We start from the raw sequence: 52,366 nt of genomic DNA on the forward strand, positions 1-52,366 counted from the left end.
TTAGAAGTCAAATGCTGCAAAAACACTTAGTTAACACTGAGAACACACTCTTTAGGGAGTGAAGTGGCATAGGGAAAATTGTGCCCCCAGGAATTGGGTGGAAATGTTTGCAACTTGTCCTGGCTATTTTTTTTTTGCAGTAAACACCCTTTTAAAAATATTTTTAACATTTAAAAAAATAACCACGAATAGAAGCAAAAAAAAAAAAAAGACAGCCCCTATTCTGAAAGAACTTTCTAATGGAAGAAATCACTGCATAAAAAGGAGATGAAAAACTAAGGTGGGCGGAAATGGTAGCAAACTCCAGGCTCTGGTGGGCCTTGCTGGGACCAAGGGTACCATATCCATAGAAGATGAGAAATCAAAAGCTTGACTAGTCCTGATTTCAGGGGTCATTTTCCTCATAACAATAGTCCTGATCTGGTCCTTCTGTGCTGGACTGGCCATATGATCATCAGGGACTTCTACAACCCCTGGCAGCTGATGCTCCAAAATGGGAGTTGGGACATATCTTATAGGTGGCTATGCAGGCTTTTTTCTACTAAGTGAGGGGCTATTGTGCTGTAATTGCGCCTCTGGTAGTTCAAGGGGCACAAGCCATTATGTGGTCCAATTCTCTTCTTCTGTTCCTCCTCCATGAGGCTCCTGAGGTCTTTCAGAATACCTAATCAAGAATTACGTGTGAATCTGGAAGGAAAGGGGAAGGGGCACATCAAATGAGTCCCTCACATAAAGGATGAAGCTACAGATGACCCATTAGTCTTAAGATTTTTGTTTTCTTTTTTTTTTAAACCCTTGGATGACTGAGCCAAGAGGATGACTCCACATCCCTTTCTGGTCTTTACTGCTGCTATTGATGACTTTAAGGTCTTTCAGACATCTTTGGTTAAGGAGCTACAAAGATGCTGCCCAAGAGCTCCTGCGTCTTTCCCCCAAACTCCCAGAAGGCAGAATATGATCTCCCTGCTGGCTCTTAGATCCTAACATACTTTTCCTATTCCAGAATCAAGCAAACACTTCTCTTACCATGCTGCTGCCTTCCCTCTCCATCTCTTCCATGGTTGGAGTTTTTTTAGAGAATAAAGTGTTTCTTGCTTAAAAACAATGGAAATTGGAAAGAACTCACTAATTAGAGAGTGTAGCTGCATTAATAAAGGAAGTCTGCAAACACTTCATTTACTTGTCAAATGGAAAAATATGACAACCAAAGGATCACATCATTTTAGAATATAAACTCATTAGTAAAATCTTATGAAGAAAGATGGTAGATGACTGAAAAATAAAACAGAGAAACAGTAAAAAAGGTAAATTTAAGGAAAACATGACCACAGATGCAAGTGAACAAAGCCATCACAATAACATCACAGTCCCAGGTGTGCTTACAGAAGAGAGATAATTGGAGATTCAAAAGAAAACAAAGATATGGGAAATAAGTGTAGAGAGAAGAGAACTCTTCTGGTGGTGAAACAATGGATCACAGATGTTGAAGGATTAATTCGCCAGGTATCTGAAGATACCCAGGATGAGGAAAATATCTCAAACCTTAACAATGTCATAAAAGGGCAACTAAGAGAACATCAACTACTGACCCTACATTTCTTTCTGAGAATTATCTGTACATACAAAAATTAAAGGTACTTCTGATGAAGGAACAGGTAGGTTTTTGTCAACCATATTTTGCAGTAGATCACAACTGCACTACCACAAAATTGATTAAAAGATGTAGAGATTAATGAGCTTTTATGACTCTGTTTTTTGATCATAAAAAATGTTTTTAATGCAGTAGAGCAAAACACCATCTTAAAGGTCCTCTTACAACAGTGTTGCCCAACCATACATAAAACTTAAGATTCCCTGAAAAAAAAAAAAGGAACAGAAATAATTTTGCTCTATGATACTCTGATTATTAATGAAACTAGGCATAAAACAGGGAAATATATGCTCACAAACATTATTTGTTCCTTTCATGGAGGACTCAGAACAGAGTCCAAAGTCAAGAAGGATTCCCTTTAGAGGGTGAAATTCTCCACATATTCTTTCTTATGTGTAACATTGTGCTTGTTGCATCAAACCCTTAAATGTCACACCAGCTCTTGGATAAAATATATAACCCTCGACCTAATCTTATACATAGGGAAATCCAATAGATAAAGAATGTTTATTGCTCAGAGAATGTCATACAATCAAATGGACAACTGACTAAATGTGCACATCAGTACCTTGGATAGATACTAAAACTAGCCTAGGAGTTAGATCTAAAATTAAGTTATAGGAGATGGGCTGGCTTGCCTCTGGTGAAGTTCTCTCTGATATAAAGCTTCCTCTTTTTAATTGATCTACCCATAAAAACCAATGATGTTTATGGCTACAAATCATGGAACACTACAGCCTTCAAAAATTTAAAGTTATTACCCAGAGGGCAATAACAAGATGGATGTGAGTGTGAGCAGGGTTTAACCTACAACAATTAATGAAGAAGAAGAAGAAGAAGAAAGGATGTCATCAAAGAAAGGTGTAGCCAAAAAGGTGGCCATTTGGCAATATAATAAAATGTAATAAATTTTGTAATGTAATGTAATAAATGTACAGCCTCTGTAGATGTAATAAAAGGACAGCCTCTGAGTTCCACTGATATCTTTGCACTATTAAGAAAAGTAAGGAAAGCTTCCATTAGATTGGATGAGTGGCCATGGACAAAAATTATGCATGATGGGATGGCAGAGATGGCCAGAAATGTACATCATTGAAGAAAGCATCTACATTGATGAGGTTACAATTCCATTTGGGGTATTTGAGTAAACTTAAAAGTAAACTGAAAGGTAATATGTCATAGTTAATAGCAGTCAAGTCTTGGTATTCTCATGTTCTGCATTCAGATCCTGACTTTAATACATAGTAACTCTGGGAATATGAGAAAATCACTTAATCTCTCAGTATCCCAGACAACTCTTTATGACTACAACTTACAGAGGGAATATCAAACCATGCTGGTGGAAAGAGTTTTTCCACACTGATAGTTTTCATAGAAGAAAAAATAATTATTATAAAATAATAGATAAAACCACAGGGTTTAGTCTGTGAATAGAGCATTACATGTTATATTTATGGAAACACATAATACAAAAAAGAAAATGGCTGTGGATAACTATTGGAAGCATTAAAATAATTCGTGTTACCTGAAAATTCTACTCATTTATGTGAAGCTATTAAACAGGCTCATTTGGATGAGGAAGGATATAAAGTTTACAGTTCATGTTAAATAGCCCAGGTTAGAGCAAACCCATTCACTGTGTGGGAAAGTATCTTTGGCATCTCCTGCTGGGGTTTCCTCCACTAACTCAGGGAGTGTTCCCTGAATTTCTGGACATCTTGTAGGTGAAGAATGCATTATTATTATTACACCTACCAGAGAAAATATGTCCCATTAGGGCTGGAACAGCAATTTAAAAATGCAATGCATATCCAATAGCCTGTAGCCTCGAATCTAGAAGGGAACACAATGTCCAATCAAAGTAACTGGAGAAACTGGGGAGGCTGTAATTTAATTAATAGAGTTGGCATTTGTCCAGGGCCTCACTTGCCTTAAGGAAAGTAAGTATCCTGGGATCTTTAATGACCACAAACGGTCAGGACAGTTTTTCATCTCATCCAATTAAGGCCAAACAGATCTTCTATAATGTTAAGTGACAGGATTGGGGAATCTACTCTGCAAATTAAGGCCTAGGGACTTAATGTTTGTCTCCCAATGGGCTTCTGTGGGCACATAAACATACGTTTGGTGAATGATGTTTCCAGAAAACAAGTCAGCATCAATAGTGAATGATGGCGCCCTGAAACCATTAAAGAGGGTTAACCTATTTCTCATGATGCTGGGCCACTATACAGTTCTCATGCCCCCACTTCTCTCATTGTGCGGGAAAAATTACAAATAGCTTAAGTTATGCTGTGCAGTACAATCCAGAAGCAGCATGGTGCAGTGAAAAGAACATGACTGGTCTTAAAATGTATATATGTATAAATCATATGTATATATGTGTGTGTGTGTGTGTGTGTGTGTATCTCAGGGAAACTACTTAACCTATCTTAGCTTCATGTTTCTCATTTTAAAATGAATCCTATTATAAGTCCATACATTTTCAGATTGAAGGAACTGTAGAGGTCATTTAGTCTAACCTCTTCATTTTTGCAGATAAGAAAACTGAATTGGATAAAAGTGATTTGTACAGGGTCACATCACTAGTAAGTATCTAAGGCAGGTTTTGAACACAGGTTTTCTTGGCTCCAAGTCCAGGAATCTAGCCACTAAATCTTGATTCCTCTCATTATCATTATCTATTCCAGAAGTTTGTTGTGAAAAAAAAAGTACTATAAAAATATGAAATTCATACTCTCATGTCCAGTTGCCCTCCATACAAGTAGACAGTCCTCTGTAAGTGCAAAAATGTTTGTGGCAGCCCTCTTTGTAGTGCTGAGTGAAATGAGCAGGACCAGGAGATTATTATATACTTCAACAATGATACTGTATGAGGATGTATTCTGATGGACGTGGCCCTCTCCAACAATGAGATGAACCAAATCAGTTCCAATAGAGCAATAATGAACTGAACCAGCTACACCCAGCGAAAGAACTCTGGGAGATGACTATGAACCACTACATAGAATTCCCAATCCCTCTATTTTTGTCTGCCTGCATTTTTTATTTCCTTCACAGGCTAATTGTACACTATTTCAAAGTCTGACTCTTTTTGTACAGTAAAATAATTGTTTGGACATGTATACATATTGTATTTAACTTATACTTTACCATACTTAACATGTATTGGTCAACCTTCCATCTGGGGAGAGAGGGTGGGGTTTTGCGATTGTCAATGCTGAAAAATTACCTATGCATATATCTTGTAAATAAAAAGCTATCATTTAAAAAAAAAAAAAAAAAAAAGCAAATGACAATATTTTTCGAATGTAGGAGGAAAATCCTTTTTGACCAAAACTGTTTCCTAGGAGATTTTGATCTGTTGCAAAAATATTTACTTCTAATAAACTATTTCCTTCAGTTAGAGTGAAAAAAAAAAAAGCCCAAGTAGATAGGCCTAAAGTGTTTCTGACCATTGTTATACAAAAAAAATAAGTAAATAAAATTAAAAAATAAAAAAACTTTAGCATAAAACTTTAAAATTCTCTTCTTTTCAGAATTATACAACAATATAAATCCATAATTCCAGAGCTGAATGGACCTCAGTGGCACAAACTTGAAAAATCACAACAAATGACCCAGCCTTTAATTAAAGGTTTTTTGGAAGTAGGAAGCTATGGCCTCCCATTCTGAATAACTCTCACTGTTAGAAAGCTCTTTCTAAATCAAGCCTAATTTTTTTCATTGAAAATATAAAGTCTCATCTCTTTTCCATATGATAGTTGTGGGGTTTTTTTAATATTTGAAGATTATTATAGTTCTCTGTCTAAATCTTCTCTCCTCCAAGTAAAGCAACATTGCACTTTTAACCAATCATCTTTTCAGCATGAAAAACCTGAAGCTTGGGACAGTGTTCCTTTTACTCAAGGAGTAAAGCCCATTTTTAGCATAAAGTTTGAAGTCAAGAAATAGGATGGGAATACAAGCAAACAACAAAAAATAATCTGGCCATAGAAAGATATTATATCAATGAGGAAGATCAAAACACAAACTTAAAAGAAGACAACAGTCCAAACTGCTCCATCCAAAATCTCAATGAGAAGTGCAAATTGGTCTCAGGACCAAATTGCTGGAAAAGCACATAAAGGATTTTCAAAATCAAACAAGAAAGGGGAAAAAAACAGAGAAATAAATAATAGTAATCAAGAAAATTATGAAAAGTAAACGGCTAGGTACAGGAGACACAACAAACTACTGAATAAAATAACACCTTGAACACATAGTAGAACAATGGTAAGAAGAAGCATGCAAATCCATTGAAGAGGACAATGCCTTTAAAAAGCAGAATTGGCCAAATACAAAAATATTTGTAAAAGTTCACTGAAGAGAAGAACTCAATAAAAAATAAAATTGACCACATGAAAAGTATGCAAAAATTCACTAAAGAAAACTCTTTAAAAAGTAAAAATGACCAAATATAAAGGAAGTACAACTGTTCACCAGAGAATATAATTCTTTTAAAATAATAAAAAAATTATAAAGTATTTTATAATACTTTAGCAAGTGGAGGCTAATGATTCCATGAGACATCAAGAAACAATAAAATCAAATCAAAAGAATGAAAAAAAAGAAGAAAATGTGAATTGTCTCATTGGAAAAAATAACTAACCTGGAAAATCGATCCAAGAAAGATAATTAAAGAATTATTGAACCATCTGAAATCTATGATTAAAAAAAGAGCCTAGACATCTTCTTTCATGAAATTATCAAGAAAAATTATCCTGATATCTTAGAACCAGAAGGTAAAATAGAAATTGAAAGAATCTACCACTCATATCCTGAAACAGATCCCAAGATGAAAACTCTCAGGAATATGGTAGCCAAATTCCAGACTTCCCAAGTCAAAGAGAAAATGTTGCAAGCAGTCAGAAAGAAATAATTTAAATGTCATGGAAACAGTCAGTGTAACATAAGATTTAGTAGCTTCTACATTTAAGTATTGAAGGGCTTGGAATTTTATATTTTAGAGGCAAAAGAACTAGGATTACAACATATCCAGCAAAACTGAGGGGAGTAAATGGATGTTTAATGAAATAGAGGACTTTCAAACATTCCTAATAAAAAGACCAGAGCTGAATAGAAAATTTGACTTTTAAATGCAAGACTCAGGAGAAGTATAAAAAGACAAACAGGAAAAAGAAATCCTAAGGGATTCAATAAGATGAAATTGTTCACATTCCTACATGAGAAGATGATACTTGTAACTCTTTAGAACTTTATTATTAGGGCAGTTAGAAGCAGAATATACAGACAGAGGACCCAGGTATAAATTAACTATGTTGGACTATTAAATATAAAATTAATTAAATTAAGAGGTGAGAAAGAGAGATCCACTGGGAAGAAGGAGGAAGAAAGAGGTAGAATGAGGTAAATTATCTCATATAAAAGAGGCTTAAAAGAACTATAGTGGAAGGAAAGATGGGGGAAGGGTGGCAGACAATGCTTGAACTTCACTGTCATTGGAGTTGGCTCAAAGTAGTAATAACATAATACCCATATACACTCAGCTGGGTATAGAAATTTATCTTACCCTACAGGGAAGTAGGAGGAAAAGGGAATAAGAGAAGGATGAGGGGATGATAGAAGGGAAGGCAGATTAGGGAAGTCGGTGGTCAGAAGCAAAGCATTTTGGAGAAGTTACACCAAAAAATGGGAAAGGGGGAGAAAGAGAGAGAGAGAGAGAGAGAGAGAGAGAGAGAGAGAGAGAGAGAGAGAGAGAGAGAGAGAGAGAGAGAGAGAGAGAGAGAGAGAGGGAGAGAGGGAGAGAGGGAGAGAGGGAGACAGAGAGAGACAGAGAGACAGAGAGACAGAGACAGAGACAGACAGAGACACAGAGACACAGAGACACAGAGAGACACAGAGAGAGACACAAGAGGCAGACAGAGACAGATACCCACACACAGACACACACAAAGAGAGAGTACAGACACAGAAAGAAACACATACAGTGGGAGATAGCGAGACAGAGAGAAGGAAGAAGAGAGAGAGAGAGAGATAAAGAGAGAGAGACAGAGAGAGAGAGACAGAGAGAGAGAGACAGAGAGAGAGAGAGACAGAGAGACAGAGACAGAGACAGAGAGACAGCGAGACAGAGAGACAGAGACAGAGACAGAGAGAGAGACAGAGAGACAGAGAGAGACAGAGACAGAGACAGAGAGAGAGAGAGTGAGGAAGGGAGGGAAGAAGGAAGGGAGAGAAGAAGGGAGGAAGGAATGGGGAAAACAGCTAAGGAAACAAAGACTTAAACACTGAACAGTTTTTGACCAGGGGAAAGAAGGGTCATTGGTTTCCCTTGCTCTTTTAGGCATAAGGAAACTAATGAATAAAACATCAGATAATTAAACTAAGAATCAAGGACTTTGAGCTAAATTTTGTTTCAAAGCTTTTTAGTTTCAGTTACTTGGTATGTCTCACCCAACTTCCTTTCTGCTTCTTAGTCTCTGCCTAATTTCTTTGGTTCCCAGTCTACACTGGTCTACTTCAGCCAAATATAAAGTCCCAGAGGGATATACCACTCTGACCCCCTCATGCAAGGATGGATAGACAAAATGGATTCCAATATTCCGTCCAATTTTTAGCATTCTCTTCCCACAAAATTTTCCCATCATATGTGGAATAATTAAACTAATTATGCTACATGAAGGTAATAGAATATTATCATTGGGATAATGGCTTGCATGCCAGGCCTGGAGCTGGGAAGATCTAAATTTAGATCTGACCTCAAATACTTGCTAGATGAGTGACCCTGGACAAGAGGCTTAACCTCTGTTTGCCTCAATTTCTTCTTCTGTAAAATGGAAATAATAATAGTATCTATCTCCTAGGGTTATTATGAGAATCAAATGAGATAACAATTGCACAGTACCTTACACATAGTAAGCCCTATAGAAATATTATCTATAATTATTATTGTTATTATCATATCTTAAGAAACAACAAAGTCCATAAAAATGAACATTGTCATTTTATTAATCAAGCCTGACCCTGGAAAAGAGTTGGAAAATACACACTATCCTTCACCCCTTTTATTCTAGAAGTGGATAACAATGAGTGTGGAATATTATTCAACATCATTAGCACTAAGGAACTTTGAGTAGAAACTGTTTGTCTGTGAACAGACTTTTGAATCTCATTTTCCCATATAATATTGAGTGGTGAGTAAGGGATAGTAGGAGTGGGGAGAGAGGAGGTTTGAAATTTGTATCTTATATTTTTATATTACTGTCATTTCTATATACATCACTCTCCTGCCCAGTGAGCCCTTCTTTGCCAAAAAGGTTATTTTTTTTTAAATGAAGAGCGATAAAAATAACCACCTTATGGTACCAAAGCCCTTTGCAATTGTAAAAGAAAAAGTGTCTCAAAATCCATAGACAGAATTTGTCTAGTACTCTGACCCTATTTTCTTCTTTTCATAATTATTGTGACTCAACAACATTTCTGTCATCTCAGATCTATCATCCAGGTTATCAAGCTTAATATCTTTCTTCCTGGGAATCATTGTATGAAATTATTTAAATGACTTCTAATTACTCTGACCATATTATTTTCACACTCAAATAGTATGAGTAATCCATGAAAGACAGTGACCTTTATTTAGACTCTGGGAAAATAAAAATGTCTGTGACACAAATAAAGGCATTAGGGGAAAAAATATTTACTAAATGGAAGAGACTTTTTCTCGATCTATTGTAGTCTTAACCCTGGCAACTTTTTTTTTAATTTGAAGGGAAAGAAAAATTTTTGGTAATGCAAATTCCTATTTGATGACAAATCAAGGTAGAAATATGACAGGCAGAGTTGAAAAAGGTAGCTGTTTCCTCATCTAAAGTCCTTCTGAAATTTGAAATTCTGTGAGGATTAGAAGTCCTTTGTGCAGAGAGTTAGCATAAAGTCTGACAGTTTGAATGATCAATAGATCACCAACCCAGCTCAGACCTTGAACCAGATAATCATGGTCTTCAGATGAACAATTATAATCAAAAGAAAATGTTGACAGTGTAACAAGTGACAAATTGGACTCTTCCTTCTCAAGGTCTCAAATTTCTCTTCTGTAAAGTGAATGGATTACATCTCTGAGTCTATGCCCCAAGGAAATTAAACACAGAAATAAGGCCCCACATATCTATCTATCTATCTATCTATCTACACACACACATGTATATATATATATATATATGTGTGTGTGTGTGTGTATACATATAATATTATCTGTATATTCCAACATATTCCTAACAGCCCTTATATTTTTTTTCTTTTGATTATAATTGTTCATCTGAAGGTCATGATCCAAGAAGCCATTCTGCTTCTCATTCCCAGTGTTTCATATAACCCCAGCACTCCTGGAAATAGAGTCCAAAAGTCTTTAGGAACATTGGAACAAATCCTTCCAAAAGGTATTTCCTAATAGAAGTTAAATTTGTTGACAGCAAACAAGGACTGCTTAGAGGAATATAAGGTACTTATAGGATCATAGATCTCAGAACCATCTAGTCCAACCGCTTTGTTTTACAAGGTTTGCAAGGAGATAAGATGACTTGTCCAAGATCATACAAGCTGTAAATGGCAGAACAGGATTCAATCTACAAGACAATCTCATTCCAATCTAACTTTCAATTCAATATACATTTATTAAGAGCACATGAGCTGCTGGTCATTGTGCCAAGCACTGAAGATATGATGAATAAGAAGAAAGATAATCCCTGCCTTCTATGAGTTTGCATTCTAAAGGAATTCTGAGGAAGGAGTCAAATTAAGAAGCATTTATTAAGTGCTTACTATATGATAGCTAAGGATGGCTAGGTGGTGCAATGGATAGAGCACTGCCCCTGGAGTGAAGAAAACTCATCTTCCTGAGTTCAGACACTTAATTAGCTGTGTGATTCTGAGCAGGTCACTTAACCCTGTTTGCCTCAGTTTTCTCATCTGTAAAATAAACTGGAGAAGAAAATGACAACCTGCTCCAGTATCTCTGCCAAGAAAACCCCAAATGGGATGAGGAAGAATCAGACAAGACTGAAAATGACTGAACAACCACATATGTCCCAGCCACTTTTCTAAGCATGAGGATACACAGAAAGACAAAAGAGTCTCTGACAGCCTCAGTTTTGATTGGAAAAAACAATGTAAAAACAACTATATACAGGGGCAGCTAGGTGGCGCAGTGGATAGAGCACCAGCCCTGAATTCAGGAGGACCCGAGTTCAAATTTGATCTCAGACACTTAACACATCCTAGCTGTGTGACCCTGGGCAAGTCACTTAACCCCAGCCTCAGGGGGGAAAAAAATAAATAATTAAATTAAATTTAAAAATATATACTTAAAAAAACCAACTATATACAAACAAAACTTAGGCAAGATAAATTGAAATTACTCTATAGAGAGAAGGCACTAGCATTAAAGGAGATCAGGAAAGGTTTCTTGCAGAAAATGGGATTTTAGTTGAAACTTGAAGAAAATCAGGGAGCTGAGTAAAGGATATAAAGAGAAAGAATTCTTTTTCATGCTGACAAGAATGAACCTGTTCAACACTGTAACTAATGAGCAGCTCCAGGAACAAAATTTTGAACCCTAAATTGGGTCATTGTAAGATCTAGGACTGGGACTATCTATATGACCTTAAGCAATTCACTTCTGTGGGCTTCAGTTTCCACATCTGTAAAGTTGATGAAGTGAACTGGATAATATTCCAAGATCTTCCATATCTAAATCTATGATTTGGGATCAAAGCAGGACTGAAGGAATAGGGTCTCCTTCAAGACTATCTTCAAAATCTGAAAAATCCATAAAAGACTCTAGGGCTCTATCAGCCTTGAAAAATCATGTAGTTTTGATCAGGGTAGCCTATTTTAGGGAGATGAAGAGGAAAGTGATATAAAATTCTTATATTTCACATGAAGTATAATATAAAACATTCTAAGATATATCAGTGTCTGGAAAAGACAGCTTTTGAAAATGAGTGTGATTATCTTTTCCATGGCACCATTGTCTCCTATTGTTATTTGATGAAGCAAGGGAGATAGGATTTCCTCTGTTCATCTGAAGTATAATATGTAATATTAGTTGGAAATTTAGCCCATAGTGAGGAAGAGATAAAGGATGAGAAAATCCCAGAACTAAAATATTGTCGTGAGGGCCATAATTTTAGGAAAACTGAGAAAAGCATTCATAAATCACAATGGTCAGAAAGAAAATCTTCATTCTGTTCAAATTTGTGCACGTCTCATATGCTAAGATCTTAGACCAGCCCAGGGCCATTTGGTTTTTTATTTCCCTTCTGATGCTTCTGTGATCCCACATTCTGTGCATTGAGCTTTCCCAAAACAAAACGCTTCACTGGCTATTTATTGGGTACTATGTATCATTAGATATAGAATACAGTCGCTTGGCACATCAGGAAAGGAGGAACTGAAGGCTGCTGAGGTGCGAAAACTCTCTGGGAAGAGATTAGAATTTTTAAACACAGTCAGACCCTGCCTCTCCCATATTCCTCAAGAGTGATGGTCCATTAAGAAGTACACTGATTGTAGAAGGAATGGGTGTGGAATTTCAGAGGTATAGGAACCTCTCTCTACTAATACAACTTAGCATCTTTCCTCAACTTAGAATCTCAGAGAGTTGTCTGAAGTACTGATAGAGGATAAATAAATAGAGGAAAGAGAAACAAAAGAAAGAAAAGAAAGAAAAGAAAAGAAAAGAAAGAAAGAAAGAAAGAAAGAAAGAAAGAAAGAAAGAAAGAAAGAAAGAAAGAAAGAAAGAAAGAAAGAAAGAAAGAAAGAAAGAAAGAAAGAAAGAAAGAAAGAAAGAAAGAAAGAAAGAAAGAAAGAAAGAAAGAAAGAAAGAAAGAAAGAAAGAAAGAAAGAAAGAAAGAAAGAAAGAAAGAATTAGATGGATGGATAGATGGATGGATGGGTGGATGGATGGATGAATGAAGCAGTAGAGTTAAACTGAAACCAGAGTCGCATAGCCAATATGTGTCAGGTAGGACTTGATCCCAGGTCATCCTGTCTTTTAAGATAGTTTTCTATCCTTTCATACTTACTGAACATGGCTTGCAACATTAACTTTTATGACCTCATTCATCAACAATCCATGTCAAAATAAACAGGAATAACTCAGCTAGCCAAAAAATGAAAAGTAAAATAGCTCAATTGAGCAGTTTTTATCCACCTAATTTGTGAAGAGACTAGAAGTTTATAATAGCACAGAGACTGGCATATATAGGAAACTAGAACTCTGTTTTCCTGTCTCAATCTCCCCCTGCAGAGGACAGCATTCAAAAGTTTGTGATAAGTGAAGAAGGATCAGAGAAACTTCCTAAGACCTGAAAGACAAATCACCCTAGATACCTAGTTTCCTATTAACTCTAGGCAAGTGCTCAAACTCTTAAGCATTTTATGAGAATCATGGTAAAGAAAACTCAATTTTTTCTTATGTTCTAGATTTGTTTCCTGAATTTGGTCAAAGAAAAACAAAAAGTATTGTCTCTTTCTCCATACATAGCTCCATTTCTCACTTTCATCAATTTTATTCTCATTCTTTCCTTGTTTTACATTGCACCTGACCACACCAGTGATGTCACAGCTGTTCACAACAATGATGCTGCAGCCTCTCCACACCAATAATCTAATAGTATCTCCATTGGCCTGTGTGTGCTCCTCATTTTTAATCCTTCAGTGCCTATAGCATCCCATAATTCTAAGTCATACAACAATGCTGGTAGAACATGAGTTTTTTTTCTGAGTTATTAAGGGAACTTTGCAATTTCTTGAAGGCAATCTAATCTCTCTCCTCCTGCTTAATTATGGATCCAACATTTTGTCCATTTGTACTATCTATCCAAGATACAGATAAGTAAATAAAGAAATAGACACAAATAAAGAAAGAGAGAGACAAAATAGACAGATAGATATGTTATATAAGTGGCCCACAGAAGAACATACCATAAGCATTCATCATCTACTGGTTTTTTTCTGGATTGGCTAAATCCTTTTGAATGGTTCTAGATCTTTTCCAAAAGACTGTGTGGTAAGTGTGATGTTATCCACAAAAAGGAGCATCTAGAGAACTTAATCATCCAAGGGGATATATAATATTTATATATTTGCATGAATATATGTATGCATACATATATAATAAACATGTGTGTGTTTGTATGTCTGTATATGCATTGCTTAAGTGGAGAAATTTTCACGCCAAACACTATGTATGCATTGTGTGTATATGTATATGCACATCCATCATACTTAATACATTTATACATGCATATCCAATTCCCGGATGAACAGGGACTGAACAGTATAACAAATACAAAGTTGTCAAGCAGGGTCAAGCAGCCCTGGGGCCAAGGAACTGTGATTTATACCGACTATGTTCTTGGGCAAGTAACAGCCTCTCCGGTCCTAGACAACTCTCTAAGACTGTTTTCAGAGAAAATGCAGACCTGCATTGGTAGAAGGAATCACTTCCATTGAAATCAGAGGCCAGTTTAGCCATTAGATATTGATATTTATATAGATATAAACACATAGCTTAATGTGAGCCTCACAGAGCCCTGTGAAGGAGGTATTATGGATATAATTATCTGCAAATGAGGAAAATGATGGGCTGAGTGACTCTAAGGCAGATTGTTAATCAGTCGCTCAAAGGTTGCCGGCTCATAACCGTAAATGGGCCACAGTAAAATGTGTTAGTGGTATCAACAAAATCATACATGGTCACAGAATTAGTAAGTATTGGGGGCAGGATTCAGAGCCAAGTCTTTCAGATTCCAAATCTCATTCTATAATCTATCCACCAGGCTACTTCCCTACCCAGACATAAGGAGACATGTCCACTAGGACCCCTTGTGAGCTTCTCATTATCTTCCTCTTGCCAACTTCCACCATAGACCACCTGCCATTGAATGCAAAATAGTGTTGTCCTATTTCTCATAGACAAAGTGCTGAAGTTTCTGGCAAAGTGATTCTACTGACCTTCTTGGAAGTGAGGAAACAGGGGTTAATCTCTGCTCCAGATTTGTTTTATCCACCCTTGTTCCCAAACCAGAAGAACACTCTATTTGCTAATTTTTTCATATTCCCTCCAACCAGGGTTTGATGATGAATATTTTAATAACCAGTTTATGGCAGGGTGGATGGAGGAAGAAAATGTACATACAGAATGATTTTCACTTTTGTGACTTGGTTTTGGAACACTTGAAAAGTCAGAAACTCCAAATAATACCACATGACTTCCAAATAGTTTTTCTTTTTTTCCCTAACTTAAAACAAAAAATAGTCAATCCTATAATCATGCATAAATGTCACATAGCTGGAAAACTAACAAATAGCTATCAAGATAGAAAGAAAAACTTTTTCCATCAAGTCATAAAGGGAAAGTATTTCTACTCTTTGATTAGAGATACTTTTCATCACCAGCAACAATTATGCATTATTGAATGCCATCAATACTGCCCTGAGAATTCTGGGAATTCCCATTGAAAAGGAGATCCTTATCCAATACTTAACGTGCAACAAGAAAATTGGATTTACACACATATATCATATCTAGGTTATACTGTAACACATGTAAAATGTATAAGATTGCCTGTCATCTAAGGGAGGGAGTAGAGGGAGGGAGGGAAAAATCTGGAAAAAATGAATAAAGGGATAATGTTATAAAAAAAAATTACTCATGCATATATACTGTCAAAATGTATAATTATAAAATTAGTAAAAAAAGAAAAAGAAAAGGAGATCCTTGTCACTAAGCAAGTGGTCACTAAAACCAGAATATCTGGTTTTAAATGTTTATGAATCTTAAAGGAATACATAGACCCCTCTTTAACCTAACCATCTATGATTGAATTCACCCAAGTCATTTTTTTCAAAAAGAAATGACAGAAAAGAAGTTAAAACAAGATTTTCTGACTTACAGTAGGTCAAGCATCTGTACTCAATGTGACAGCCTGATATTATAAGAAAGATGTGGATATCTGTAAAGAGAGAACAAAAAATTAACAATCACCTAAGGAATTTTCAAGTGTGCAAAAATTTCCATTTGAGTAAAGGATTATTCTTTACAAATTTTGCCACATTGCATTTTCCCCCCACAAGTCCTCTGCTCTTCCTGATTTTCTTATTACTTTTGAGGGCATCTTCATCCTCTGTCAGTCACCCAGTGAGCAACCCTCATTCTCTCTACCTCTACCCCCATCCTATCTATTGCCAAGATTAGTTTATTCGCCCTTCCTAATATCTCTTTCCCTTTTTTCTTTCCTCATCTCTAATCCTGTCTGCATTCTCTTATCAACTTATACCTGGACTATTGTAACATCTGCTGGTGGTTCTCCTTGCCTCAAGTCTCTCCCCACTCTAGCTGACCCTCCACTTAGCTAGCAAAGTGATCTTCCCAAAGCAACTGCTCAAAAGTTTCTTGCTGGAGAGTGGAAGGGAAAATTGCATCTTTACTGAGTAGTTTATGATATAATAATAAGACTTCTTAACCAAGTCTTTCTACAAGGATTTCTGCAGCTTTTGTGCCCTGCTGCTAGCACTTGTAATGGGCAACTGTGGTTTTTATGCCAATGTTTGCTTCAAGAGAAAAAACTACTCTATGAGAATGAAATCTATCTAAGCTCTCTGTAAGGACTCAGGTCTTTGCAAACAATTCTCATTCTGTTTTTTCAGCTCCTTAAGTGCTTTGAAAATATTATTACAGGCAAAGAGGTAATTAGTAATATCTTCTTTGGGTTATACAGGGTCTTCTGAAAACCTTAAAAGAAATGTTAAGTTCTAATAGCTTAGGCTCAAATAGAATCAAATGAAATAATATTATTAAAGTACTTAGCATGGTGCCCGTGTTTCCTAAATACCTGTTTCCTCTTTCCGCTTCTCCCATGCCCACTTAATTCTGCACTAGGACCTTGCATTATGTCTCTGGATGAAACCCATCTTCTATTCCTGTAATTCTACTCCATTCAACAAATATTAAGAGACTACTCTGCACAAGGCACTGTGCTAAGTTCTGGGCTGGAGACAGGATAACCAATGTCCTCAAAGAACTTACGAACTTTCTGTTGGGAGAATAGAACATATCCATGACCAAGCCTAGTTCAGCTAAGAGTGGTCTGGTGAATAGAGCACAGGCTTTGGAATCAGATGATCTAAAATTCTGCCCAAAGAGAATACTACCTGCATGACTAGTTAAGTGACAAGACAGTTAAATTCTGTCTGCCTCAGTTTCCTCATGAGTCAAATGACTCAAATTACCTACCTTCCAGGGCATTTGTAAAACTCAAATGTGTTAGTTTTGGTGAAGAGTTTTGAAAACCTTAAAGTTCCAAACAAAAGTGAGCTACTAGTATTATTTATTGGGAGAAAATTGGGATAAAGGGAAGAACGAACAAATGGCAAGGAAGAGGTAAAAGAAGGAAAAGCTTTGTACAAGAGATGTTCCTTGAGTTGAGCCATAAAGGAAGGAAGACAAAGATTCTGAGGAAAAATACAGGGAAGCGAGAGAGAAAATATCAACTCTGGGGAGCAGCTAGTGGCATAGTTTGGCTGAAAGTACACTTCCATGAAAGAGAATAATATGAAAGAAGGCTAGAAGCATAGGCTAGATTTAGATTGTGGGGGCTCAAAGTTCTGAGCCTGGAAGTTTGCATTTTATTCTATTAGCAATGGCAGCTACTGAAGTTTGTGAGGAGGGGAGTAGCATTGTTCAACCTGTTACTTTAGGAAGATCATTTTTGGCAGCTGAGTGGAAAATGGATTGCAGAGATGAAATAGGGGCCTGGTCTAGGGTGATGGCTGCATGAGCAGAGAAAAAGGAATAGATGCCAGAGATCAAGTGGATATGGACACAACTTAGCACCACATTTGATGGGAAGAATGAGGCAGAAAGAAAAATCAAAGATTCTTGGGAATGTAATGAACTTGATACATTGGAAAAGTATGTATGCCCTCAATCAAAATAGGGAAAATTGGAAGAGGCCAGGTTTATTTTTTAACTTTTATTTTTAGTTCCACATTCTCTCTCTTCTTCCACCCTTTCCTTCTACTCATTGAGAAAGCCGAAAATATATAAATAGTCATACAAAGCATATTTCCATATTAGCCATGATCAGGGGAAGGAAAGTAAAAAAAAAAGAAGAAGAAAATCTGTTTTAATGTGCTCTTTGAGTACATGAATTCTCTATTCAAGTTGGATAGTATTTCATGTCATTAATTTTCTGGAGTTGTGGTGGATCATATATTATACTAAATCTTTCACCACTGATTTTCCTTACAATATTGTTGTTACTGTATAGACTGTTCTGCTTCTGCTCTCTTCACTCTGAATCAGTTCTGAAATCATCCCCTTCATCATTTTTATAGCACAGTAGTATTCCATCACATTCATGTACAATAATACGTTACTTTCAATTTCTGCTACGCCTCAATTTCCTTACCACCAAAAAAAGCCAAGAGGCCAGGTTTCAAGAAGAAAATTATGTTTTAGCAATTTTTATCTTTATGTCTGTTTCTCTAATAACAACTTAATTAAAGAGAAATAGAAACAGAGAAAGAAAATAAAGAGAGAGAGGAAATATGAAAGGAAAGCAGGAAGGCAGGAAGGAAGGAAGGAAGGAAGGAAGGAAGGAAGGAAGGAAGGAAGGAAGGAAGGAAGGAAGGAAGGAAGGAAGGAAGGAAGGAAGGAAGGAAGGAAGGAAGGAAGGAAGGGAAGGAGGGAGGGAGGAAGGAAGGAAAATTATAGTGGCTAGTGGGTAGGACAATACTGGACCTAGAGTCAGCAAGACCTGAATTCAAATGTAGCCTCAAAATTTAGCAGCTGGGTGAACCTAGGCAAGTCACTTAAATTCTATTTGCCCCAGTAGTAAAATGGAGATAATAATAATCCCAATTCTCAGGGTTATTGTGAAGCTAAAATGAAATATTTTTAAAGCGCTTAACAAGCCTTAATGTATAGTATAAATGCTAAACATTATTAGTTAGTGCACTCCTTTCTGGTATCTACCAATCATCAATTGCTAATCTTGTCCATTTTGGCATCTTCTCTTTCCAAAGGCCAAATGAGCCATTCCAGCAAACTGGATCCTAACAGTCTTCTCCCTTATGGAATCTGTTTTTCTCATGACCTCATCCTGTCACCAAATCCCCTTGTGCTGCTGTAGTTACCAGCATCCTCTATAACAATGAAGTGGGAAGAATGTTGTATTCCCAGGGTCCCTGTGTCATTTTCTGTGCTTCGGAAGAGAAAATGCTATGCATTCCCATGGTGCATCAGAGGAGGAGAATCTGAAGAACGAATGGTGCAGATGGAGCCTTGCTCGGCTGGATGGCTTGCTTGTCTTGGATCTTGCCAACATACTACTCCCAGTGGGCCAGCAGGACTTGTGCACATCTGTTTTTTTTCCAGTCTCACTGACATGTATGACATTCTTTGCTTCTGATACATCACCCCTGTTTGACCTCTCTTCCCCATCATGTATCTGGCTCCACTCAGTTACTGAATTACCTTCATACCTCTCCTTTCAAACAATTCATTCTCTGTACACTTATAAATCTATAGGAATTTTCTAGTTTCAATTTGTATGGGCAATGAGTCCTGAGGTAGCATGAAAAAAGGAAGGAAGGAAGGAAGGAAGGAAGGAAGGAAGGAAGGAAGGAAGGAAGGAAGGAAGGAAGGAAGGAAGGAAGGAAGGAAGGAAGGAAGGAAGGAAGGAAGGAAGGAAGGAAGGAAGGAAGGAAGGAAGGAAGGAAGGAAGGAAGGAAGGGAGGGAGGGAGGGAGGGAGGGAGGGAGGGAGGGAGGGAGGGAGGGAGGGAGGGAGGGAGGGAGGGAGGGGAAGAGAAGGAGGGGAAGAGAAGGAGGGGAAGAGAAGGAGGAAGGGAGAGGGGAGGGAGGGAAGGAGGGAAGGAAGGCTCGAGGGGGAGAAAATGGGGGAATTAAAGAGATATATAAATTTCAATAAAAGCATTCTTGTAGAAGAAGTAAAAGGGACTAGAATAATCTTTAATCAGTTTTCCTCCTTCTCTAGAGTAGATGGGGCTTTGGAAACTGTCTCCCTGGAAACATGGGTAAATAATATGGGCAGCTTCCATGTATTTCTCCAGGATACTCTGTCACATACAATTTTCATCTCTTGGAGTAAGACAGTATCCTGTCAGAAATTCCCCTCTTAGGTTGTAGGAATTTGTGTGAGTGTGTGTGTATGGGTATCTGTATACATGTGTGTATATGTGAAAGAGAGCGAGAACGAGAAAAGAGAGAAAGAGGAAAGAAGAGAAGAGAGAGAGAAAGAGAGAGAGACAGAGAGAGAGAGACAGACAGAGACAGAGAGAGAGACAGAGACAAAGAGAGACAGAGACAGAGAGAGACAGAGACAGAGAGACAGAGAGAAGGAGACAAAGAGAAAGAGAAAGAGAGAGACAGAGAAAGAGAGAGAGAAAGAGAGAAAGAGAGAAGAGAGCGAGAGAGAGAAAGAGAGAGAGAGAGAAAGAGAGAGAGAGAGAAGGAGGGAGGAAGGAAGGGAGGGAGAGAGGTTGAGTGCACCATTCTGAAGAGGAAAAAAATAATGGTTGGGGAAAAAACTGAATCAGATGGTTCCCCATGCCCAGCAAACCAGTTCAAACAGTTTGTTCTGAGTGTGGGAGAAGAGAGAATGACAATATGGCCCTGAACAGAGAGAAAGAGGGAGGGATTGGGGGAGGGAGAGGTAAGCAGTGTACAGTTAACTACCTCAGGATGTACTGTTCATTCCCAAGTCATGTATTTGAAATTCAGGTGATGACTGCCTAGTGTTTTAAAAATTTGGGGCTACTGAGAGTTAGAATTAGGCAAACTCTGAAAGACAAAGTAAAAATGTAAATCAAGAAATCTAAGCTTATGCAGCTCATTTCTACATGCCATTTCATGATGGAAATAGCTATTAGAGTATTTGCTTTTATGTAAATGTCTATATGTGTAACATATATGTACATATATTATGTGTGTCTGTCTATATAATGTATGTTCATGTATTATATATACATGTGTACATATTGTACATATGCCTGGGCCTACATAAGTACATACATATATATGTACATAGACAGCAAATACTTGAGTACTTTCTGGGGCAGGTGTGATAAGAATGAGTGTCATCCCTCTGACAAGCATGGATATATGATTCCAGAAGTTGTTTACAGTGGAACACTGTATGATAATGAGAGGGGAGTTCAAAAAACTAGCAAAGTGACACAGAAGTAGTGAACATCAAATAACACGAGAAGTTAAAACACAGTCACTCCCCAGGAGCACACAGACTTGCACAAAAATCTCAAACCCCTCGGTGTGTCTGACTCGCTCTTCTCCTTTCTCCTCCTCTCCCCCTCCAAAGTCACCCCAGGCTTTGGGGCATCTCCAGCCCTTCTTAGTTGTGTCAGTTTCCCTGCTTGTAGTGTGGGTGATGGGGAATAGATCCTCATGGGAAGAGCAGAGGAAGTGCTAAAACTAAGAAAGTGTATATGGGACAGTGACTAGAATTAGCTACATAGATGACAATAGAAGTAATTCAATTCAAAAGAGCATAGATTTCAAATTGGAAGGGACCTCAGAAATCATTTACTCATAGAATAACAGATGTATAGTGTAAGGGAGCACAGAGGCCATTGTCTTCATTTTCCAGATGAGGAAACTGAGGCACAAGGAATTAAATGACTTCTCTGAGGTCACACAGCTAGCCAATGCTGAGGTGGGATTTGAACCCAGACCTTTTGTCTTGTTAGGAGCCTGGTCCCTCTCATTTCACAAATAAGGAAATGAAAGCCCAAAGAAGTCATGATTTCTTCAAGGTCACAATTCAATAAAGCAAACATTTATTCAGCGCCTGCTTTGTGGAAGACATTGTGCTAAACACTGATAAGACAACTGCTCTCCCATGTTCTCCATGTCAAGAAATATCTTATCCCTTCAGTGAGCTGAAGATACAAACACACTTACCCGGGACTTTGCTCATCTCAAGAGTCACACAGCCCGCCTCGAGAGCTGCTGTGTAACTTAAGAGGTTCCATCAGCTGATTTCAAGAAGATGCAGAGGAGAGAAAGATGAAAGAATGCAATGTGACCCCCGGGGGGCCCGGCCCTGCCCATCAAAAAAGGCATAGAGGTCTCGGATAAGCTCACCCCCCTTTCCAGCCTCACTCAAGTATGGGGCTGACAAATAAACACAGCGGCATCACAGGGAAAGAATTACATGGGGACCCGAACAGATGCATGCCATGCTGCGGCTGTCAAGGTTACAACTACGTCCTGGTTCCTGGCAACGGGATCCTGAGGGATTAGCCAGTCAGACACTCCCCACGGGGAGGATCAGCTATCCTCTGGAGGGCTAATCAATATATTAATTTCCCTAGATAGAGATAGAACCAGCAGCCCTCAAGAAGAAAGAACTGTTCCTCTACTGCGGGGGCCTCCTTCGTTTGATTGTGTCATATCTATGTTAAGAAAAAGCTTAAGATAAAACCCAAAAGGACCTCCTCCTTCATACAAACGCCGTAAAAGCAACTCAAGACTTTTGGGCACCCTTATTTCTGCAGAAAGTGATGCCATCAGCAAATCATAGTTCCAGTCTTTGTTGGTGTTTCTCAGATTACCGTATTTTGAATGAGGGAGTTTCTTGACAGCTGGCGGGACTAATGGGCCTATCACTTGCAAGGCCATCCATGACCCTTGTGCAGCATCTGTAATCGCAGCTATTGTTCATAAGGAACTTGATTCTCTCTGGTAATGAAAGAGAAAACCAGGGCTTGATAGGTGAAGCTCAGGGTGACTTTGCCAAGAGAGAAGGGTTCTGGGAGTTCCTTGGCTAGGCAGCCAAGGTCAGGGGCCTGGTCTGGGAAAGCTAGGCACATTGCTGCTGCATCAGGGCTTCTGACACAGTCCGAAGGGATTTTCCCTAACTTTAAAATCGATCCATGGATCAATGGATACCAAGAAAAAGAGACATTTCTCTCCACAGGTAGATCATAGCCATAGGGAGCACAAAATAATTCTTCCTGGTTTTCTCTGAGTAGATAGTGTAGGGTAGGGGGAAAAAAGGGACAGGAGTCATGCAAATACAAAATTTCCTCACTCTGTGGCTGGAGAGAGATGATGCTTGTGCTGCAGTCTAGCTTAATCTGCCTTATTTCCTTATTAACATGAGGGAATATTACTTGGTAGGACTGGCTCTAGGATTCATTCTCCCAGCCCCCACATCATTGGCTGGTCAGGACCCTTAGAGGACAGCTACTTTTACTACTTCTCCTTGCAGGTTCAAGGGGTAACCCTGAAGTAGTTGAGATCTCCAATACAATCAAGTCTGAGCTCCATCTGGTATGTTCCCACACATACACCTCAATATTGATAAACCACTTACCATCTCCCTAGTATTAATTAACCAATTAAACATCAATTAGCTTCTACAGAAAAATATTTACCAAGAAGGTACAGCAAGAACCAAGTACAAAGACATCCCCCTTGATCTGAAGATGTACTTTCTTCTCTGAATACTCACTCAGCCTCTAGGAAGCCTCTAGGAATTTATAAAGCATTCTTATCCCCATAAGAAAATAGGAGGAAAAGATACTTATTGGCCCTGAAAGTCCTTTACTTTTACCATTCACTGGAGCACTGGTCCAAGTCAGGAAGTCTCATCAAAATCAGCCACTGCTCTTACTGGTCCTAGTTAGTGAAGAAACATTTGAAATCACGTCTAACTTTTTAAAGCTTACAAGGATGGTCCATTCTGTTTCTGATAACCCAGATCAGGAAAGAATTAGCACAAATAGGCAGAAGAAAGCAGAAGAAAAAACAGCACCATACATTTGTAGCCACAAAGCAGCCTCAGAAACTATTGCTACTACCACTAAACACTGGCCAATCCCCCATTATACTTTCAATAAAGCAGTTTTCCCCCTTAAACCTCTTAGCCTATAAACACTTTGATTGATGGATCTGATGGCAGTTAAAGGGAAAAAAAAAACAAGTTGGACACCTGCAATCAAACAGGCTGAACAAATTCTCATAATCTAGACTACTATGGGGAGTTCTCCTGCTAGGCTAGAAGGAAACCATTATTCTCTGCCCCATCTACAAAGAGACAGAAAAATAACAGTTCTATAAAAGAGTTCTGGGAGATATAAAGTTACTATATCCGTTTCAGGGATCTTGTTTTTAATAACAACAGCTAATGTTTAAATACCATTTTAAGGTGTACAAATATTTTCTCATCCTCCCAATAACTTTGGAAGACAAACATTAATAATATTATCATCCCTATTTTATATGGGGGAAATGAAGTAGATAAAAATTAAGTGACTCCCACACAGTTAATAGATTTCTGAAGATTTCTCTGAATTTAGTCTTTCTGATTCTATATTCAATGCACCACCTAGGCTAATTTTAATTTCTACTTGCCCTCTAAACAATTTATTTTAAGCTTTAGGCTATACAAATTTGCTTTGAGACCAATATATTATTCTAATTAAATATTTTATTTTCCCCCAATAACATGTAAAAGTGACTTTTAATATTCATTTTTAAATGTTTTTTTTTTAATTCCAAATTTTCTCCCTCATTTTCTGCCCTCTTCCTTCCCCTAGAAAGTAAGCAATTTCATATAGGTTATACAGGTACTGTCATCCAAAACAGATCTCCATGTTAGACATGTTGTAAAGAAAAACCAAGACAACCCTTCACCAAATAAAGTAAAGAAAAAGTATACTTTGATCTCCATTCAGACCCCATCAGCTCTTTCTCTCAAGATAAATAACATTTTTCACCAAAAGTCTTTCAGAATTGTTTTAGATCATTGCATTTCTGAGAATAGCCAAGTCAATCACAGTTGTTCCTCATACAATATTGCTTTTACTATGTACAGTATTATCTTGCTTCTCCTCATTTCACTTTGCATCTGTCTTTCCAGGTTTTCCTGAGAGCATCCTACTAATCATTCCTTATAGTACAATAGTATTCCACCGCAATCACACACAACTTTTTCAGTCATTCACCAATTGATAGAGATTCCTTCAATTTCTAATTCTTTACTACCTAAATATTTTTGCGTATATGGTCCTTTTCTTTTTTTGTTTTTTTTTATCTCTTTGGGAGATTTTCTCACATACCCTCCAATATTTGTCATTTTCTTTTTCTAGCATATTAGCCAATCTGATAAATTGAGGTGATATCTTAGAGTTGTTGTAATTTGCATTTCTCTAATCAATAGTGATTTAAAGCATTTTTCATGACTACAGATAGCTTTGATTAGTTCTTCTGAAAACTGCTTATTCATATCCTTTGACCATTTATCAATTGAGAAATGAAGGTCAATATATTATTTTAAAATGGGAAGTATCTATTCAAAAATATATAGAATTAACTGCTCTATTTGGAGAGGGGAAGGTGAGAAACTGGATAGGGATGAAGGAAACTTAGTATCAAGGAAGGTTGGCTCCTTCTTGAAGATTTACTGTCTTAGAGTATTGCCTAGGGCAGTGATTCTCAAAGTGTGGTCCAGAGAATCCTAGAGGGTCTCTGAAACCTTTTCATAAGGTCTACAAATTTAAAATTAGTTTTTATTTCCTAATATGGTGAATATTCATAATTATAACCCATATAAAAACTCTTTGGACAGATCCTCAATAATTTTTAATAGTATTTGAGAATCATGGCCTAAAGCACTGAGATTGAGTTCTTCAGTGGTCAGGCAGACAGAAGTGAGTCAGAGATGTGATCCCAACCAACTGGAAACAACCTATATATTTGAAAATTAGGAAACTTCTCCATAATTTATGTTCTACTTATAGCACCAAATATCATAGCACCATTAAAAATTATAAGCATATAAATAATAAATAATAAACATATAAATAATAAGCATATCTACAAAAGGTGATAAAAAATGAAATCAACAGAACCAAAATTACTTTGACTACAATTATATTTTTTTAAAAAGTAGATGTAATGGGGAAAGATGGGAGGACTGACCAGGTCAGCCCTTCATCAGCTAGATGTCTCACATTGAACTCAATGAGATTACATGATGTGCCAGATTATTGGGATATAAATCCATCCTTTGTAACCTCACAGAATGTGAACTCAGTACTATTCCCCTGGGACACAGATAAGAGAAATACAATGTACTTCATCCTGTTTCCACATGCTTATTGTTAGTATCACTGTTGTCTCATTATTCTCATCTTTTAAAAATGAAGATCAGATATAAATTGCTTGGGGACAAGTTATTATTATTATGGAATTAGTCTTTTCTATTTAACATCCTGGAAATTATTACATAAGTGGATAAAGTTACTGCTTTTTGTATTGAATAAATCTTGATATATACCTGATCAGAAACATGGCAGATCAGTTCCTTTTTGTGGTTGTTATTGCTTGTCCTTCATTTTCAAAGAGGACCAAAGATGGGTGATTTCTTGACTTATCCATGAATTGGATTTAAGTGAGGTAGGATTTAATAAAGTCACCCTTCTCACTTTTTTTCCTGAGCCAAAAGTCCAGTGGCAAAGCAAAATCAAGATGACTGGTGATGGCCCAGGATGCAGGGGATGACCTTGGCCACCAAGCTCTAATCACTGTACAGCACTTGCTTCAGCTGCTTCCATGGTCTTTGGAACAAATTGTTCTCAAATACCCATCCTGCTGAGGAAAGCCTTCACATGCAGGGACTAGACATCTCCCTAACTCAACAATAGTTTTGAGGACTGTTGATTACAATCTTTAACCCGGTTTAGCCCATTTTCCAGGTGCTGCCACTGAACATGTTATAGCTTCTTGGAACCACAGGTGATAATTGTATGAGTCAAATAGACACTAAGGAGGATGAGCATCCTCACACTAGGAGGATGTAAAAAAATTACGTGCCAGAGAAAATAAAACCAGGACAAACTAAAATCCTTATAACTTAACTCCAGAGAATTTTTGTTCTTAAAGGACTCACTCAGCACTCTTCCTCTACTAATCTTCATTCATGCATGGCAAGGGTACATTGACTCTCAGGCTAGTGCCTAGATCCCATCATCCCCCCATCACCACTATCACCACCACTCAGGACATGTACTGGCACTTTCCTGACTTGTCCCCCTCCTGCTCTGCTTCTACCCAACAACATTGGGGGCAGGGGATATTCTGATTAGAAAATGATTCTGCCAAAAAATGAATAAAAAATGAATGAATGGCAAAAAGCATTTATTACACTTTGCTATGTACAAAATACTATGCTAGAGCTGGGAATATAAACAGAAAGGTTAGTCAGTCCCTTTTCTCAAGAAATTCATGTTTTGTAAAATAGAAATAATAATACCTCCATAACAGCATTATTGTGTGTGGACTAAAGATCATATGCATACACATCTGTATCACAAACTTAAAACCATTTAAAGATGGATTTAAAGATGATTTATTCTTTTTTAATAGTATTTTCCCCAGTTATATGTCAAGAAAATTTTTAGTATTCATTTTTACAAGATTTTGAATTCCAAATTTTTCTCTTTGCCTCCCTCCCATTTCCTCTTTTGAAGATGACATTATGAAAAGGGATATTATAAATATTTTTGCACATTAGATCCTTTTTCCTTTTTTACAATCTCTTTGGAACACAGAAACCAAAAGATTTGGTTTCCTTTTGGGCCTCATTCCAAATTATTCTCCAGAATGGTTAGATCAGTTCACAACTCCACTAACAATTCATTAGTGTCCCACTTTTCCCACATCTTCTCCAGTCAGCATTTAACTGTTGAAATATTTTTTTTTCTTTTTTTTCTGAGGCTGGGGTTAAGTGACTTGCCCAGGGTCACACAGCTAGGAAGTGTTTAGTGTCTGAGACCACATTTGAACTCGGGTCCTCCTGAATTCAGGGCTGGTGCTCTATCCACTTCGTCACCTAGTGGCCCCTTATTGATCTATTTTTATTGGCTAGCTGGCACAGTGAAAACAATGCTGAACATGCAGTCAAGAAGCCCTGAATTCAAATCAGAACTCAGACACTTGCTTGACCCTATGACCATGAGTCACTTTAAAAAAAAATCATTGTCAGTGCCAATCAGTTGGAAAATGACTGAATAAGTTATAGTACATGAATATTATAGAATATTATTGTTCTATAAGAAATGACCAACAGGATGAATACAGAGAGGCCTGGAGAGTCTTACATGAACTGGTACTGAGTGAAATGAGCAGGACCAGGAGATCATTGTACATGGCAACAATATTATATAATATAATAATATTACATTATATTCTGATGAACATGACTTTTTTCCAACAATGAGATGATTGAGGCCAGTTCCAATGATCTTGTGACGAAGAGAGCCATCTACACCTGGAGAGAAGACTATGGGAGGTGAGTGTGGATCACAACATACCATTTTCATTCTTTTTGTTGCTTTTTGCTTGCATTTTGTTTTCTTTCTCATTTTTTTCCTTTTTGATTTGATTTTTCTTATGCAGCAAGATAACTATAAATATGTATACATATATTGGATTTAGCATATATTTGGATCCAACATATGTTGGATTACTTGCCATCTAGGGAGGGAGTGGAGGGGAGGAGGGGAAAATTTAGAACACAAGGTTTTACAAGGGTCAATATTGAAAAATTATCCATCGATATGTTTTGAAAATAAAAAACTTTAATAAAAATAAATAAAAATAAAAATCATTGTCAGCTTCATTTCCCCCATCTGTAAAACTAATATAAAAATAGTACCTCTCAAGGTTCTTATGAGGATCAAATGAAATAATATTTGGAAGGGACTTTGCAAACCTTAAAGTGCTAGATAAATGATGGCTATTTATTATTATTATTAAAAACAGTGTGATTTCCCTACTATAAAATCATCCATCATTGACTTAGAGCTGGAAAAAATCATAGAGGCCATCTAATCCAATCCTTACATTTTACTGATGAGGAGGGTTGATACAAGTCAGCCCATTCTGTTCAATCCAATTCTGTGCCCACTACAGTATTCATCTAAAATATATTTCCTGATGGACCAGCTCTGTAGGTTGTACATGCAACAGCATATCATATTCTGAAGAATGGATATTGTTCATCCACTGGATACTTGCTATGTGGATAGTTAGGCCAAAGTTTCAAATGATTTTGAATCTCTTTAGTGCACGGGATAGTATCCCGGGGCTTTCTGCAACCAGCACAATGTTGTCAGCAAACAAGAACAACTAGAACACTTCTGTCAGTTTCTTAGTACAATTCCAAATTTCTTTCCACAACTGTTGGACTAATTCAAAGCTCTACCAAAAATGTAGTTCTGTGCCTGTTTATTCATAGCCCCTACAGCATTATTGCCATTTTTTGTCATCTTTGTCAACTCATTTGATGCGAAGTATACTCAACAGGATTTTGCAAATAAACTGTCCTTTGCCCTGATTTCTGGTTCAGAAAAGTTGATCATGATCAGAGCTCTCAGGGATAAGCACTAGTTTGAACTCTGCCCTTTCATCCTCTGTTGGGCAGATCAAGCAAGCAGAGGAGGTAAGAAGTCAAAAATAATTCCAGTCAGAAGACAGGGAGAATCATCATGATCCAATACAGGATGAAATACCTGACCTTTAGGCAAGCCTATCCTCTAAATCAAAGCTTAATTTCTTTATATGTTTCAATATCATTGGTTTCCTTTATAATCCTGTCTTTTGTTTTATGCATTTAAAAACATAATTCAGAAAAGGACTTGCCAGACCATCCAAGGAGTAAGACATACATTAGGTTGAGAATCCCTGCTCTAAAGAGTGGGTTTTCAAAAATATATACTTGGTGCCCTTTTGCTTGTCAAGATGTTCTTGATCTTCCAGGCCTCAAAAATACCCAGGCCCAACCAAAGAAAGAGACAGTTTTCCTTTGGTAAAATAAGATGAGGTAGGGAAAGGAAAAGGGGAAAAGGAAGATGGAATAATAAAATAAGAGAAAGGGAGAATAGAAGAAGGTAGGAGCAGGAACTAGCTTATAGCCTTCAAAATCAGCAATGGCAGCCCTGCCTCTGCCCAAAGACTGCTAAACACCCCACTGCCATTGTGAATTGATCCAACCATTCTGGAGAGCATAGTTATTCAATGAAAAAAGAAACCTTTTTTCTGTTACAAAAATGTCATAGGGACTAGAAAGTCATCTTGAGGATTGTTGCAAATATTAAGTTCAAGTATTCAAATTTCAAGTATTGAGTATGGGAAGTTCTGAGAAAAAATAGCAGATGACCAGAGAATACAGAAATAAAATTGAGATCAAACTAGGAAATATGCGCAATGATGTACTGTCTCTATCGGAAACACTTTTGTTCCTAATGTTTCACAAGCAGAAAGCAAAGTTTTCTATTTCAAAATGAAAGAAAATCACTACTGTTGTTTGCCTGAGGTTACTACTGGTGATGACAAGAAAGGAATAGTGGATCAGTACAACAAAGATATCAAGAAATTGAAATCAGCAAAAAGGAGATGCAACCAATGCATCCTATAGGATTCAGTCTGGCCTGTGTTCAATTATGAGATCTTGAACTCTCCAAAGAAACTCTGCTCTCTTGCAAAGACAGTTTTTGATAAAGTCATTGCTGAACTTGATCAATTAAGTGAAGAATTATACAAAGACAGCACACTATCAGATAGCAGACATCCAAGAAGATGAAGCTGAAGGTGGAAGAGTGAATTAAACAACCTTCCAACTTTTGTCTGCTTCATTCCAACATTTACACAGTAGACCATTTGTCATCCATGCTGTTCCACAAATAGTTTTTGTTTATAATTTATATTTATGTTACTTCTATTTGGATTTCTATATTTCACAATATTGGAGGAGTAGAGCCAGTTAACATTTAAGGAGTTGTCTGTTTTCATTCAAGGTGGACAATATGGAGATAAGGAATTTTTATACAAATTTAACATGTTTGGCATAGTACTTTTGGTATACTGTGATATCACAAGGCCAGGGTTAAAATATCTTCCGTGTCTAAGCAAAGAAAACTGCTTACATATTGACCTGTCATGAATGTATAAAGGGATAATAGGTTCCAGCCACAGGTGTAGTTGTTGTAGGTACTTCAGGCTTGGAGAACTCATGGCTGTGTTAGAAACAGATGCCCCATAGATATTACATGTCATTCCATGTTTATCTATGGAATATACAGTCTCAGCATACACACCTTTATGATTGCAGCTGCAAAAGTGCTCCTTAAGACAAAGTTTAACCCAGTCAATTTATTTTGGAGGAGGGCAGAAATGGTTCTCATTCCATCATTTGTAAAGTTACCTGCTTTTTGCTTTCGTTATTTTTGCTGAACTCATTTTATTTTCATTTAAATGCTTTCGGCAATCTCAGTATAAGTAAAGATGCAGTAAAAATAAATTTCTTGATATTCATAAAGTCATGATTTATCAAGCACAACAATAAAACAAAACTAACATGCATGTGCTGTAAAAAAAGTTAACAAGGAAATAATTTAAGATGATAGTTAACTTTGTTTTATTGTTATGAGCATGTGTATTAAGTTGGTGAAAGTAGAATAAAAGTTTTATGAATGGACTTTTCAACTGTAGCTCTGTAGCTTGTTATGTAAATCAGAGCTTTAGTTCTGAACTTCTCTAAAAGAAATTGTACATTTTGGAATTTTACTTCCCAGGACAGCTAGGTGGCGCAGTGATAGAGCACCAGCCCTGAAGTAAGGAAGACCTGAGTTCAAATACTTCCTAGCTGTGTGATCTAGGGCAAATCACTCAACCCCAATTGCCTCAGGTTAAAAAAAAAAAAAAAAAAAAGGAAAGAAAAGAAAATGTACTTCCCATTTGATAGCTATATCTTATATGTGTGTATGTGTGTGTGTATCTTAAAAAGCAAGTTTAAGTATTAAATTATCAAATGGTAAAAGTTCCATGTATTCCATATCATTCCAAACATTACTTCCCTTTCCATCATCCTGATTTTCACTTTCTCTTTTAAAACAAAGGTGGTGATCTGAATAAAAATCATTTGTTCCACTTTAAAAAAAAATCAGCAAAGGCTACAAATCAGGGCTTGATTTATTGTCTAGTCTAGAGAAAATAATGCAGATTATTTAAATATTTATATATGTATATAAATATATAAATTTTATAATATAATACATATAATATATTATAATATTTATAGTGTAATATATAAATATTTAAAATAATAAATTACTAATGCAGATAATTGATGAGCAGACTGATTTCAGAAAAGCCTGGAAAGACTTACATGAACTGATGCTGAGTGAAATGAGTAGAACCAAGAGAACATTATATGATAATCAACTATGATGGACTTGGCTCTTTTCAACAACGAGGTTATTCAAAGCAATTCTAATAAACTTGTGATGGAAAGTGCCATGCACATATGAAGACTGAATGTGGATCAAAGCATAGTATTTTTACCTTTTTTAGTTGTTTTGTTTGCTTGGGTTTTTTTCTTTTTGATCTGATTTTTCTTGTGCAGCATGATGAACATGGAAATATGTTTAGAAGAATTGCACATATTTAATCTATACTGAATTACTTGCTGTCTTGGGAGAGGAGAGAGGGAAGAGAGGGAGAAGAATTTAGGACACAAGGTTTTGCAAAAAAATGTTGAAAACTATCTTTGCATGTATTTGAGAGGGGGAAATACTGTTAAAAACAAAAAAAAATAAAAATGGGTCATGGACATGACCCTTCAGAGAGCTGGTTGTTAAACATTTATCAGCACACTCCTGGGAAGGAGACAGAGATCTAAGGAATATAAGATAGATAATAAGGAAGAAACTGTCTTTCTCCAGCTCATTTTTACAGATGGGGAAACTGAAGCAAACTTGAACACTTCACAGAGTCAGATGACTGAATAAAGAAAGCTGAGAAGATGACTAGGAAAGAAGGGAGAGCAGGGGTGATTTAGGGAAGGGACCAAGTTGAACCTTCAGAGTTCTTATCTCTGACGTCAGGAGTTCCTTCAGAATTCTATTCCCCACCAGGAGCATGACCTCTTGTTTTTTATACTCAGTGCTCCTAAACTTACTAAGCATGCCCTGGCCTGCTATCTCCCACTATTTAACCACTGGCTACATTGACCAAAGCAGTTCACTGCCCTCTTTTCTCTTTCCCTTACTCCCATAAAACCACACTCACAGATTCAACAAGTGCCAAATAGAACAAACGCAATGTCACTGTGAAATCAGCAATACAAATACATTAAGCAGGAGGAGAGATCAAAGCAAAGTAAATGAAGCGTTATATCTTCATCAAACATTTACAGAAGGGTACAGGGCAAAATAGAGAAGAAGCAGGGCACATGTTGGGGCCATGTTTGTTTTAGAGTGAATCAAAATACAATTTCTTTGCATGCATCAGTTTTTATTCTCAGAACATTTTGCTAAGGAGGATGCAATAATTCCTTTTTTATAATGAACTTAGAAAAATGCAAACATTTTTAGATTTGAGATTTTTGTTTTTGTTTTGTGGATTTTTCTTTTTTTTAATACTTCGTATTAGAATTATAGGCAGTTTTGTTTTCAGTGTTCTTTTTGAGATTCTGTGCTACTGACTTTGCCTGACTGTGCCAATGGATATATGAGCCAGGGAGCTAGGCTAATAGAGGCTGGATCAGGAAGCAGAAAATTTTTTTCAAGATCTAGTAAGAATTTTAGAATATTCATTAATATCAAAATGTCTTTTTCTATTCCTATTGGACTATTTCTTATTTATTTAAAGATCTCTTTGGTGAATCAGAAAGATGTGAAGTTGACTATTTAACTTTCATGTTGTGACCCTCTTTCTTGCATCCCAAAATATAACAATTACGCCTTACCTGCTTTCTTTCTTTTTATCAAAAGCAATTTGGGTAGGGTGGGGATAGCGGGATTGGGACGAGGCCAGGGTAACCAAGGTCAGTGAGTGATTTTAGGGACAGGCTTGGTTAACAATCTCCTGTCAGAAGTTTCTTACAGAAGGGTGTGGAGAACAGAAGGAAAACAGATTTCAGAAGTTAAGCTATAGAAAGAGTGGGCAGTCAGAATATAGCACCAGGTTTTCCAACCAGAACCTATAGTAAAAATTCCTTTCTTGAGGTTTCTATGAATTTTCTTTTATACCAGCACATCATGAGGGCATGAAATCAATAAGAGAGGAAGAGGAGGAAAAGCCTGAACATGCATCATAATGTCCTTCTTCCTCTTAGGTTCAAGGTAAACATTCCACAAAACACCCAACCCTTAATTAGCTCAAGGGCAAAAATTAATAATGGTCATTACTATTATTAATATTCATTTATTCTTTTTGAGTGCCCATGCTGTGATAAGTGTTGTGATACCCGACACAATCATGCTTACCCACCCAGTAATCTGAATTGTCAGTTTACTTATTTACCAAGAAAGCCTCATTATTTTTTATTACCCCTCTGGAAATTTATACTTCAATAAGCCCTGATTTTCAAGAATAAGTTTCTTGTGTTTCTCAGAAAACTTTACAAAATTACTACATCCTGTTCCTTCAAAACTCACAAAATATGCTAATTGAAATTAGAACAAAAATTCACTTAAGAACCTATTGCTCTCTTCATGTCCATTATCTCCATGTACCTCAGGATAAACAATTTTGGCTTCAAACATGGAACCTATCAGTTATTAACTCCCTATAATTATTAGCTTCCAGTATCAATTTTTCAATTTAATTTTCTTTATATCTATGGATGTAGAGGTACTCTTGGTAGAAATAATACTATTATTCATGTTAAGTAGGACTAAGTAATTCATAATATGGGTAGATTTTTTTTATTTAATTTGGTAAGTATATGGCTTAGGGTGCTTCCCCCAAAGAGATCCAAAGAGGTCTCAGACAAGCTATGTCCCTACCACTCCAAAATGGATCTTTCCATTTATTCCTACTAGAGTATAATAGAACCAAATGCTTTCCTTACCTTGAAGCTAGCATACAAGTCATGTTAATAAGTCTACATAATTCCTAATCTCAGTTTGCTCCCTTCAGCCTAAGACATAAGTCAAGTTTTATTTTCTTTAATGTCCTTTAATGTCAATTTCCCTCTAGTGACAGCAGGTAAGTCATTGATTATTATAATTTTTCATTAATGATGCCGCTATTTCTCACTTTTAGAATGAATTATTGAGGAGACTACAAATGAAATACACATTAAAATGGTAAATTTGGGGGGGTTACCTATACTAGGTAAATGTTATCATTCTTTAGCTATTATTCTTTTATTTAGTCTTTTCCCAATTTTACTACCAAGTATATTTTGTGCCGTTTCTTCTTTCAGTAGGCTTAGCTTGTGTCCTTACATTTTGCAAATTGTGTTGTAATAGTGGAATTGTGAAATTATATAACCACTTCAGAAATCCATTTGAAATTAGGCAAATTTTTAAATGATTAAAATGTCTCTACTTTTTGAACCAGAGACTCCATTACTGGGCTTATATCGCAAGGAAGCCATCAATAAGAAAAAAGTTCCCATAGCTCCAAAATATTTATAGCAGCATTTTTTGAGATAGCTAAGAATTGGAAGCACGTGTTCATCCATTAGGGAATGACTAGACAAATTGTGGTAAATGACTATAATGGAATATTACCATGCTGCAAGAAATGATATGTGTGATGAATACATCTGTGTGAATTAATGGGTAGAAGAGGGAAGTAAACTGAGCCAAGAAAACAATATACACAATAACTATAACATTATAAATGGAAAACAACTACACACACAAAAAATCAAATTTAACTAAATTTTAAAATCAAGCAAAATTCAAATGAAGAGATATGAGGTACTTATTATACATATTGCCTATGGTTTTGGACTTTTTCAATGTATTGATTAGTGTGCTGATTTTTTTCCTCTCTAAAAATACTATTTATTATAGGGGATGGCTCTCTGGGAGAAGATGGAGATAGTGGGGATAACTGTGATGATGTCAATAACAGAAGATATCAACACAAGTTTATTTTTAGAAAATAGAAGACTAGATTCTTCACTTTAAGTCATCAAAAAGAGAGATAACCTAGAGACTTTTCTGAGAAGACTCCTATAGGTCTGCAGACCACTTTAACTTTAGATCTTTAGTTCCTTCTTTAAAGACTCTTCCTTCAAAGAGTTAATATTACAACAATTACAATATTACAACAGACCAGAAAGCTGGTCATGAAAATGGAAGGGAAAAAAAGAAGTTCTTGTAACCCTGTAACCTCAGAGCCATTTGCTAATTGCAATTGGTAACTTTCCAATATTGAGTGAGTTCCTATCATTCCTTTTTAAATCACATAATCTCATTCTTTTATATTTATGGCCATTTAATCTTATTATTGATGTTTGCCTTGAAAAGCATTATGAGTGCTATGTTGTATGAATTTCAGGATGTTGGTAGAGCACCTAGGTGACATGGTGGATATCATGCTGGATTTGGAGTCAGAAAGACCTGAATATTAATCCTGCCTCAGATATTTAATATCTGTGTGTCCCTGACAAGTCATTAAACTGCTCCCATTTTCAGTCTCCTCATAAGTAAAATGAGGATACTAATAGTACCTATGCTACAGGATTGTTGCAAGGATATAATGAGATATTTATAAAGTGTTGTGCAAACCTTAAAGAGCTATATAAGTACTAGGTAAGTGTTTGGATCATCCTAAGAGCTCAGTGAACACAAAAGATGTCTTCAATATTGTATTACCATCTATTGTGTTACAATTGAAAAACAATCCCACTACCTTGTATTATTCATGCTAATACTATACCACTCTATACCATTTTATACTGTAAGCAATGAAATGTACTGTGTATGGTAGAATTTCTTAAGATTATTAACTTGGTTTTGTTTTGTAATCATTCGAACCATGTGTCTTGCTGATACATCAGCAATCTGGCTCTCAGGGAGAAATGCCCATGGGGCATCCTGCTTAATTTCTCCAAAGTATTAAACTATCCACAGGTAGATGTAACTTGCAGGAAGATTAGGATGGAGGACATGAAGAAAATGGCAGGACCATTCTGCTTGATTCATTTTCTTTTTATCTTTCTTCTCCCTTCTGTTTGGAACTCTTCCCACCTCTGGCTCAATAATTCTCTCATGATTTACATGGGTAAGGAACATAGGACCTGGGAGGTGGGGAAAGAGAAATACTTTTTATATCCCTTGAATAATGTGGATTTCCAAATAATTTTCTGGCCCTTGGGTAGGCTCAAAATATAACTGAGAAAATTTCAACCCTTCTAAGAGATCTGGAATTTTCAGACCCAGACCAAATGGAAGTTTATACTGTCATAACAATGTCTCTCTCTTCCTCCTTTATAGTAATTCCCCCTGACTTATGAATGTTCCTCAATAAATTTTAGTGTCATTATGTATCCATGAATTGTCAGTGATGGGGACAGAGGGTTAGATTTTTTTCCTGTAAGATTAGTCATCCAAAAAAGGGTACATCTATAGCAATCTAATCTTTGACAAACCCAAAGATTCCAACATTAGGGATAAAAATTCATTATTCGGAAAAAACTGTTGGGAAAACTGGAAATTAGTATGGCAGAAATTAGATATGGATCCACACTTAACACCATATACCAAGATAAGATCAAAATGGGTCCATGATTTAGGCATAAAGAGGGAGATAATAAATAGATTAGAGGAACAGAGGATAATCTACCTCTCAGACTTGTGGAGGAGGAAGGAATTTATGACCAGAGGAGAACTAGAGATCATTATTGATCACAAAATAGAAGATTTTGATTACATCAAACTAAAAAGTTTCTGTACAAATAATACTAATGCAAACAAGATTAGAAGGGAAGTAACAAATTGGGAAAATATTTTTAAAAACAAAGGTTCTGACAAAGGTCTCATTTCCAAAATATATAGAGAACTGACCCTAATTTATAAGAAACCGAACCATTCTCCAATTGATAAATGGTCAAAGGATATGAACAGACAATTCTCAGAGGAAGAAATTGAAACTATATCCACTCACATGAAAGAGTGTTCCAAATCACTACTGATCAGAGAAATGCAAATTAAGACCACTCTGAGATACCACTACACACCTGTCAGATTGGCTAAGATGACAGGAACAAATAATGACAAATGTTGGAGGGGATGTGGGGAAACTGGGACACTAATACATTGCTGGTGGAGTTGTGAAAGAATCCAGCCATTCTGGAGAGCAATCTGGAATTATGCCCAAAAAGTTATCAAACTGTGCATACCCTTTGACCCAGCAGCGCTACTACTGGGATTATATCCCAAAGAAATACTAAAGAGCAGAAAGAGACATATATGTGCCAAAATGTTTGTGGCAGCTCTTTTTGTTATAGCTAGAAACTGGAGGATGAATGGATGTCCATCAGTTGGAGAATGGTTGGGTAAATTGTGGTATATGAAGGTTATGGAATATTATTGCTCGGTAAGAAATGACCAGCAGGAGGAATACAGAGAGGCCTGGAGAGACTTAAATCAACTGATGCTGAGTGAAATGAGCAGAACCAGAAGATCACTGTACACTTCAACAACAATACTGTATGAGGATGTATTCTGATGGAAGTGGAAATCTTCAACATAAAGAAGATCCAACTCACTTCCAGTTGATCAATGATGGACAGAGGTAGCTGCACCCAGAGAAGAAACACTGGGAGGGGAATGAAAATTGTTAGCACTAATATCTGTCTGCCCAGGTTGCATGTACCTTCGGATTCTAATGTTTATTGTGCAACAAGAAAATGATATTCGCACACATGTATTGTACCTAGACTATATTGTTACACATGTAAAATGCATGGTATTGCCTGTCGTCGGGGGGAGGGAATAGAGGGAGGGGGGGTAAATTGGAAAAATGAATACAAGGGATAATATTATAAAATATATATATATATATATATATATAATAAAAAAAAAAAAAAAAAAAAAAAAGAAAAAAAAAAAAAAAGATTAGTCATCTTTCCCAGTTGTATATACCAAAGTTTAAATGACGCTCACATCCTCAAAGATGTCTATATTGGTAAATCCAGTTAAAGGGAAACATCAGATAAATCTCAATCCATAGTCTGGCTTTAAAGAACCCTGAGAATCTGTATAGCTTTGTCCCATGCTCCTCTCAAAAAAAAAATCATATTTGACTCACATATACATCATGAATGAAAAGGAAATAAACTGAAACAGAAGACATTAGTCATTAAAAATATTAACATTCATGAGCTGTGATCAGCCTTTTCTTTTCAAGCCTTCCCAAATAGTCTTTTCTGGGACCATGCTATCAGCTCAACTCAGGAGTCTGGGTCTTCATAAAGCATCACCACTAAAAAAACTTTATTGGTCCCCCATTAGAAAGGACTATTCAACGACCTGAAACATCCAAATCCATGTCAGCCTCTGTTAAAAAGAAAAAAGTTCCACCAACAGCTCTTCATAATTGACGAATGTATTTAGAGCAACTACCCAATTCTCCCATCAACCCAGGACATGAGTTCTAGACTGCCAATAATGATCCCTAGACTATCACACAAAGATAATAGAGCAAAACTTTAGACAAAGGATAAGGGCACAGTCAACAAGGGGGGAGGGGGAGCATCATACAGCCAGGGAAATGATCACTACTCATATTTATGTAACCAACACAAAAGTCATACTCATATTCTCTTTTGTGTACCTTGTGTTTCTAGACATGGTTCTTTGGGTAATGAGCACTATAAAAATGTTTAACACAGTGTGGTTGTGAATACATATATCTTCCAATTCTTTCAATGATCATAACTGAAAAGATAACATGCATGTTTCTCCTGTTTTTAGGAAATTCTGTACAGTGAAATTTAAACTTGCTTAAAGGTGATATTTCATACTGTAAGATTTTTATTTTATAACAATTCATAATATAACATTTATCATTAAATTTCTTTTCAATTAACATGTACTTGTTTTTCTCCCTTTTACCCTTCTATCCCACTGGAATATTTGATATTTCTTGATACTTGCTGCTCCTATAAACTCTGATTTCCTTTTTCCTGAGACATTGTCCATGAAGGACAACTCCTTTCAAAAGAATTGAGATCCAAATCCCAGGATATTACAACTATTTTAAGATCTCAATCTCCCTTTATAGAATCTCTCTTTTTCTGTCTCTATGTATCTGTCTGTCTCTATGTCTCAGCTACATATACATGAGCACATGTATATACAAATGTGCATATACACATATATCAATCCCATATATATGTATATGTGTTCTCATTTACATAATCCCCTATATGTGGATATAGACAGAGGTATAGATGATAGGTATGGATCTATCTCTAGCTCTGTATAGATATAGTTTTCCTGTATAGAGAGAAAGAGGCAGAGACAGATGAGACAGAGAGACAGAAAAAGAAAGACAAAGAGAAAATATTTTGAAGGTCTTTCTTGATGGGGTCCCTTCCCACCACTGAGTTGAAATCTCTCCTTTTTCCCCCTTCTTCATTATCACCTTCGAGGTATTTAACTTACCCATTTTATAGGCCTTTTGCTTGGAGAAACTGCAGAAATTATTTCTTCATTGTTTATCATTGACTTGATTAGGTCATGTCATACATTGCTCTATCTTCTGCCCTTCTTCTTCTACCTTTTTATGCACCATCAACTCTACAGTTTTGTCCAAGGCAGAGAAGGAGGAAGAGTTAATAGTTAGTGTTTTAGAACTATTTCTATATCATCCATCACTTCTATTTCTTTTTGTTTTACTTTCATTTTTATCTTCTAATGTATCTTCAATGAGAAATTTCTTAATTATCCCTTTGTTATTTTTCTTTAACCCCATAATTGTCTTTCTCTTTCTGCTTTCTCCCCTCCTAGAAATGGAATCATTTATACATCACTCGTGCTTTCATTCATTTATATTTATTTAGTTTTCTTGAGTTTCTGCTATTTGTACCATTTGTGAATCTAATATTATGCTCAAATCTTTTGGTTGTTGGTTTTGTTGATGTACTTATCTGGGGGGTTTTTTGTTTGTTTATATTTTGTTTCTGGTTTAAGAATGCTTCAAAAGCCTCATCCTTTTTTATTTCGAATTAGACTTAGGATTATAGGATATTATTTGTGTCTATGTCTTCAAGAATCATAATATATTATTCCATTTCCTTCTGTGGTTTCAGGTGGGTAACGAATAGTCTTGTGCTATTTGAATTTCCTTTCCATTATATTTGAAGTCCTTTCCCTTGATTGCTTGCAGAATTTTTATTAGAATTATTAAATTTAATCATTATGTTTCTAAGAGTTCTCACCATAGGATTTTTTCTGGAGTGATTTGTAGTTTTACTCAATTGATATTTTGTTTTCTATATTGAGTTTCAGTATTACAGTATTCAGGTTGTTTTTTTTACACTTGCCAGCTCCTCTTGGAGGACTATGATACTTGCATTGTCTCTATATGTTTTGGTTTTGAGTTCATTGTTTTGCTCCTATGATGATCATATGTTATTTTAACATTATTGCCAAATTCTCCTTAATTTTACTATATTTGTATTCTCACTGTTATTCTCTTTCTTCTTTAAAGAGATTCATTATCTTGGATTCCAGTTTTTCTATTTTGCTTATTATTTCTGTTGTTCAAATGATAAATTGTATCATTTGTCCCTTTTCAATTGTTTCCTTCAAGATTCTAATTTCTCTCTTGTACATTTCAGGAACATCTTGCTGCAATTAGTTCCATTCTTTCTTGGGAATCCACAGAGTTCTCTGTTCATTAGATGTTGCTTCAATTTTCTTTGTCTTATAATATTTATTTCAAGATGCCTGGAGTTATTTAGATGTCCTGGTGGCCATTCTTCCTTCTGTTTTATTATCTTGCTTGTTGATTTATCTCCTGTACTATGCTGGAGAATAAGAATTGGCAGGAGAAAGGGTGGGGTTAAGTACATAGGAGATTAGTGTTCCTGGTCTGTGAATGCAGCTATAACTGCTCTAATTTTTTTACATTAGTGAGAACTGGGGGAAAATGTCTACTCCTTCATTTGTTGATCACATCTTTGAACTGATTCTTGACAAAAGCTAGGGAAACCAAATGTTGAAGATTAGGAGGGAGCATTTCAAGTATGGGGAACAGTAACTGCAAAAGGAAATAGTGTTGTTATTAAAGGAATGGCAAGTGTGCTTGTATGACTAAAATTTAGAGTGGGGCAAGCACTGTACTAAGGACTGAGTAAAGAAAAAAAAAGGAAGGAAGGAAGGAAGGAAGGAAGGAAGGAAGGAAGGAAGGAAGGAAGGAAGGAAGGAAGGAAGGAAGGAAGGAAGGAAGGAAGGAAGGAAGGAAGGAAGGAAGGGAGGGAGGGAGGGAGGGAGGGAAGGAAGGAAGGAAGGAAGGAAGGAAGGAAGGAAGGAAGGAAGGAAGGAAGGAAGAAAGGAAGTCTCTATCCTTGAGGAACTTACAATCTGATGGAGGAGAACAATACACAAAAGAAAGTTGAAAAACATAGGAAATGAAGGAGGCAGCCAACACAGGTGGGAGAGAGAAGACATGGTGAAGAAGACAAAGAAGTTCAAAATGTATCCAGGAAAGATGTCTGAGATGTCTCCCTCCTTAAATGAAGTTTATGGCTTCAGCCTCCAATCAGAGGAGTAGAGAGTACTGATGAGATGTTAATAAGGTTTATTGGATCTTACAAAATGATGACATTTTTCAATGATAATTTCATTAGGTGGAGAAGTCAAAGAAATTTAAAATGAATGCGGGAAGTCAGGAGATGAGATATTTGAAGAGGTCAGAAAGGGATTTTTCAAGTTGTGAAGAGCACTTAAACTGCCAAATAGAACAATTTATATTTGATCCTGAGGATAATAGGATTTTAATGAGTAGGACAATGACAGGAACAGATCTATAGTTTAGGAAAATCATTTTGGCAGCTGAGGGAAGGATGAATTGGACTCATGAGAAGCATAAGGTAGTAATTGAAAGGATATTGCAATTGTCCAGCTGAGATATGATGCACTCTTGAACTAGAGTAGCAGCTATGTGAGTGAAGAGAAAGAATTGTATAGGAAAGTTTTTGTGAATGTAGGTAAAAACAAGATTTGGCAATAGATTGGAATTTTTTCTTCTCAGTCTTATTAGCTACTTTTAAAAGTCAGTTTCAAAAGAGAAGTTCTAAAACTATTTAAAGCAATAGAAAACCTCTTTAGAGTATTACATCAATCTACAGTGAAAGCAGTACTCATTGGGATTTACAAAGTCTTGTTTGTTAAAAGCAAAAAGACCTCCAAATAGTGAGTTTTCTAAAGGACATTTTAAAAGTTTAGTATATTTTATTTTCTAAATAAAATTAATTTAGTTCTAAAGGATTTTTGGCTTTTTCAAAAACTAAAATCCATTCATGAAAGATAAAAGCCATTCTAACATTTAAAACGAATGAGAAGGAGGCTTTGAAAGGCAATTACAACAGGAATTCCAAGTATGTTTCACATAATGGCTGGGTAACATAACAACACTGTGGAGCATAGAGTGACTCCTGCCGACCCCAACAATATTAGAGAACACTTATCTATCTCACCCCATTTACAAGATGTGACAATACCCTATTATTCTCAGGCTCATTCCCCTAACCTGCTCTCACACCAAAAACTCAGGTTCCCAGAGCATACTATCCCCATATGGTTAAGGCAAGTGTTCTCGGTGGCCTAAGAGTAACTCTGTGGAGGAGAAATGTACTCTTCTCACTACTCTAGATCTTGAACCCCTAACCAATCTTTTCTATCTGTACAAAGCCGCTCATAATGAAGACTATTTTATATTTTAAACATAAACATTTACTTAATAATATGGCAAAAGAAGTAATAATATTTTGGACACCATTGTGTTAAATCCCAATTCATAAATGATCTACAATACACATATAAACCTACATTAAAAATACATATAAACTCTCCCACCAATGTATGCAATATCTACCGGGAAGAGTAGGCACACACTTAAAGGAACTTGGTAGGGAAAGCATGTGAGGTAAGGGAAATTCATGCACTTAGGGTAATTCCTGACTCTGATCTGCAAGCATTGATAATACTGGTGTATTCAGGAATATCAGGACTACATGAACCTACTTCTCTGCTCACTGCTTAATTGGTGCTGCTCACTCACTATTAGGGAAACTTTTTTTTCTCTACTTGGAACATAACATAAAATAATCTTTTTTTTTTTTTTTTAATGCCAGATCATCAGGATATCAAAGCAGTTGAAAACCCCCATCAAGCTTATTGTTCCTCTAAAACCATACTTTAGTCTCCAAATATTTACAAATTCTTTTTCATTTTACCTCCTATCAGCATTATATATGCAAATGAGATGGAATAACCTAATTCCTTGCAGCTCTAAGGGCTTCTACAAGTACCTTTTAATTGTGTTTCTTTGCATTCCCATTTGTCCAGTTCCAAGTCCAGTCCAAGATCTTTCCTGCCTCTTAATAACATAAAACTGTTGTCACATAACCAAGGCATCATTCTACATCATTCACAAAGAATTCTTATATTTATAGAATATATTGTCACAAACTTTCAGAAACTTATTTGAAAGTTGTTTCTTCACAAAAAAAATTAGAAGTGTATATTAAAATAAAATTTTTCTTACTCTTTTTAGGTACAAGAATATTCGTCTCTAACAACAACAATATTTTCTTTTGTCAAATAATATAAAATTTTTCCTTTTACAAAATTGCTTTTTCTGTCCTCATACTAAATTATTCCTGATAAAAAGAGCCTGATAGGGACAGATTACCTTTCAACAGTATCATTCTAATATATATTAACTTCCTAATTTCTATGTATGACAGCCACTTGGATCTATAAACACAATAAAAATATTTTTTAAAATCAATTTAATTATATAACCTTAAACTTTTGTAAAAACCATGTAATATCTTCAGTCAGTTTGTAATTCTTATATTAAGCAGTGTTCTTGTTTAAAATCTTTCTTACTAAGCTTCATGGCTCTTGACCATGGTTTTTGACAAATTACAAACTTTTATAACATTAGTCAGTTTCAAGCTTCATTTACTAATATGTAAGGTACTCTAGTTGGCAGAAATATGAGATGTGGTGACAGGAGAGCATTATACAAATTTAAATGTTTGTTAAATTTGGTTAATCATGAAATTTCTCAATTTCAGAATTCTACATATTAAAAAAAAAAAAAAACAAAGCATGGAGGAACCTACACACATATACACATAAACATTCACACAGATATGTATGGATAAAATAAGAAATTTAAGTAAATTTTTCTGTCTTAAGAGCAAAATCTGCCAAATAGACTAGGCTGGTTTTTCCTTAAAAAGATAATGAAATCATCCTTGAAATTTAATTTGTTCAAAAACTAAGGCTCAAGCCATTAACATGGTTTCTTAGTGAAAAAAGCCAGCCCATTCAGTAGCAAGAGTGGCTTTTCCTCAAATTTAACACAGGCATAGCTAATAGAGAAGCAAGGAAGCTATGCTCAACTGAGTCCATCCTTGCTGAATATCCATCCCTTCTATGTTTTGTAAAATTCCTTTAATTCACTGTGAGATGGTCTGCAAATGTGTCAATTCATGACACATTTCAATTCACCAGAAACCCCAATCCAGTGTAAATTAAGACTACTTACAAAATTCTTTATATGATCACTGAGCAAGAGACTTATCACTATTAACCATTTTTTAAATGAAACAAATGACTCAGTAAACAAATTGTATCTTCTGGAGATATTCAATTCAGCAGTACCAAAACAGAGCTCACTTTATTTCCCAATATTGTGGGCCAGACCTGACTCAACACAGTCAGAGGTTTAGGATTAGGTCTGGAGCAAAATGAAACACTCAAAAGCCATCCAATACTTAACAAAAAAGCCCATTTAGTAATAAAATGGAACGAATATTCAAAGATACAGCACAGGAGGTTTAGGTAGTTTTAAAATGAAATATTGTGTTCCATTATAGTATTAATTTTGTTACATATAACCCAATTATATTTTAATCCGATTCAGGACACATTCAGGAGTGTTATAGGCTTCTTATGGCCACTTGTTTGACACTTCTGCTCTACATGACCAAAAAGCCAAATCAATAGCTTAAGCCCCAGTCCATTAGATCAAGCAAATTCCTGTTTTTTAGTGGAAAGTAGTCCAACTTGGGAAGCTGGGATGCTAATAGATGTTGGTCCCAACCCATCTCCATCCTTCTCTTCTATTGAATTTTCCTAATTTTGATGAGGATACCAATATTCTTCCAGAATTCTATGTTTTAGCCATAATATTATCCTCGACCCTTCCCATTCCCTCACATATCCTGGTAACTGTCAAATTTTGCTTCTACTCCACAGTGTTCCACCTCTAATCTTTCGCTCTTGCTTCAGGCTCTCATCACCTCTAGCTTGGTAAGCTGCAGCAGCCTCTGAATTGGTCTCCCTGCCCTATGTTTCTCCCTACTCTGGTACATCCTCCACTAGGTTGCCAAAGTGATTTCTTTTAAATACAGTTCAGACCCTGGCATTCCTCTATTCCATAAGCTACATTAGCTCCATACCGCTTCTAGGATAAAATACAGACCACCTCCATTTGGCTTTTAAACTCTTCATAACTTGACACTAATGTATCTTTCAAGCCTCTTTATACATTCTTCCCCTTCTCGTTTTCTGCAAAGTGGCCAGACTGGCCTCAAGCAATACCACCTCCCATCCTCGCCCTGGTTGTCCCCCATGCCTAGAAGGTATTCCCTCCTCACTGTGTCATACTGAAACCTTTTCCTTTAAGATCTTCAAGCACTTGCATGATGCCTTTCCTAATTCCCATCTCCCACCTCCCATCTCTAATTATATTTAATTTCCTTGTATTTAATCTGTTTATATTTATATATACAATCTACCCTGGCAGAAAACAAATTCCTTGACAGCAATTACTATTTCTTCTTTATAAACATAGTGTCTACTTTGCTATCTACTTTAGTAAATCAATATTAATTATGAACTCCTTCATACACACAGAATGGCTATGCAAATGCTAAACAAAAATAATATAGTTGTCAACACTAAGTCCTATACATGGAAATTAAAGTTCTAAGTGACTTGACTGGTACCTAACTGCAAACAGAATTAAAACATTAGCTATTTTAGGTCAGGCATTATTTAGCAGCATAAAGTTACCACAAATACCCAAGAACTAGTTTTATACAATTTTTAATAGATCGTGTGAGAGAATTGGAACATTCTTATGTTAAAATAATTCTTTTTAAATATTTGTGGCAGCCCTTTTCGTAGTGGCAAGAAACTAGAAACTGAATGGATGTCCATGCCCATCAGTTAGAGAATAGCTGAATAAATTGTGGTATATGAATGTTATGGAATATTATTGTTCTGTAAGAAACGATCAGTAGGATGATTTTAGAGTAGGCTGGAGAGACTTACATGAATTGATACTAAGGGAAATGAGCAGAACCAAGAGATCATTCTATACAGCAACAGTATTCTATAACAATCAATTCTGATGAACAATACTTTTTCCAACAATGAGATGATTGATGCCAGTTCCAATGATCTTGTGATGAAGAGAACCATCTATACCCAGAGAGAAAAGACTGCAGGAACTGAGTGTAGCTCACAACATAACATTCTCACTCTTTTTGTTGTTTGTTTGCATTTTGCCTTTTTACTTATTTTCTTTCTTTTGATCTGATTTTTCTTGTGCAACAAGAGAACTGTATAGAATTATATAAATATATTACATATATTGGATTTAACACACATTTTAACATATATACCATATATTGGATTACTTGCCATTTAGGGGAGAGGGGAGGTGGAAGGAGGGGAAAATCTGAAACACAAGGCTATGCAAGGATCAATATTGAAAAGTTATCTGTGTATGTTTTGAAAAGAAAAAGCTTTTTAAAAAGTCCTTTTTAAAAGTGTGTGTCTTTATAAAGAGAGAAATGTGTGTATGTGTATATATGTATAACAGCACCATATTTATGTAGTATATGAATATGCCATATTTATGTCTTGCAAATTTGTGATATATACACACACAATTGGAAGATATTCCATGAATAGTCTCCCTAAATATTTAATAGAAAAACTTTCATATGATAATTTAGAGTCAACTAAAATTTTAATTGAAACAATAACTTCAACAGTTATTAGACATAAAACACTCATAAATTATCAGCATTTCTATCCAGAAGGAAGATAAATTCCATTCCAGAAAGATAGAGATACATAATGATTAGACAAATACATTCTAATAGATATTTTTTGGTAATGCTGCTACTATACTGAGGGTCACAGTCAAATTCTGGGTAAGGTATAAGACCCTTCAGCCCAGAGGGAACCTGCTAACAATGTCTGATTGGGCTCCCCATCTTCCCTAAGGGCTCTTGGCCTTCCTTCCCCTTCAGGGGGCAGTGACAACCAGTATTGAGATTGAAACAGTGATACCAGATGGAAGAATGATACCAGGTGGCAAACTATGTACAATAGCAAGTTGTTTATGTGGTCCCACGTGAGCAATGTTGCTTTTGTTACATTATATAAATGGGATAGTCCTTGAAATAAACGGTCTCCATTTTTCCACTATCCTCAGGAGTCCCACCTTAACACTTCTCCACTAGGAAGGTATATTTTAATCACCCTGGCAAAGGGGCTCTAGAAAGCAACAGTACATTTTGTCACCCCAACTTGGGAGCTCTAAAAAGCAGGACATACAACACTATACACAAGAAAATATTCACTCAGTAAGATACTTATTAATCAGTTAATGCTCCCATTCTAGCAACATCTCCCTCCCCAGGCCTTTTGACTACCAAAATTTGAATTATAGCCAATTCACAGAAAAAAAAAAAAAAAGTATGTGATGACCTCATGTGGCAAACACCTAAAATTACTGCTTAAACTATAAAACAATCAGGAACTTTAATATTAAGTGTTAACAGTGATAGGCTGTTTCTCATGATTCTCATGAGATTTAAGTGGGAAAAATGAATACTATACTAAATGTGCCTAAATTTATGAAGCAATGGGTATAAAGTGTTACATATCAGACTTCAATGGCTGTGATTCAAAAAATAGAATTAAAAAGCACTCCATGAATACTCTCCCTTAAAGATTAAAAATTTAAAACTGTCACATGATGGTTTACTGAAGCAACTAAAATTTTAGTTGAAACAATAATTTGGTAAAGTTGCAATACATAAAATTTCAGTATTTCTATGTATTCCCACTCACCCCCAAAAAAAACCTAGAATAGAAAATCCATTCAAAATATAGAATGTATAAAATGCTTGGGAATCTATCTGAAGGCAACTAAATGGTAGAGTGCTTAAAACAGTGTACATGGAGTAAGGAAAAATGAGTTTAAATCTAGTCTTTAGACACTTAATAACTGCATTACCCTGTCTCTTAATTTATTCAGCATTATGTTAGAAAAAAAAAAAAAAACCTACCAAAGGACTGCTTTAGAGACCTATAAAAATAACACCCTCCACTGGGAGAAAAACATGCAAAAAATCTCAAGGGAAATCATAAAAAAAATAGTGGGAAGAAAGAGATAGGAAAGTTATACAAGATCTCAAACTACACTACAAAGCAGTCATCATTAAAAACCATTTGGTACTGATGAGATAATGGATGGAACACTAGGCTATCCAGAGGACTCATTTTTAAGAGTCCAAATTTAGCCTTAGACACTTTCTAGCTATCAGACCCTGGGCAAGTCCCTTAACCCTATTGACCTCAGTTTCTTCTTCTATAAAATGAACTGGAAAAGGAAATGGCAAAGCATTCTAGTTACTTTGCCAAGAAAAATCCAAATGGATTCAAGAAGAGTTGGACATGACTGAAATAACTAAACAGCAACAACATAAAAAGAGATCAAACAATGAAACTTCAGATGCCCAGAGATGAAAATGAGCATAGTAGCATATTATTCTACAATACTCAAAGACAATAATTACTGAGTAAGATAAAAACTGATGGGAAGAACTTTGAAGGCAGTCGGAAAAATATTAAGTATAGACCAATATATCATATAAAAAGATAAGCTTGAAATAAATATATGACTTAGACATAAAAGGTCATGTTACAAATGAAGCAATAAGGAAAGTAACGTTTTCAGAACTATGGAGTTCTGAAAGAGAAAGCATTCACAACCAAAGAAAGGATGAAAAGGATTAGAGAAGATAAAGGTAACATTAAATTTACATATTGATTACATAAAAATATAAAGTTTTTATACAAAAGTCCATGAAGTTCAAATTAAAAGAGAAAGTTAAATGGGAAAAAAATATTTGAGGCTTAGTGTCTCTAATAAAGACCTCATATCCAAGATATATAAAGAGCTGATTCTAACTTTTTTTTTAAATTAAATAGTATTTTATTTTTCCCCAGTCACATGCCCAGAAAATTTTTAGCATTTATTTTTACAAGATTTTGAGTTCCCAATTTTTCTCCCTCCCTCTCTTTGTTCTCTCTTCTCTTCCCCTTTCTTCTTCCAAAGGCATTTTGATATAATTTATACATGTGCCATCATATATTATTTTCCATAATAGTCATAGTTGTGAAAGAGATCAAAAGGGGGGAAAAAAACACAAGAAAGAATAAAGTGGGGGAAAAATATGCTTCAATCTAAATTGAGTCCATTAATTCTTTATCTTAATAGGGATAGTATTTTCCTTTTTAAGTCCTTTGTACTTACTTATCTCAGATCATTGTTACTGAGAAGAGCTGAGTCAATCAGTTGAATGTTGTTGATACTGTGTACAATATTTTATTGGTAAAGTTCATTTCACTTTGCATCAGTTCATATAAGTCTTCCCAGGTTTTTCTGAAATCTGTCAGTTAATCATTTTTTTATTGCACAATAGTATTCCTGTACATTAATATACCACAGGCTTGTTCAGCCATTGATAGGCATTTCCTCAATTTCCAATTCTTTGCTACCATGAAAAGGTCTGCTGTAAATATTTTTGCACATATAAATCCTTTTCCCTTTGTAAAGTTCTCTTTGGGATACAGATCTAGTAATAGTATTGCTGGATCAAAGGATATGAAATTTGAAATGTATTTGAAATATATAATTTGAAAATTACAGATTGTTTGAGTCAGTTCACAGTCATACCAACAGTACCATTTAATCACTTTCCTTTTTTATCATATTAGCCAATCTGATGTGAAATGATACCTCAGAGCTATTTTAATCTGCATTTTTCTAATCAAAAGTGATTTAGAGCCTTCATATGCCTATAGCTTTGATTTCTTCATCTGAAAACTACCTGCTCATATTCTTTGACCATTTTATCAATTGGAGAATGGCTTGTATTTTTATAAATTTGATTGAGTTCTTTATTTATATATATATATATATATATATATATATATATATATATATATATATATACACAGAGAGAGAGAGAGAGAGAGAGAGAGAGAGAGAGAGAGAGAGAGAGAGAGAGAGAGAGAACTGCTTTAAGACATTTGCTGTAAGATTTATTTCCCAGCTTTCTGCTTTCCTGGTAATCTTGGTTGCAGTGTTTGTTTTTGTTTTTGTCTAAAAAGCTTTTTAATTCAATAAAAAATCATCTATTTTGATTTTTGTAATGCTATCTCTAGTTTGGTCATGAATTTGTCCCCTCCCCATAGATCTAACAGGTAGATTATTAGTATTTGAATATGGTAAAACCCTAATGTCTACATCATCCATCCATTATCTTGGTATGCACTATTAGTCTATGGCTAGTTTGTGTCCTATTGCTTTCCAGCTTTCCCAGCAGTTTTTATCAAATAGTGAGTTCTTATACCAAAAGCTGGGATCTTTGGGATTACCAAACACTAGATTACTGTGGTCATTGACTACTGTGTATCATGTACCAAATCTATTCTGATTGTTACCATGTAACAAATCTATTTTACTAATCTAGTACTTTACTTCTTAACCAGTAGTAGATAGTTTTTGATGATTACTGCTTCACAATATAATCTGAGATCTGGCAATACTAGGCTACTTTCCTTTGTATTTTTTTTCATTGATATTCTTGATCTTCTTCCAAATGCATTTTGGTATTATTTTTTCTAGTTCTACCAGATAATTTTTGGTAGTTTGATTGGTGTGACAATGGATAAGTAAATTAGTTAAGCAGCACTGTCATTTTTATTATATTGGTCCAGCCTATCTTGATTTGTCTCTGATTCTAATTTATGAGTCATTTCCCAAATGACAGATGATCAAAGGATATGAAGTTTTAAAAGAAAGAAATCCCCCCCAAAAAAAACCTCTCTAAATTATCCACCCCCTTTGATCCAGCAGTACTCCTATGAGATCCATATCCCAGAGATCAAGAGAAATACACATACAAACATATTTGTAGTATTTCTTTCTGTTGAAGCAAAGAATTGTATATATTAAAGAGGTATTCATCAATTAGGGAATGGCTGAATAAACTATGGCTTTTGAATACAACAGTATATGTAAAACTTAGGAAATTATGAAATATCAAGTTTCAAAGAAAACTTGAAAGCCCTATATGCAAAGATGAAGTGAAGCCAACAAGACTGAGGAAAAACTTAAAAAATTAAGAGGAAAAAAATACATTAACACATTTCAAAAATCAAACCAACAAATACAAAATAAGATTACTCAATATAATGATCACCCATGATCCTACAGGAGAGATGAAGAAGCCTGATACCTC

The 52,366-nt window shown here is 35.8% G+C and overlaps 1 pseudogene; it reads left to right on the plus strand.

Annotated features, from left to right (window-relative positions):
• The first annotated feature begins 21,926 nt into the window (after positions 1–21,926).
• Positions 21,927–30,346, plus strand: LOC141547304 (14-3-3 protein zeta/delta-like; annotated as a pseudogene).
• The last annotated feature ends 22,020 nt before the right edge of the window (positions 30,347–52,366 follow it).

This window comes from Sminthopsis crassicaudata, chromosome 6, assembly GCF_048593235.1.
Source record: "Sminthopsis crassicaudata isolate SCR6 chromosome 6, ASM4859323v1, whole genome shotgun sequence".
NCBI lineage: Eukaryota > Metazoa > Chordata > Mammalia > Dasyuromorphia > Dasyuridae > Sminthopsis > Sminthopsis crassicaudata.